We start from the raw sequence: 71,690 nt of genomic DNA, 5'->3' as shown, positions 1-71,690 counted from the left end.
AGCAACTCCCATCAGGGACAATAGGAAGAAAAGTACCGATCGTAACATTTTTACCCCTCCTTTTTTTCTTTTTCTTTTTCCATTGAATTTTTTTTCGAAAACTATTTTTTATTGATTTTAAAGTTGAAAATATGACAATATCTTTAAATTTAGGTTTTAAATCATTCATTTCAATTGTTTAAATATTAATTATAATAGATTTAGCATGGGAAAATATATTTTGTAGAACATGAATATGATAGTTTGTAGTTATGGTAAGAGAAATAAAAAAAAAAAAAAAAATTTGAAAAGAGGGGGATCGGTATGAAATTAGCGACTTTATTTCACCATAATTGCTAGTTACCTAGCGATCCTACTTGTATATGCTCGCTAGCTTACTAGCAACTTTCATTAGGTACAATAGGAAGAAAAGTACCGATCGTAACATTTTTACCCCTCCTTTTTTTCTTTTTCTTTTTCCATTGAATTTTTTTTCGAAAACTATTTTTTATTGATTTTAAAGTTGAAAATATGAGAATATCTTTAAATTTAGGTTTTAAATCATTCATTTCAATTGTTTAAATATTAATTATAATAGATTTAGCATGGGAAAATATATTTTGAAGAACATGAATATGATAGTTTGTAGTTATGGTAAGAGAAATAAAAAAAATAAAAAAATTGAAAAGAGGGGGATCGGTATGAAATTAGCGACTTTGTTTCAGCTAAATTGCTAGTTAGCTAGCAATCGTACTTCTATATGATCGCTAGCTTACTAGCAACTCCCATCAGGGACAATAGGAAGAAAAGTACCGATCGTAACACTTTATAATCTTTCTTGACTCTTCAGGAGTCCTAATTTAATATCATCAACTCTTGCAAGAGATTTTAGTATGTTGCAACAATACCATAATGAAAGTACTCACTAAGGCAATTTATACCATCCATTGGTATTGAGTACATATTTTATGTTTTACCCTTCCGGGGCTTACTTCAAGCAATTTGAATCCTTCAGGGATTTTTTTACACTTCATGACACATTTTCTTTTAGAATTTATACAGAGCAATTCGCTTCCATGTATATTTGAGGGATTTACTCATGGAGATATGATGTGGGCGACTCATAACCCTTCGTATATAATTCTCCATTCATATGAACTCTTTTACAACCTTGTGTCATATCATGTGAGTGTATTTCACAGTATTACAAATGCCCATATGTAACCTTCTAGGTTCAACATCTTTTGGCTATTTGTATTGTATCCAAGTATATAGGTCTATTTTTCCACGTTCTTACAAAATTGTAATGGAATTGCCTTTATCCATTTTGGCCCATAATTTTGTTGATGGAAAAAAAACGGGACTCAATATCACCACAGCTCATTGATGAATTTAGTAGCTACTTGTAAAAACCAAAATTACCATTGGTTATCATCAAGTTGTGATCCCATATTCTCATGTGCATGCGCATGCATAAAAACTTTTCATTTCTTTTGGGATATCCATTGCCTCTTCAAGGGCATTACACTATCTCTTCCAGGATAGTTATAATTTAGAGAATGTGGATCATAACCTCCTCTTGAGCATTATAGAGCTTGGATTTTAATCTCCACTTCGGGAGTTGAGTCATTGGAACCTATACGCTTATCATGCTTCATGCATGAGACATCAATATTCCCATGTCTGCGGATTGATCTTTCCGGGACAAGTATCCTTGCGGCAACTGTCATGTGTCTGGCATGCGACAGTTATGCTTCGGGAATGCAATAGTTTTAGTAGTGCCATATTCTTCTTCTTTTGAAGGACTAAACCTTTTGAGTTTGAGGATCTGCCACGCTTCAGGCGTGCAACAGATAAATCATTTGCTGCCATATTATTTTGTCCAACAGGGACATTAATTCTTGTAGGCACATTTGCAGCAAGCATATGTGATTTCATCACTTTCGTTGCATCATTAAATGCATCTGACATTTGATTTGCATATCGTTGCATTATTCAATTATTCTCACTTCGTTTGTATATTGATTGCTTCGTGAATCAAAATAAGACAAATTCTCTTCGTTCTTCTGGAACGATTTTTTCTCATCATTCTTCTAGAATGATATTTGCTCATTGTTCTTCTGAAACAAAGTTATTTTCTCCCCCTAACGACGGGAAAATTGTCTTATCAAAATGACAGTCCACAAACCACGCGGTAAATATATCCCCAGTCAAGGGTTTTAAATATTGAATGATAGATGATGTTCAACATCAATGCCTAATCTGCAATGATGCTTCATTTCAGTAAATGTACAATGTTTGGCTGGTTCCCAAACACGAGTTGTACTGAGAAGTATTGATAGTTGTCAACAGGTCTTAACCAAATCAATAATGCATCATGTAAAATGACATGTCCTATGTAGAAAATTGGCAATTTCATTTTCATGAGCAGAGCGCGGGTAATCAATTTCACCCGCTTAATAAATGCTTCTCCTAAACCATTTTGAGTATGGACATGGGGAACTTCTGGTTCTTATTTAATAGTCTGCAGACTGAGACTCTTATGACTTTTATTGCAATTAAGTTGAGGCACTGCGGCACTTCAAACTTAAGGTACTTATCAAGGAACTTCATGTCCTGATCTTGAGTATCAAGGGACTTCATGCCCGATCCTTTTGTTTGATGGAACTTCAGGTCCAATCATTTTTATTTGATGAGGATCAAGAAACTGCAGGTTCTGATCTGATCAAGGAACTTCGGGTCCAGTATGTACTCATCGTAACAAAAAGAAGTACAATAAATAAATTAAAGCAATATGCAGTAATTCCAGCCATAATGAATAAATTGCATTTGAGTAAATAAAGCTTGTGACAAGGGCTTTAATTCAGCACCATTCACATAAATCAAAACTTAAAGCGGTAGGCGGTAAAACCGTCAATGATAAATAAATTGCTTTAAAGTAAATAGAACTTGTGAAAGGGTTTTAAACCAACACCAATTCACATAAATAACAAGAAGTATCATACGTCCTTTTATTTATTATTTTTCTTTCTTTTGTCAGCACTTATTCAAACTTTACTTTTCTTATTTCTGTAGCATGGTGCCATGCACCAACAGAAACCATTTATATCATTTTGACTAAATGGTGTCATGCACCATTCTGCACCATTCAAATCCTTTATATATATATATATATATATATATATATATATATATATATATATATATATTTTTTTTTTTTATTTTTTTTTAGGTTGCAGTCAACATCTCTTTTTTTTCTTCTTCACATGTGCCTTGCCATTCCATCAATCCCCATTTTCTATTCTTCCTTCTCTGTCTCTGCCAGTCGCGAAACACAAGGCCAGCTGGGTAGTTATGGAGGTTGCTCAAATTCAATTCAATCCAAAAGGCTACTAGAGACTGGCGTTGTTCTTGCATGACCCAGGGAACATGTCATCGTTAAGCAAGAACCTCCTTACAGAGACATAGATGACAGTGGGGTTGACGAAGGCACAAGAGAGGGAGGCCTGTGTGGATTCATTATTGCCATCACCATCTCAAACAACCAAGTATTCATGGGAGTTCTCAAGATCCGTCGAAAACAACGTGATCTGGGTTTCTAAGTCTGATGAGATTCTTCTGGATCTCTGGAAACCAGTTGTCAAGTACGAGTTTTCTCATCTCGTGACGACTTCAGGTCGTAAAATTTCAATTCTCACCGGAATTCGGTGGGGCGCTTCTGGCGCAGTGGGAGAGATGAAAAATGGACATACCTTTTATTTTGTGAGATTTTAGATGATGGAGGTGAGTGGTGGATAGTGCTTCATCGGATTTATGGCGTTGTGCTTTCCACTGATATAAGAGCTTTTCGTGTTGATAACGTGTTGTAAAAACGACGATGTGTGTACAATGGAATAAATAAAACAAGACACAAAATTTACGAGGTTCCTCTACAGTCAGTGTGACTGGAGTACGTCCTCGGGCAGCAGTGATGCTTTCATTATAATTTGGAATAATAGGAGTACAAAGATAACTCTATGTATTCTCTCCTCTCCTCTTCCTCTCTTTCTTTTTCTGCTCTCTATTCAAAGCATACGGATTGCTCTATTTATAGAGCAACTCCAAGCACACATCTTTGACAATATAATCTCCACATATCAATATTCTGCCAAGGTTTTCAACACTTTGGCAATGTTTTCAATGTTGTGGCAGGTATTCAATACTGTGGGCATTCATTACCCACTAGTATTTTCAACAATATGTTGTTTTATCTTGTTTACCAAATATTTAGTTCTTCTTGTAGTTTTACCTTCTTGTCTTTAATGTGTTGAAAGTAATGAGCTAGAAAAGATGTATTTCAAGTTGATATATATGTATGAGTCAAAATTGTGACTAATGTTGCACAGAGAGATATAACTAGATAACATGACAAATTTGCTCATCAGGTCCACCCCAAATTTTGAGACGAATGTGTACTTTGATGGGTTATGTTGCTGTTTGCCTTCAATATTTACCTTATGAAGAACTAGTGTGACTCCAAAGGATAAGGCAACTGATTAGGGAACGGTGGTGCTACCCACACATTCTTTTTTGCCTTTCACACATACCTATTAATTTTTTGCCGTCTGATCAAATGAATTGAAGAAAATCAAGAACATAAACTAACAAGGGAATGTGATAGGTAAATAAAAATTAACAAGAGTGTGTGGATAGCACCACTCTTCAAAAAATTTCTAAAAACACCTCATTGACAGTAATCTCAAAATTTTATATTTATAGACCCGATTACTTCATTTATTTATTTGTGAATCGTAGCGAAGCAAGCATGGCAACGAAGCTAGTTAAGAATTGTCATGTAAACACTTCGAGTAAAATATTTTTGCATAATTGATGCATATGGCCAACCATTGGTTTCAAACTTTCAAGTGAAAAACCAAGCAATCTAACCTACCTCGAATGTACTTACGTAATCCTACAACAAAAACCTCGAGCTGTCGAAAACATGATGGTACACAGAATACAAAACCACGGCCAACTTTTTTAAAATGCGAAAACAAGGCCGAACAATGTTATTGACTTAAAAAATGTTATAAAACCAATATAAAATACTCTAAAATTTACACATGTTCTCATATTTATAATATTTATAGTTAAAATTAAAAAGACCACTTAAGCCCGCCTAAGCCTCTAGGTGCTAGGCTCCTTCTCGTAGCTCGACTACCACCTAATAGATTTTAGAACATTAAAATTGACAGTTCACCCTTTATGCATTTATCGTTTAAACTAATAGAATTACGTAAACTTCCCATACATAAAACATTTCGACAATATATGCCACCTACATTCAATTTCCATTCACATTAATGTTATGTTTGATAACCTAACATTCACTGACAAACCCCGATCGAGATCAGGGCATGCTGGCCGTCACGTGGAAGTGACGTAACCATGTGCACAGTGCGGAAGCTAATAAAATAATAATATAAATAGTACGAATAAATAAAAACTAGCTTTACACAAAGTAACAATAACAAGTGCAAGCGTAAGTGCGACACTAAGTTCAGAGCATGAAAGCCTAATGCAGTCCAGGAGAAAACGACGCGACAAAAGTACACCCGAAGGTGGTCCTACACTGGTGGTGGTCTGTCAGATATGTCGGGGAAATCCTCAAGGAAGCCACCAAACGTGCTAGCCAACTAAAACCTGGAGGGGCGCAAAACAAAAGCGTGAGTGGGCAAAAACAAAGCTTTTCGAAAACCATTTAATAAATAAGTTCTAACCCCTCGCCGTAAAACCTGTATACTTCCCAGAAAATAGAATATATAACTATATATAAGTCATGCTCAGGAATATGCTATGCCAAAACCTCAAATGAAATGCAAGTGCTCAGGTAATATCGCATCAATATCTTAACTGTCAGCCGGAGTCACCTAATGTGACCTGTACGGCTGAATCTAGAGCTCAAATCTCAATTTCACTAACTGGACCTACACACGAGTCGGAACCACCTAAAGTGGTCTGCACGATAGGCCTGGGTGTAATATATATATACGCTCAAGTGCTACGATCACGTGAAGGCTGGGCGAATAATCGCGGGTCACCTACGAGTCGAAACCACCTAGGGTGGTATGTACGACAGACTGTGCACCTAACTTGGATCCAAGCTGAGCGTGTGGTACGGGAGGTGAACATCACGTGAAGGACTGTGCCCAACTCTGGGCAGGAGCACTGACACCGGGGGTGCAGGTTATGAGCTCTCTATGCATCTCAAATCACTACTGAATGTAAACATGAATTACACTTACCTGGCACTTACCTGTGCGTCCGCAGCACCAATACATACACATATATAAATGCAACTAACCATGCATAACAAACGGCAATATAAAATATGGCATATAACGAATAAACGTTTTAAATCATTTTCTGGGAAAAATATAAGTATATAGGTATATACGGAAAACCAAAAGCCCACTCACTGGTAAATGGAAGGGTCGTAACCCCCTGCTGCGAGTGACCACGCTCGTCCTCGGGATAAGATTCACTTATATGCGAAACAACTATAAAAACGTTAATTTTAAAGCACATAACCAAACTTAAGAAATAACTTCTCATACAATGCTCAAATGGGGTGTATGAATACACCAACGTGATCTACTCAACCTCAGGATCATCCCCATATTTTTAAAATAATTTTTCACCGTCGCTCGCGCCCCCACGCGCCGGCCACGCGCAAGCACGTGCCTGGCACGCTGACGGAGTCAGTTAACGCCGTCAGGAATATTCCATTAACTTTAACGGATTCCGTCAACGGCGTTAGGAATATTCCGTCCAAACTGACAGAATATTCCGTCGTCTTCTCCGGCGAGGCTCCGGCGCCGGAAAATCGGGAAATTTTCAAATCGTGATATCTTCTTCGTTTTTCAACCAAATTTCACAAAATTGGTACCAAATTGAAGCTTACAACGAGAGGAACAAAATCATACCACTTTCAAGTGCCAAAATCCACGAAATCTCGCCGGGAAATTACCCCCAACTCCGGCCAACCTCGAAACTCGTGATCCCGACGTCCAAAACCTTCAAACGAACCACCCCGAGCCTCCTAAGGATCTCACCAAGCTCCCTACAAGCTTGAAATTCCCAAAAACATAAGAAATTATGTGTGCATGAACAGTACCTAAAATCGGGTATCCCGAGTTTGACGTGAAAACGAAGGTATCCTTACTTGAAATGGGTATGGTTAGACTCCAATGGACCTCACGAGCATGGATATGTACTTTGTTTCTTCGATCTGTGAAGATTTGATGTGTTTGTGTGTGTGTCCGTACGTTTGGATGGAAAATGGGAAGGGAAATGGCACGAGACAGAGAAAGCGTGAGTGTGTGTGTGTGTGTGGGGGAATGTGTGGTCCACCATCAGCCAACAACCAACCAAAAACAACCACACAACGTAAAGAAATCGCACTAGGGGCAAAATCATCTTTTCACACGTACGTTTTTAAAATTTTCGGAACGGGCTGTCACATTCACAAACCAACTACAGTAGAACTTTGACAAATTAATAATTTTGGTTAAATAATATTTTTGGATGGTCATATAAGTGTTACGTAATATATAAATTAATAATTTCATGTTACCATAGGTTTTGTTATTTAAATAATGTTTTTGCTTGATTAAATATTCATAAAATGGAATAATGTACAATCTAGTTTTAGCTATAAACAAATAAATTCATGAATTTTACCCGCATAAACAAATAAATAAAATTATTGGTTCGTGAATCGAAAACTTGAATACAATGTATAATATCTGAGACAATAAAGAATACATTAATAAATTAATAAAGTATTAATTATTTAATTATTTAATATGCACTAAATTAATAGATTTTTCTTTTTTTTTTATTTGTTCTAAACACTATTAATTTTTTTTTTCAATAATATTTGTTTTTATTTGTAAACACAAAATCCTAAGTTGGATTGATAAAAAAAAATTGTTCAATGTGAGCCCATTGCAGATTTTGGACGGCCGATCCATTTTTCATAATTTTGTTCAACATTGATGGTGGATCCATCTCACTTAAACGGATAAGATCGAGCTTCACATATTTGTGTGTGTGTATCTATACTATTATTAAGAAATTTTTTTTTGTCAATCTTTTGACAAAATGACAAACATATTTTTATTTTATCTTCACTTTTAATATACCATGTTCACATAAGAATAACAAAACATAATTATGAACCTTTTGAGAAAATGACAAACATATCTTTGTTTTTCCTATGTTACCCTATAACAAGAAAAAAAAATATCCTTATTAAGAGAAATTGTCTCATCATCATCGTCTCATATTCTTTTTTCAGATTTTAAAAATTAATCATACTCCTTAATAAAAAAACAAAAAATAAAATAAAATAGTTCCCACATTGTGCTCATTTGCTAATATATATATATTGTTATAAAAAGGTCAAAGTTAGAGGAATAACCTTTTTAATAGTAGGTGCAAGGTAGATGTAAAATGTCACACTAAAACTATAGCACAAGAGGATAACAAATAAAAGGCAGAGGAATAGATGATGTTACTGATATTTTTCTCTCGTTTCCTTCTTCTTATATTTTCTGTAACTTGAAAACATGCGGAGTGCTCTATTTATAGAGTAACTCCAAACTGATGCATTAACTGCATGTTGAAACTTATGATACTTTCTCTGACAATACAATTCATATTCCACTTTTACTTTGAATGGGCATTGAAAACTTATGCCCATGCTGAAGACTTCTGCTAATATACTGTGTGGGCATTCGTTACCCACCAGACTTTTCAACACTCCCCCTTGGATGCCCACATATCAACATGAGTTGCCTCGTTAAAACCTTGTTTGGAAAAACCCAGTAGGAAAAAACCATAGCGAAGGAAAAAGAGTACAACTTATCCTAGATCGTTGATATAGTGTCAAGTATGCTTATGTTGCCTCGTTAAAACCTTGATAGGAAAAACCCAGTGGGAAAAATCCTAATCGAAGGAAAAAAAGTACAACAAGCATGTATCATGGATACTCCCCCTGATATGTATCTCCCCCTGATTCCGCATTCATCAAATTTAGCTGTTTGGTAAATCAACGTAATCCGATGCTTTGCACTAACTTCTGAAATGTGCATTTTGGTAGAGATTTGGTGAACAAGTCTGCCAGATTTTCATTTGAACGGATTTGTCTGACTTCAATAACTTTAGCCTTCTGAAGCTCATGAGGACTGAAAAACTTTGGAGATATGTGTTTAGTCTTATCGCCCTTGATGAATCATTCCTTCATTTGGGCAACACAGGCAGCATTATCTTCATGGATGACAGTTGGGTTGTCTGTCTTTGAAGCTAGACCGCATGAATTCCGAATATGATGGATCATTGATCTTAACCAAGAACATTCACGACTTGCTTCATGTAAAGCAAGTATTTCTGAATGATTTGAAGATGTAGCAACTAATGTTTGCTTGGTTGAGCGCCATGAGATTGCTGTATCTCCATTCTTAAACATATATCCAGTTTGTGAGCGGGTTTTATGCGGATCAGAGAGGAAACCAGCATCTGCATATCCAATAAGGACCTGGTCATTTGTGGAGTTCTTTGAGTAGAAGAGATCCATGTCTGTTGTCCCACGAAAGTATCGCAATACATCTTTGATACCCTTCCAATGGCGAATTGTTGGAGCAGAGCTATACCTTGCTAACAAGTTAATTGAAAAAGCTATATCTGGTCTAGTACATTGTGCTAAATACAACAAAGCACCTACTGCACTTAGATATGGTACTTATGGACCAAGGACCAGTTCATCATCTTCTTTTGGACGAAATGGATATTTCTTAATGTCCAAAGAACGAACGACCATTGGCGTGCTTAGTGGATAAGCCTTGTCCATACCAAATCGCTTCAGAATTTTTTCAATGTAAGCTGATTGATGGACCAAAATTCCAATAGCACAATGCTCGATCTGCAGGCCGATACAATATTTTGTTTTTCCAAGGTCTTTCATTTCAAATTCGCTTTTCAGATATTCAGCAGTTTTATTGAGCTCTTCAGGAGTTCCAACTAGATTCATATCATCAACATATAATGCCACTATAGCGAATCCAGAATTGGATTTCTTAATGAACACACAAGGGCAAATAACATTGTTGATATACTCTTCTTTGATCAAATACTCACTGAGACGATTATACCACATTCGTCCAGATTGTTTCAGCCCATACAATGATCGCCTTAATTTGATCGAGAGCATACCTCGTGATTTGTTACTTGTTTTAGGCAACTTAAGTCCTTCTGGGATTTTCATATAGATGTCAGTATCTAATTCTCCATATAGATACGCAGTGATGACATCCATAAGTCGCATGTCAAGTCTTTCTGAAACCACTAAACTTATTAAGTAACGGAACATAATTGCGTCCATTACAGGAGAGTATGTCTCCTCATAATCAATTCCAGGTCTTTGAGAAAAACCTTGTGCAACGAGTCGTGCTTTGTATCTTGCAATCTCGTTTTTCTCATTGTGTTTCCTTGTGAATACCCATTTGTAACCCACGGGGTTTACACTTGGCAGGGTTTGGACTACTGGTCCAAAAACATTCCGCCTTTCCAAGGAATTTAATTCTGCCTGGATTGCATCTTTCTACTTAGGCCAATCCTGTCTCTGTTTGCATTCATCAATAGAGCGGGGCTCAATATCAATAGAGCGAATGCAAACATATCATCGATGATTATTTCATTCCGATCCCACAATTCATTTGTACATGCATAATTTATAGAGATTTCTTTGCTTTCATGTACTTCTGTCTCTTCAGGGACATATGTCTCATCAAGGACATTTTCTTTTTCTGGAAGTCCAGAATCATGAATTATGGATGTATCATTCATTTTCTCTTCCTGAATGATTTCATTTGGATTCAGTTGTGCCCTCGACTTTCTCTTTCGAGGGGCTGAATCTTTTGAACCTGGGGGTCTACCACGCTTCAGGCGTGTACCAGATGAATCATTCGCTGCCACTTTATTTTGTCCAATCGAGACATCAATTCTTGCAGGTGCATTTGCAGCTGGTATATGTGATTTTGTCACTTTCATAGTATCATTAAATGCATCTAGCATTTGATTGACAATGCTTTGAAGATGAACGATCCTTCTCACTTCATTTTCACATTGAATGCTGCGAGGATCAAAATGAGACAAGGTGGGAACAACCCATGTCAGCTCTTTCCGTTCTTCTGGAACGGTCTTTTCTCCCCCTAACGACAGGAAAATTGTCTCATCAAAGTGACAATCTGCAAAACGAGCTGTAAACATATCACCTGTCAAGGGTTCCAAATATCTAATGATAGATGGTGAATCAAAACCCACATAAATTCCGAATCTACACTGATGTCTCATTTTAGTGTATTGCAGCGGTGCAATAGGCACATAAACAGCACAACCAAAAACTCATAAATGGGAAATGTTTGGCTGATGTCCAAACACGAGTTGTACTGAAGAGTATTGATGGTTGGCTATAGGCCTCAATCGAACCAATGATGCAGCATGTAAGATGGCATGTCCTCATATAGAGACTGGTAATTTGGTTTTCATAAGCAGAGTGCGAGCTATTAACTGAAGTCGCTTGATCAAGGCTTCTGCTAAACCATTTTGAGTATGGACATGAGGAACAGGGTGTTCAACATCAATGCCCAATGTCATGCAATAATCATCAAAGGTTTGAGACGTAAATTCACCAGCATTATCAAGTCGGATTGACTTAATGGGATAATCTGAGAACTGTGCTCGTAACTTAATTATCTGAGCAAGGACTCTCGCAAATGCTACATTTTGAGTAGACAAGAGACAAACATGTGATCATCGGGTAGATGCATCAACCAAAATCATAAAATATCGAAATGGTCCACATGATGGTTGAATAGGCCCACAAATATCCCCTTGAATTCTTTGTAGAAATGATGGGGATTCAGCATCAACCTTTAGTTGTGATGGTCTAATTACCAACTTCCCTTGAGAACAAGCTTTGCAAGGATTATCATTTGAGGCAGCAATGTGTCTGCTCATTAATGGATGTCCATTAAAGTTGGTAATGATCCTACGCATCATGGTAGATCCTGGATGACCCAGACGATCATGCCAAAGCATGTAAACTTTTGAATCAATGAACTTCTGGTTCATGAAAGTATGTTATTCAATTGTCCTTATGTATGTATAATACAATCCACTCGACATACCACGCAACTTCTCCAATATACGCTTCTGGGTATCATTGGAGGTAATGCATAGATACTCCACATTTTCTGCACTTTTTGTTTCAATGTGGTATCCATTTAAACGTATGTCTTTGAAGCTTAACAAATTTCGAGTAGATCGAGTAGCATACAATGCATTCTGTATGGACAATATTTTTCCATTTGGTAACATAATCTGGGCTTGCCCTGAACCTTCAATTACATTTGAAGGTCCTGATATTGTTGTTACCTCTACTCTTGTAAGTATTAAGCTTGAGAAATACTTTCGATCACGAAGTATTGTATATGTGGTTGCACTGTTTGCAAGACAAATATCTTCGTCATTTCTCATGTTCTGAGAATAACCACAGTTTTTATCCATACTCTCTGAGTAAGAGAATCAGAGTTAAAAGCAAGTTATAACAAGAAATTTACATGCCACTTTTATTTAATCTGGAATACTACAAGTTCAGCATAATAAAAGTTCATCAATGTTTTAATCGGACCGGTATACTGCATTTCCCCTTTCCACAATAAAGTCTGGAACATCTAGATGAGTTGTGTTCAACTGCCATGATAAGTTAAACACTGGATTAGGTATATCCATTGGTCTAGCCTGGTCGAGAAAATTGGTCTCGACACCCTTCTCCTTGATAGAGGCTTGATACAGATCTACTAGATGTTTTGGGGTACGACAAGTACGCGCCCAATGCCCATTGCCACCACACCTATGGCAGGCTCCTTTAGAGTTTCTAGGAGCATTGTTCATATGAGCTTTGCCTTTGTGGCGATTCGTATTTTTTAAGTTCGAGCCTGAATTATGCCTCGGAACCTGATTGTGAAACTGAACTCCATGGTTCTTGCATTTCTTATTCCATCGACCTCGCTTGTGGCCACGTCTTCGTTTATGATTATCACCATCAGAGGATGTGGCGTTCACTTCGAGGGAAGCAGCATTCACTTCTGGGAATGGTGCAGATCCAGTAGGTCGGGAATGATGGTTTTTCATCAGGAGCTCATTATTCTGTTCAGCTACTAAGAGCAGAGATATCAGCTGGTTGTACTCAGTGTAGCCTCGGGCTCTATACGGCTGCTGCAGGAGCACGTTGGAGGCATGAAATGTGCTGAGAGTCTTTTCCAGCATATGCTCCTCAGTAATAATATCCCCACAGAGCTTCATCTGAGAGGTAATTCTGAACAATGCAGAATTGTACTCTGCCACTGACTTGAAGTCTTGGATCCTCAGATGAGTCCACTCATAGCAGACCCTTGGAAGAATCACCGTTGTCTGGTGATTGTATCTGTTTCTCAAGGCATTCCAGAGAGCTAACGGGTCTTCAACCGTTAAGTACTCGCTCTTTAGCGCCTCATCAAGATGACGGCGAATGAAAATCATGGCCTTTGCCCGATCTTGAGAGGATGAGCTGCTCTCTTCCCTGATGATATCTCCAAGATTCTCTGCTTCTAGATGGATCTTGGTATCCAGTACCCAGGTCAGGTAATTCTTCCCGGTAATATCCAGGGTAGCAAATTTAAGCTTCGCCAAGTTCGCCATTTTCTTTTCCGAAAGAAAATGAGATGTGTAAGAACTTGCAATAATATGTATTCCTGGAGGAATATGATGTTAGAACTTCTGGTTCTTACAAATTTTTCATTTTAATCTTCAGACCAAAATGATAAGCACTCGAAACTTCTGACTCGAGATTTTCAGGGTGAATGAAAAGGGCGATTGTACCGCACCATTCTCATTGAAATAATGTAATATAGAATGAGCGATTATTCCGCACCACTCAAGTAACAAGAAAATTAAATATGCAGAGCAGTGTGGGCGATTATACTGCACCACCTAAAATTGCAATGAAATTAAACAACAAGTAAATTTAAATATGCAGGGTAGGGTGGGCGATTATACCGCTCCACCTAGAATTTGCAGTAAAATTAAATCTGCAATTGGAGATAGGCGATGATACCGCACCGTCTTGGATCGCAGTAAGAATAAATTTGCAGTTCAAGATGGGCGATTATATCGCACCATCTTGGATTGCAGTAAAATTAACATAAATAAATATTGGGTTAGTAATCAATCTCTACACCAAACAAGTAATCAAAGATGTATGTAACCGTTAGATTGAGAACTAAGAGCAGGTATGGAGCAAACAGTTCGTCGCGTGAATATACCGCGCAGTTGAGGCAGAGGAAGAAGGAAACATTTTTTCTTTCTTTCGTTCGTTCGGCAAAGAGAGATGAAAGAATAATTATATTTAGAGACTCGTGCTGATAACGTGTTATAAAAAGGTCAAAGTTAGAGGAATAACCTTTTTAATAGTAGGTGCAAGGTAGATGTAAAATGCCACGCTAAAACTATAGCACAAGAGGATAACAAATAAAAAGCAGAGGAATAGATGATGTTACTGATATTTTTCTCTCGTTCCCTTCTTCTTATATTTTCTGTAACTTGAAAACATGCGGAGTGCTCTATTTATAGAACAACTCCAAACTGATGCATTAACTGCATGTTGAAACTTATGATACTTCCTCTGACAATACAATTCATATTCCACTTTTACTTTCATGGGCATTGAAAACTTATGCCCATGAAGACTTCTGCTGTATATATATATATATATATATATATATATAGATATATATAGCTGCACCCTATGTAAGTATAAGTCGCTCTGTTACTAATTTACTACTAGCAGTAGAAACAAACAAACGAACAAACTAGAAAGCAAAATGCGATGGCGGCAATGAGATCCAGTCAGAGCCTGGCGGTGCTAACTCGAGCGTTGATCACTCGCTCCATGGAGTCGTCTCGGAGAGCCACTCGCTACTTGAGCGCAGGCAAAGGCAAAGTCCTCAGCGAGGAGGAGCGCGCCGCCGAGAATGTCTACATCCAGGTACGCAACCCCAAGCTCTCTCTCTTAGTCTCTTTTTACTTATTTATTTGTTTTATGATACTAATTTTTCAATCAGATTTGAATCAATGTTTATGTTATTATGTTTTGTCCGATCAAATATGATATTTTGAATTTAGTGAATTTTTCTAATTGAATCAACTTGTTCTTTTTTTTATTTCTTTTTTTTTTTTTTTTTTTTTTTTTTTTTAATTTGTGAAGAGAAAGGAGAGGGAAAGATTGGAGAAGCAGAAAGCTGAGAAGGAAAAGGCCGAGAAAGCCAAAGAAAATGCTGATCAGGTACAGAATCTACAGATTAATTCTTTATGGAGGATATGTGTGTCTGTGTCTGGATTTTGCACTGCCCCAAATGAGATTGGCGCAAATTTACAGATATATGTGATTTCGTGCGGTAACTGCGTAATTACGAGATAGTCGATAACTTTTGTTGTTGTATGTTGTAGTGAAATGTGCATTTTAGTAAGCAAGAACACACACATGTAAGTGACATATGGATTGTGTTCATTTGCAGAAAGTGGGGCATAGTTTTCCGATGTTTGATCACTCGAGTTAGCGTTCCAATTTAATGTAAACAGAAATTACCGGAGGAAGGACACGATAATAAGAGAGAATTGTGCCCGAGTGTTCAAAATGATGAGGTTGAGATTGGAGGACTGATATTAATTTACACCGGTTTGAGGTTTAATTGAAGAATATCATCTGGTTGTCTAGGATAGACTGTCTAGCTTATCAAGCTTTTCAATGCTGTCTTATTTTTGGTCTCCTTGGCCCATTGGCACGGATGGCCATGGCCTACATTTTACCTGCTTAATTAGCCTTCACATGACAGGCTTGTCAATCTGTTTTTCTTAACCAACCTTAAGGCTTAGGCTTACTAGTGAGAACATCTATACTTATCATCGAGGTTTCCTGCAACCTCATCATAAAAAGTCATTCTTGAGGTACATTGCGTGCTTTAGGGAAAGCTATATTTTTCTCTGCATCTAGTTGCTTATTTATGAATGGGTTCAATCACCAAAAAAAGAATAATAAAAAGAAAGATAGATTGCAGCTCTTTCAACAAACACTTTCGGTAGCTTCAAATTGGTTGTTTGTTCTAGATGAATGAGAGAGAACTCCTGGCTGTTGGGTTCTCGGTTAGTCTTACAGATGGCCTCAAGGGTAAAAACGGAACATAGGTATATAGTAAAAAGTCCCTGCATTTTTGTGAAAACTAGATCATTTTTCTTCTTACGAAGTGTAGAGTATCCTTGGGAGACTGCCCTTTGCATTCCCCTTTGGGTTAACCTATGTCGCTGGTTTGATGGCCTAGCGATTCTGTATGAGTACTGACAAATTATACCACAAGTCCTTTTCACTTGATACGGTAGAATATTTTGTTGTTGCATCTATCATGAAATTTTAACCACAAATGCTAGAGTAGATGATAATGACAGACCCTAGTGGAATGCATTTGTTTTTTAAAATAGAAATGTATCCATACACCGTTTATGCTTACTTTCATGTATGAGCCATGCTGTAATGAGTTTTCTCTAATATATGTCTAGATGTGAGATAAAGCTGTTATGTATGAGCTCATACAATACATTTTTCACTCGTACATCTTTAAATTTTTCATGAATATAGAGCATTCTAAAATCTGCCTTGATGATGTCTTGTTCTCCAGTTCTTGTTTTGGGGGAAGCTATTGTTTCAATTCTTGCATTGAATCTGCAGTGATGAAGTCTTGGAACGAGTCTGATTATGTTTTCTCGTCCTTGACTCCCTTTACAATTTGTGAGATGATAGTGTATCTGTTGGATTGATTATGTGTCACCTAATGTTAAAGTCTGTGTAATGTAACAACCAAAGAATATCTACTCATTCTTATAGTTACTTCAACCAGATACTTCTGCCAGTGATGAGTTTTGACTTGCTTTTGTCAAGTAAACACATTGAATGTCACATTTGTTCCCGTTGCTCTTCAGCATACACCTCTTTCCCCTGCTTCACATTCTGTGCAGTTTGGTTTACACCATTTTATAACACTCGAAGATGGAACTGATAAAACATTACGCATCTTTGTGCAAGACTGCAGGTTATCAATTTCGTAGTCGGGATTAACCGCATAAACTTGCTGGCCGGGGCTGGTAAGGCGGGGTCATTTAAAACGTAAACATACTGTTGTCTTTCAAGATCTAAAGAACAGTTGAATAAGGTAAGGTTCTTCAGAAACTCTTTTGAGAAGTGGAAAGGAGAGATTGAAATGTTGAGGATTTCTGAAACTTTTACCAGCAATCAATTATCTGAATCATATAGATGGACTTCCTGATACTTATAATCAATGATTTTGACAGAGAAGTCGGCCGGAATTGGAAGCTCGAGAACGGTCTCTTGTTTCTCATTGCATGACAAGACAAACCCAAGATAGCCACAATGGTCTGGTTGTCTATCTTTGAGGATGAAAGGGAAAGGGATAGGCCGGCCTTGATCCCCGCACTTCAATTCTTTGCAGCCATTCTGAGTTTCCCCAAGCACTTTGGAGAAAGCTATTAACAATTGCAAAAGGAAGAGATTAGTATTTCCTTCATTTCTGAGCAGAAGAAAAAAAAGGGTATTCACGTATGATAGTATAAATCTAACCTTGATTAAGTTATGGTACTATATATATCTAAAATAAATCAGCATTAAACTAATTTGATTTAAAATAACCATCTATTCCCTTTGTCCAAATCAAACAGATTAACGTTCAAAATATGTCTAAATTTAATGGTATTCCTCTTGTAAGCGAGTTTGAAACCAATTTATTCCCTGACCCTTTATATTAGATATATTCTTGTATAAAAGTACAACAATAAATAAAAACAATATTTTGAATACGGAAAAAACCCTTTCTTTTTAGATAATTAAATGAACCTCTGAGAAATATACTAGCTACTTTTTTCAGTGCCGGTCTTCTTCATTTGAGTAATGCTAGGGAGACTCAATTTGAAGACTAAACTTTAAAAACTAAATGACATGAAAGTTGATGATTGATTTATTAGACGTGCTCATTTCTATTGGTGACACATCATTTAGTTTGCAATTTTAGTCTGCAAATTTAATTACCCTAACATTACTAATTTCATTTGCTCTAACCAAAAATTACTAAGCTATCATGACGCCCTCCCAATATTTGTCCAACCAACGCTCTTGACTTTTTGTTCTTCTTCCATAAGGCCATTCACGAGCAGGCAGGAAAAGTCGAAAAGCCCTGTAAGTCCTTCAACAGTAGTGGGCCGGAAATTTTGACATTAATTCTGTAGAACGGAATCTCGGTGCCTAATAAGTGGGTTAATTGCTGAGTGTCATACTTGAGTCCCTTGAGCTAACCAAAACCAACGTGGAAGGCCTTATCTGATCATAAAAGCAACTAGGTCAGCTCTCCTATTCGAGAGAGAGAGCCCATAGCTTGCTCTCTCTTCGGTTTGTCGTTGTGGCGTTTCTTGCAATTGGCTTATTGGGCGAAACTTCTAACGCTGTAGCGTCATCATGTCCGCCTTGTTCCTGTGGCAATATCCAGAACATAAGCTACCCTTTTCGACTCAGCGATGACCCGAAGAATTGCGGTCACTCAATGCATAATCTGTTTTGCGAGGACAACGTGACAGTGTTACGCCTTAACTCGGGAAGATACTACGTAAAGTCAATCAACTACGACAACAACACAATCCGAGTTGTAGATCCTGGTTTTGATCACAAGAATTGCTATGTAATATGATTTAGTCTTCTTCGTCGATGGAAAATATCATGAATTTGGTATGTAATATGATTTACGTTTTCTTATAATTTTGATTTAAAATTCCCGAGCAGGAGGATTAGTAATGGTAAAGTTGATGTTTGGGGCTCCATGTGTTATTTGGCTTTCGGCCTGGAAATGGTGGAGAAGGAATTTGTCAATGTATGGCGCTATAGAAGACTTTCTACAAGCCGATAACAGTTTGATCCCAATAAGATATTCTTACTCGGTCGTTAAGAAGATGACTAATAGATTGAAGGCTATGGCTGTGGATAGCACCCCTCTTAAGAAAATGACTGGAAAATATGCATGTGTTGTGTTCTTTATTTAAATAAAAAGGTGGTGGAGTCCGATTTGCCTAAACTTTCCATAAGGCAGTTGCCTAGTCTCTTAGAGCCAAGTTTGCTTATGTGACTCATCAAATTTAATTGCTTAGGCATTTGCCTAGTCGTTTAAAGATGCTTTTAGGTAAGTGGCTCTATTATTTGCCTTGTCACTAAACCGGTAGCTAATTCGTAATTTAACCCATGATATCAAGGTGAATTATTGCCTTTTTTTTTTTTTTTGGGAAGAAACAAATGTTGTTGTTGTTGGTTTTTTAATTTTTTTATTATTTGTTTCTTTCTAGAAATTCATTAAAAATTCATCATTCCAACTCAACCAACTTGCAAGGTCACTCTCAACAAAAATGAGGTTTATTCACTAAAATCAACAAGGTTAAATCCTTTGTTTTTTTTTTTTTTTTTTTTGTTTGTTTGTTTGTTTGTTCCTTGAGTGCCACTTGAAAACATCGCTTCGACAATAATCTCAAAATTTTATATTTATAAATTCAATTACTTCATTTCTTATTTATTGAAGGATCGTAACGAAGCTAGTTATGAATTATCTTGTAAACACTTTGAGTAAATATTTTTGCATAATTGATGCATATAGCCAGCCATTGGTTTCAAACTTTCGAGTGAGGCAGTCTAACATACTTCGAATGCACTTACGTAATCATACAACAAAAACCTCGAGCTGTCGAGCACATGATGGTACACAGGAAAAACAAAACCACAGCCAACTTTTTTAAAATGTGAAAACAAGGCCGAACAATGGTGCTAACTCATAAAATGTTATAAACTAATATAAAATACTCTAATATTTACACATGTACTTAATTAATATTAAAAACACCACTTAGGCCTCGACTAGACCTCGAGGCGCTAGGCGTTAGGCCTCTCCTCACTGCCCGACAACTGCCTAACGATTTTTAAAATATTAAAATTGAGAGTTCACCCTTTATGCATATATTGTCCAAACTAATAGAATTACATTAACTACCCATGCATAAAACATTTGACAATACATACCACCCACATTCAGTTTCCATTCACGTTAATGTTAAGTTTGACAACCTAACATCCATAAACCAATTACAGTAGAACTTCCACAAATTAATAATCTCGGTTAAATAATAATTTAGATAGTCATATAAGTCTCACGTAATATATAAATTAATAATTTCATGTTACTATAGTCTTTGTTTATTTAAATAGAGCTTAGGCTTGGTTAAATGTTTATAAAATAGAATAATGTACTACATTGAATAATTTACAATCTAGTTTTAGCAAAAAATAAGTGGGATGTGCTATTCATACATACTTTTTTACTTCATACACATTTTCTTAATTTGCGGATGTCGGATGAATTGAATTAAAAATAATCAAAGGACAAAAATTAATAAGAAGTATATGAGAAGTAAAAAAAAAAAAAAAAAAAAAAAGTGTGTGGATAGCACACTCAAAAATAAATAAGTTCATAAAATTTCCACATTTAAACAAATACATAAAATTGTGGGTAAATTACATTTTACCCCCTCAAGTATGGGATCAATTACAACCTTATTCAACATCTTTAAAACATTTTAATTTCATACATTTAGTTATATTTTCTTTTCAGTTTCATACATCCATTAAAAAAATCTGTTAAGTTAATCGTTAAGTAACGACGTGTTAATTTCCACAAAATCCATAAATTCGGACCTTTGAAATTTGATCAAATGGCTAAAATTATTATAACTTTTAAAGGGGTTTTTTGTTTATAGCCGTTGGAACAAATTTCAAGGAAGAGGATCCTCTCCTGAGCATAGGATGGGGATCCTCTTGACCACGAAGTCCGGGCCGTTCAATTTTAATCCAACAATTGCAATTATTATAACTTTTTAGGGGACCCCCTGTTTAGAGCCGTTGGATTAAAATTGAACGGTCTGGATTTCGTGGTCAGGAGGATACTCATCCTGACCTCAGGAGAGGATCCTCTTCCAAATTTCAAGGGTCCAAATTTGTGGATTATGTGAATTTGGTGGAAGGGATCCGAGGATCCCTTTCCATCTAAGACAATAAAGAATACATTAATAAATTAATAAGTTATTAATTATTGACAAAAAAAAAACTATTAATTAATCGATTATTTAATATGCACTAAATTAATAGATTTTTCTTGTTCTAAACACTATTTAATTTATGGAGGGTTTGATTGTATTTGAGGTCAATTGTTTATTTTACGCCGTACTACAGTTTAATGGTATTTTTCTTTTCACAAAACTTGGCTGCTTAAAAAAAATGCAAGAGTTCCTACTCTCACCTCATAACAACTTGACCAATATTTCAGTTGTTTTTTCAAGCTTTAATTTTTCAATTTTTTTAACACTTGTCAAATTGTTATTGGTTGAGCGTAGCAGCTCCAACACTTTTTTTTTGGGTTAAATTGGGGTTCAAAAGACCCAGGAAAAACAACTAACACAGCTCCAACATTTTATTAAACAACCAAAATAGTTTTTTTTTTTTTTTTACTTGTAAATGAGAAATTTTGAATTTAATTGTACAGATTGTTCAATTCATGCCAATTGCGGATATTGGCGGCTGATCCTTGTCTTTTAATAATTTGTTCAACATTGATAATGGATCCATCCACTTAAACGGATAAGATCACTTAACCGATAAGATCAAGCTTCACATATTTGTATTATTTTTTAAAACCATATGGCTGCACCCTATATAATTATAAGTTGCTCTGGTACTAATTTACTATTAGCAGTAGAAACAGACAAACGAGCAAACTAGAAAGCAAAAAGCGATGGCGGCAATGAGATCCGGTCAGAGCCTGGCGGTGCTAACTCGAGCGTTGATCACTCGCTCCATGGAGTCCTCTCGGGGAGCCACTCGCTACTTGAGCTCAGGCAACGGCAAAATCCTCAGCGAGGAGGAGCGCGCTGCCGAGAATGTCTACATCCAAGTACGCAACCCCAAGCTCTCTCTTCTCTTTTAATTTTTTTTTTTTTTTTTAAACTTTGTTTTATAATACTAATTTTTCAATCAGATTTGAATCTGTGTTTAGGTTATTATTATGTTTTGTCCGATCAAAAAATTATATTTTGAATTTATTGAATTTCTGTAATCGAATCAACTTGTTCTGTTTTTTTTTTTTTTTTTTTTTTTTGGTAATAATTTGTGAAGAGAAAGGAGAGGGAGAGATTGGAGAAGCAGAAGGCTCAGAAGGAAAAGGCCGAGAAAGCGAAAGAAAATGCTGATAAGGTGCGGATTAATTCTTTATTGAGGATATGTGTGTTTCTGTGTCTGTGTGTGGATTTTACACTGTGCCGAATGAGACTGGCACAAATTTACAGAGACCTGTGATTTCTTGTGGTGTCTGCGTAATTACGAGATAGTAGAAAACTGTTGTTGCTGTATGTCGTAGTGAATTGTGCATATTAGTAAGCAAGAACACACACACACACACATATAAATTTGACATTTGGAATGTGTTTAATTGCTGAAAGTGAGGCGTAGCTTCGCGATGTTTGATCACTCGAGTTAGCGTTATAATATAATGTACTCAGAAATTACTGGAGGAAAGGACACGGTATTGAGTAAATGCATAATAAGAGAGAATTCCGTCTGAGTGGTATTAATTTATGCTGGCTTGAGGTTTAATTGAATAGTATCACCTGGTTGTCTAGAATAGACTGACTAGCTTATCAAGCTTTTCAATGTTGTCTTTGGTCTCCTTGGCCCGTTGGCACGGATGACCATGGCCTACATTTCACATGCTTAATTAGCCTTCACATCACAGTTTTGTCAATCTTTTTTTCTGAACCAACTTTGAGACTTAGGCTTACTAGTGAGAACGTCTATACTTATCATCGAGGTTTCCTGCAATCTGCTCTTAAAATGTCATTATTGAGGTACATGGCGTCCATTAGGGGAAGCTACATGTTTCTCTGCATCTAGTTGCTTATTTATGAATGGGTTCAATCATCAAAAAAAAGAATAATAAAAAGAAAGATAGATTGCAGCTCCTTCAACAAGCGCTTTCTATAACTTCAAATTTGTTGCTTATTCGAGATGAATGAGAGAGAATTGTTGGCTCTTGGGTTCTATCTTAGTCTTACAGATGACCTCAATGGTAAAAACGGAACATAGGTTTATGGTGAAAAGTCTGCATTTTCTTGAAAACTAGATCATTTGTTTTCTTACAAAGTGTAGAGTATCCTTGGGAGACAGCCCTTTGCATAAACCTATGTGGCCTGTTTGATGGCCTAGCGATTCTGCTTGAATACTAACAAATTATACCACATGTCCTTTTCACTTGATGTGGTAGAATATTTTGTTGTTGCATCTATCACGAAATTTTAACCGCAAACGCTAGAGTAGAATGCATTTTATTTTTTTAAATAGAGACACTTCAACCAGATACTTGTGGCAGTGATGAGTTTTGACTGGTTTATTCTAATTTTAATCAGTTATTACTTCTAAGACATTCTTCCTATAGTATGACTGGATTTCATTCATTATTTCAATTCCACATACACGGTCGTTTCTCTTTTGCAGAAGGCTGATGGGACACATTAAAAGCTGATGGGCACTTTGGCAGTACTTGAAAGCTTTTCCTTTGGAAGTAAACATGAATAATAACAGTGTATATAACTTCTGTGAGAATCGCTCTGCGTTGAGTATTGGTGTTCTTCGTGGCATCTTTTCTTAAACATTAATGGGATGACTTGGATTTTCAATGATCTTCCAGTCTTTTATGGTGATTGTTTTTACTCAGTTCCATTGAGTCTGTTGAGAGTGTCATGTTCTACTCGTTTCGTGTTCGTGGCTTACTTTGGTTCATAAAGTTCCACATTTATGATGAAACTTATATATGTTATGCTGCGGGTAATGGAAATAGGATCTCATTCAAAATGCAGCTTGCATCGCATACTGTTTCGTAGTGATTGGTTTGTTTGCTTTTGGTTGATTTGCTTATTTTCTGCTGGAATTAATATTGACGAACTGCCTAATTGTTTCGTATGTAATTAAACGTTTTAAGCCCGCTAAGTTTTGGATAGTTTTGACTAAACGTAGTTGATCCTTATGAATTTGATGTGTTACAGGTGCTATGGTTGTATTAGATGTAGTGATATACATGTCCTGTGTTTGGGTGGGAGTGGGTTTCTGTAAAATGATTAAACTTGGGAAACGATTTTCATACTCTCGTGTCCTTCTGCGCAGTCGGTTTATTTATGTCCATTGATTCTACGGTTAGTATGTCCAGTGATTCTACAGTTAGAAATAAACATAGTTGTGCAACGGAAGAAAAATTGTGTGTGAAAATCACTTCCCTTAAACTTTATAGATGAATTGTTTGTCTTGGTATTGAACTCCTAATCAAATTTTTATTGTGGTTTCTGAATAAAGTTTTGAATTTTTGGGATGATTTTGTTCAGTGAGGTAACTGAAGCAATGGTCCTTGAGCGTTAGCTTAATCAGAGTTTTAGTTCCTAAACTAACAATCCGTGAGGTGACGTGAAGCAATGATTCTTTTTGCTAACTATGTTAGAACTTCCATTCAAAATAAAGGGTTTAGAGGGACTGCTAAAATGATTATTGTTCCATATTGTAGTAAGTTTAGAAATCAATACTCACGAGTTTTGAGTTCGGGGATTATTGCTTCGATTTTCTTTTGTTGAGTACCTTCATCAGTTCATTTAAGAAATTTTTATTTTTTTTATCAAGTGGAAATGATAATAGGAACTTAGAAGGAATATACTCAAGATTTTGAAGAAAAACATCCTGAACGATATTTGGAGTCCTCGTCTCAAAGTACATATTTTCAACGAGTACCCTTGTGATGTCGTTCAGGATGTTAAGGCTACTCCGTTGCAATGACGGGATACATGGGCAAATTCCACCTCCTGCACATGGCGCTGCTCAATACTTCAGAATTAATTATGGGACCTCTACATCTTCCTAATTAAACATTTCCTAATTGATTCCAGCATATCCGGTAACTCCCAACATATGAGAAAGACGTTCATAGCACATCAACGCAAGTATTTATCAAATATGGCAAATAATTGACCCGTAATTTTAAAATATCAGTTTTTATATTAAAAAAAAAATATCATATGTTGTCAAAAAGTCATTTCAATCGACACATACATTTTAGTATAAAAGCAATGTTTTGGTTATTATGAGTCTTCGATTGTAATTGAATTCATTCATATTTGGGTATTTTTACAGAAATAGAATAGTTTGATTTGTTTTGACATACATTTCGTCATACCAGTAAAAAAGTAAAATAAAATATGAAAAATTTCTTTCATCTGTGTTTTATCTCAAACTGGTGATATTTGGTTGTCGCAAACCTCTTACAACATCAGTCAGACGTTGAAGTGTCATTGAACTGGTTCAAACCATTATGAATTTATGGGACTCATAGAGTTACGTGACGGAGGAAATCTTAATCTAGTGTATGACCTCTAGATCAGCTACACACACAAATCCGCCTCGTAATTTTGTATCACCAAGGCCCACTCTTGTAGAAAAAGTGTGGGATGTCGTAAGTCATACGCAAGAATCTCTATTGCTTACAAAGTAAGACTTCTTTCTTTGTCCTAATTGCAAGAAAATTGCATTATTCCAACTTAGGACCTGCCACTCTTGTTCCTTAAAGACTTTAAAAGTAAAAGTACCCCACCATTTAGACAACCCTTTTTCTAATTGTTACATTCTTTTGCTAATTTTAAATGAATGTCTCACTCCATACCTTCAAGACCGTTCTTCAAATCAACGTAACACATTAATCAAGATCTTCTTATATATAAATAGTTGATTTTAAATGAATGAATCACTCCATAACTTCAAGACTGATCTTCAAATCAACGTAACACATCAATCAGGATCCTCTTATATATAAATAGTTGATTTTTCAAACTTGTTAAAATTTGATTAGTTTAACTTTCTTATCTTTGGAAATTTATATGAAAGAATAATCCTCCAGATGCCAAAAACTCTTTTGGTATAGCCAACTGATACGACAATCTTCATTCCTAACTTATATTGTATGCGTGTTGACCGTTGGGTATCCTAGATCCATGAAGTTTCTTGATTCACCAAGCACCCATGCACGTCCAACTACATCCCAAACTATTGTGTTTAGTTTATGATTCATATTGTTTCATCTAACTAGCATTCGAAGTAAAGTTCGGCCGAATAATTAGTTTTGCTTATGAATTAATTGGCTTTGTTAGGCAAGTTTTGGTATTCCATACTAAATGCGAAGAGAAAAACTTGGGTGGGGATGACATGCTACCGTAAAATAGATAAAACATGTTACTGTAAATAGTGTTACAGAATTCAACCTCACAAAACATGTTACCGTAAAATAGATAAAGCCAATAGACCTTTTCAACAATGGTAGTGCAATGTATAGTCGTTAAGGCCTAAAGTCGTATAAATATGAAGTGAAATCTAACGATTGGTGTCTGAAAATGAGTTATAGAGGAGGAAGAGAAAGATGGTTAATTATAACCACATTGTGGTGTATTCAAATGAAACCAAGTGATCGCCCTTTGATGTACAAAGTCATCGAAATGCTTGGAAGAGATGTTGAATGTCTGCAATTGCTTCTCAAGCCTTCTTTGTGCCCACAAGAGGCGTCTGTGATTGTGGGTGATATTCAAGAAAATAAATCGAACCCAATGTGTTCTAACATCGAGCTAACATGTTCATCGTCAACTTGGTGAATATCAAATTGTTAAGAAAGTGCAATAATGTTATAATAATTAAATACAAGACATTATTACTAATGTAATCAGCTCATGGCTTATACACTAACAAATGTTTGTGCTTGAATTCATCTATGAACTACTGGTTGGTGGTATACATCTACATGTTACTCTAATTCAGCAATTGCTTCCAACTCTAGGGGGCGCCTTTTGGGGATGCCTGCCTGTGATGTTTGTGTAGGACCTGCAGAAACAAAAGGATTAGGAGGCATCGTCAAGTTTTCTCCTCCTTCTAGCATCTGAACAACAGTTTTCATGGAAGGACGATCCACTGGGTGCCACTGGATGCACCAGAGCCCTACAATTGCAAGTTGCTTTGGAATCTTACCATCCCCTTCTTCCCCGATATGGATTCGTAGGTCATCTCCTTCCTCTAGAAGGTTATAAATCCATTCTGGATAGTAAATTTCATTGGTCGTGTCCTCTGTAGTTGAACCAATATTCTTCTTTCCTCCTATCATCTCAAGCAGCAGCATTCCAAAACTATAAACATCTGCCTTGTAAGACACATTTCCAAAATTCCTGGAAAACACTTCGGGTGCAATGTAGCCCATGGTCCCCCTCGCTGTAGTCATTGACACTATGCTTTGATCCTTGGAACATAATTTGGCCAGACCAAAATCAGAGATTTTTGGTGTGAAGTTTTGGTCTAGCAAAATATTGTGGGGTTTGATATCGAAATGGAGGATTCGTAGATCGCATCCCAGATGAAGATATTCCATTCCTTTGGCTATGCCGATAGCAATGTCTTGCAACTTGTCCCAACCAAGGAAAGAGTTCTTTCTATCTACTGATGAAATATAATCCTGGAGCGAACCATTGGGAAAGAATTCATAAACCAGAGCTCGTCTAAATCCATCCGCACAAAAACCAACCAAGCGAACCACATTGACGTGGTGAATATGACCCATTGCTCCCACTTCATTTACGAACTCTTCCCCATCGCCCTTAGAATTGTTAAGTACCTTCACAGCAACAAAGCATTCAGAAGAAAGTTTTCCTTTAAAAACATTTCCGTAGGCTCCTTGGCCTAATTTGTACTTGAATTGATTTGTAATCCTTTTAATATCTGCATATGAATATCTGCTTGGCTTGAGAGCTTTGTAGTCCGCTAAAAATGTTTCAAGTTTTAATTGATTCTCTTTTTCCTTTTGATCAGCGCTATAGACGTGATACGCTACAAAGAACCCTAGTAACAGAACAAATGAACCCAGGGTTGCTCCTGCAAATAGATAGATTCAACCCATGAGTAAACATTTATTCTCGAGTGTCCCTTGGACATGAAACAAAGCTAAACACCACCCTTACACAACTCACCTGTTGCCACAAACGTCTTTGTTTTGCCTGCAAAAGATAGTTGTGAAAATTAGACTGTCAGTTATGGAAATTGATTAATATCGTCACCACATATATAAGCCACATATAAGCCACTAGTATATCGATCATAATCTTTGAAAAAATTCATGAGCAGAATGTATGCGAAATATAGATTTACATGTTTTCCTTACTTGGTTTCCTATGGTGAACACATTCAATTTCGCTCTTGGTGCCATTGATCTTCAATCTACACCTCTTGCCCTCTGCTTCACAGTCTGTACAATTCGGTTGGGACCATTTGAATTGAAGAAAATTGCCATTTTCCACCCAATCGCCAAATGGAACTGATAAAACATCATACATCCTTGTACAAGACTGTAGGGCTGTGAATTTTTCAAATAATCTAAAGAAAGAAGAGACGCCATAAACTCTGTATCCATGGCCACCAAGGCAGGGGACTTGATAGGCATATATATCTCTTTCAACAAGAGCAGGGCAACGGAATAAGGTAACATTACGTAAGCTACCTCGGAAGTAGAAGTGAGAGATTACCGTGTTGGTGATTTCCAAAGGCTTCAACAGCAGGCAGTTATCTGGGTGATATACTTGGATTTCCTGATGCTTGTAATCTATGTGTTTGACAAGGAATTTTACTAGTACCATTGGGTGGTCAAGAACCGCCTCATATCCGCCATTTCTTTCAATCTTATTATCCCCGGAATGATGCCCGCTGCGGAAGGGGAAATGGATAGCCAGGCCATGATCATCGCCGCACGTGGACTCTGTGCACGCATATTGGCTTCCCCCGACCCCTTCGATGAAGGCCAATAACAATAATACGCAAAAGGAAGAGATGATCAATTGCTGCATCTTTGAACTAACAATGCCTAGAGAGAATTTTTTTCCCTAAGCAGAGCTAGTATTGAGGGATGTTTATTGGACCGATAAACATGAACTCGTGCGTAAGATTGGAGCCTTGACAGTGGTTACGTGTTGTGTTGAAAGAAAATCACACTCGACAATTAAGTCAAATAAACCAGGCTGACTCTCTAGTCGTCATCGCTTACCTAATTAGACGACAAGAAAATCACACTCGACAATTAAGTCAAATAAACCAGGCTGACTCTCTAGTCGTCATCGCTTACCTAATTAGACGACTTTTACTGCTTAATTGGTAAACGCATGACTTCTATTTTGGATTTTTTTTTAGATGTCATTTAATTGGATAAGGTGCTCTTACATCTTATCCAATTACCATCACGTATGTAGGAAAGCTCGTTTGATTATCAAACCCCCTCTCTCTCCCTCATCTCTTTCTTTCTCTCTCCATGGGAATAAGGGGAAACTGGTCCTTCACTTGGTCTGCTTGGCTCTTGATTATGGCTTTTCTTGTCGTTGGCTTATCCGGTGAAACTTGTAGCGCAAAGGATGACAGTACAAACTGTACCTTCTCCTGCGGCAATATTCACAACATAAGCTACCCTTTTCGACTAAAAGATAGTCCAAAGCACTGCGGCCATGTTATGTATACGCTGTCCTGTGAGAACGACACCACAGTAGTAGACCTACCGCCTTCCGGAAAATACTATGTCCAGGCAATCAACTATGATAACTACACAATCCGCATCATAGATCCTGGCCTTCAGAACAACAATTGCTCCTCCATGTCGAGAAACTTTCCACTTGAGTCTTACACATTGAATTTACCATATGATTTTTATGGTAAATATCCAATGGATTCACCGCTTTCAACAGTTATATTTTACTTGAAGTGTTCGAATCCAATGAATTCTTCTCTGTATGTGGACACTGCTCCATGCTTCGATGCAAGTGCTTCTTCTTCGAGCCAACCAAAAACGTACAGCTACGTCAAGGTCGGTTTGATGGAAGTAGGGGATTTGGATGAGGGTTGCAGTGCAGAGTGGATGACTTGGGCGCTCTCGAGCTACGTCAAGGACTACAACACCTCTTATGAAAACATACACAAGGCGCTCATGTATGGATTTGAGCTTCGACTAAGTGATGTTGATGAACTGGGTCCAATCTGCCAAGGCCAATGGAGTAGTAATTTGAAATGTTTTCCACACAGCATCCCAGGTGCGTGAATTCTCATAGAACATAAAGGCCATGGCTACTGATCACTATGTTTAACTCGTTTCCCCAGGCATAATGTTACATTGTCGAACTTATGTTTTTCAATAAATTAAATACTTGTATTGTCAAACTGTGCAATCCATCTAAATCAAACATTCAAATCAAGAGAAATGCTAAAGAGATTCTCTATAGACTCTCCGCCATGTCCTCTTTGTAGGACAATTTATGTATCAACATAATAAAATGATGTGCCAAAAAATATTAAGTGACGAATAATCTATGGAGAGTACCAGATGGTCTCTTAGCATTTCTCTCAAATCAATGGTTTAAATTTACAGTTTAATAATTGTTGTCAAACAGTCTAGTATAAGAGAGCATTTGCCTTTCGACTCCAATCCAAAAGTATGAGTTGTTATTAAAATTAGTTCCAACATTTGTACTGTTAAAGAAATCAACCCCATCTCATTGAAAACTTTGATAAATCTAGAATAAAGAATTCTAGAACGTTCACTAAAGTCGGTTAGCTAGAATTATCCAACTTAAACTAGTTCTCTGCAGAAAGGACTAGAAGGTAATGTATGGCTATTACAAGCCTAGGTTGGTGGCAGTGTGTGCATGATCAATGCACTAGAAAGTTCTAGCAATGACATGCCCAAGTCAGTGGGCAATGTGCAAGTCGGCAAACCTCACACTATGAATATGCGAGGTGCTAAACTAGAGAAACCGAAAAATAGAAGTAAGGAACTAAGAATCAAGAGAGAGCTAAGTAAGAGAGTGAGAAGCCTTGTAATTGAGTAGTCTTGTGAAGAGTGTGAGTGGTCTAGAGTTTGTCTCCAGAAGTGAGAGAGTGTCATAGCTTCTAAAGTGTGTCCTTAAGAGTGTGTGTTGTAATATTTTGTGAGCGTAATACAAGTAATTTGTTTACTTGTTTTGTCGCTCCAACACTTGCGTTAGAGTTGTGTACTCTAATTTTACCTCAATAATTGGTAATAGAGCGGTATGATCAGGGACCGACCTTAGTGAAGTTTGTGATAATCGTGAGAAATTTAGTACTTTGCAAGATTGTTGATTAATCTTGTTTGGCTTATTGAAGTTTTGCTGACACAATGTCTGATCTTCAAGTTGTTGGAGCCATCAAGTTGAACAACAAAAATTACAACATGTGGGCGACATGTATGAAGTCTTACCTATAAGGTCAAGATCTTTAGGATGTCGTCGGCGATAATGAAGTTACGTAGCCGGAAGAAGACACCAGTGGAACTTTGCAGAAGTGGAAGATCAAGGCAAGTAAGACCATGTTTGCCTTAAAAATCACAATTGAAGAGGACATGTTGTGTCACATCCCGCCTCGAGGTCCACCACATCCCCGGCCTACTCTGGCATCGTAGCACGATATTGTCCGATTTGGGGCCCTACCACACCCTCACAGTTTTGTTTCTGGGAACTCACACGAGAACTTCCCAATGGGTCACCCATCATGGGATTGCTCTCGCGCGCTACTCGCTTAACTTCGGAGTTCCCATGAACTCTGAAGTCAGTGAGCTCCCAAAAGGCATCGTGCTAGGTGGGGATGGGAATATACATATAAGGATCACTCCCCTGGGCGATGTGGGATCTTACAATCCACCCCCCTCAGGGGCCCAACATCCTCGTCGGCACACCACGCCCAGGGTTAGGCTCTGATACCAAATTGTCACATCCCGGCCTAGGGTCCACCACATCTCAGGCCCGCTCCACCACCATAGCACGATATTGTCCACTTTGGGCCCCTACCACACCCTTACGGTTTTGTTTCTGGGAACTCACACGAGAACTTCCCAATGGGTCACCCATCATGGGATTGCTCTCGTGCGCTACTTGCTTAACTTCCGAGTTCTCATGAACTCTGAAGCCAGTGAGCTCCTAAAAGACCTCGTGCTAGGTAGGGATGTGAATATACATATAAGGATCACTCCCCTGGACGATGTGGAATCTTACATGTTGGAGTATATAAGGAAAGCTTCAGCACTGAAAGAAGCGTAGGACACCTTCAGCACATTCTTTTCAAATAGGAACAATACAAGACTTCAATTTCTCGAGAACGAGCTGTTATCAGTGGCCCAAAGGGACATGACAATTGCCCATAACTTCCACAAGGTAAAGTCTATTTGCTGTGAAATTTTTGAATTAGATCCTAGTGTTGTCATTTTAGAATCCAAGATAAAAAGAATAATTATCCATGGATTGAGACCCGAATATCAAGCTTCCGTTGTCGCTATACAAGGATGACCGACCCAACCATCACTTGTTAAGTTTGAGAATTGACTTGTTGATCAAGAAGCTTCAGCAAAGCAAATGGGAGGGGTCTCATTAAAAGGTGAGGAGGAAGCGCTCTACACCAATAAAAGTAAAGGCAGCTTCAAGCAGCGTGCTTGTAGTGGATGTAAAATAAATGGTGATAAGGCGAAAGGTCATCAAGGAGGAGGAAGCTCTCGAACAAGGGGGGTTCCAGGCAACTATAGTCAGTCCCAAAATAATAAAATGTTCGAGGGCAAATGTTACAATTGTGGAAAAAATGGCCACATGGTGAAGGATTGCTGGTTCAAAGGGCCTGTAGAAGTAACGTTGCTAACTCAAAGAAGAAAAGTGAAGATGATTGGGACACCGTAGCGTCTTTAGCCTTGGAGGAAGAGTGGGACGCTGAAGCATCTTTTGTCATGGAGAAGCATGAGTTGGCTCTCACAGCAACAAGTTTGGAGTTGATTGACTGCCAGAATGATTGGATCGTGGATTCAGGCCGCATGACATGTGATAAGAAAAAGTTACAAAGTCTGACTGAGTACAAGGGAGGTCGATTAGTGGTGACGGCCAACGACTCATGGTTACCGATTGCTCATATCGGTAAGATAGTAATTGTGCCCCGATACAACACTAGCCAATGTCGCTTCAAGATGTCTACCATGTTCCAGATATGAAGAAAAATCTGCTTTCAGTGCCACAGCTGGCGTCATTAGGAAATTATGTCTTGTTTGGTCCACGAATATGAAGGTGTATCGACACCTCAAAGTCTTAGGGATGCCAACAATGAAGGGACAGCGGCTGCAATCAGTCTATGTAATGTTAGCAGAAACTGGCTACGTAAACAAGGCAAGAAAGAACGAGACAACGAATTTATGGCACATGCAATTGGGTCACGTTAGCTACCACAAGATAAATGTGATGATGATGAAGTCAATGCTTAAGGGGCTACCTTAGCTTAATGTGAGAACAAACACATTTTATGCAAGATGCCAATATGGTAAAGCACATCAACTACCATACGAGGAGTCGAATTTTGAAGCGGTACATGGTGACGTTCATTGATGACTTCTCTAGGTATGTGTGGGTTTTCTTCATGAAAGAAAAATCTGACATATTTTCAAAATTTAAAGAGTTTAAAGAGATAGTTGAAGGAGAAGTGGCAAAGAAGATCCGTTGCATGTGCATAGATAATGGAGGAGAATGTACCTTAAATGAGTTTTCCAAGTATTTACGATAATGCAGAATACGTCACCAGTTCACATGTGCTAACACTCCATAACAGAATGGTGTAGTGGAAAGAAAGAACCGACATCTTGCAGAAATATGTCGGAGTATGCTACATGCCAAGAATGTACCAGGAAGGTTTTGGGTCGAAGCTATGAGAACTGCAGCTTATGTGATCAACATGCTTCCTCAACCAAGGTTAAAATTTATTTCACCCTTTGAGAAACTGTGGGATATTAAACCTACAGTTAGTTACTTTCGAGTATTTGGCTGTGTGCGCTATGTATATGTTCCAAGTCACCTACGTTGCAAGTTTGACAAGAAGGCAGTCTGATGTATCTTTGTGGGATACGATAGCCAAAGAAAAAGGTTAAAATGTTGTGATCCTACAATTGGAAGGTGTTACACATTGTGAGATGTGGTGTTTGATTAAGCATCTTCTTGGTGGTCCTCAGAAAAAGAGGCATTGCCTGATTCGAGAAAGATTGAAGATAAGTTGTAGTAGAAGATAGGGGAGCAAGCTGTTTGAATCTAATCGAGACCAGATGAGTCTGAAGATTCACTTGATGGTGATGATGTTGAGCAAGCAGTACCTCAAAAACCTTGGCAAACTGGCGTATATCAACAACCAGAAGATGATAGACCGAGTGAAGTGGAAGTATCAACTCCACAATCACAACTAAGGAAGTCAACGAGAATACCAAAGTCCAATCCCCAATACGCCAACGCAGAAGAAGTTGAAGCTGAGATGCGTAAAGAAGCATCAAAGAATTTCAAGTGGCATACATCTGGGCGAAGAGGATGCTACGCTAAAGAAAAATCAAACTTAAGATCTAGTGGCAAAGTTAAGAGATGTGAAACCCATATCTTGCAAATGGGTGTACAAGATAAAGCGTTGTCAACCGAGCATAGAGGGAGAAGAATGAGATGGTGTTGAGGGGGTGTTAAAGAAATCAACCCCTTCTCATTGAAAGACCTACACAAATCTAGAATAAAGAATTCTAAAATATTCACTAAAGTCGGTTAGCTAAATTATCCAAGTTAACTAGTCCTTTGTAGAAAGGACTAGAAGGTAATGTATGGCTATTACAAGCCTAGGTTGGTGGCAGTGTGTGCATGACCAATGCACTAGAAAGTTCCAGTAATCACATGCCCAAGTCGGTGGGCAGTGCAAGTCGGCAAACCTCACACTATCAATATGTGAGGTGCTAAACTAGAGAAACCAAAAAAAAAAGAAGTAAGGAACTAAGAATCAAGAGAGAGCTAAATAAAGAGTGAGAAGCCTGGTATGTGAGTGGTCTTGTGAAGAGTTGAGTGGTCTAGAATTTGTCTTTAGAAGTGAGAGAGTGGCATAGCTTCTAAAGTGTGTCCTTGAGAGTGTGTGTTGTAATATTTTGTTAGTGTAATACAAGTAATTTGTTTACTTGTTTTGTCTCTCCAACACTTATGTTAGAGTTGTGTACTCTAATTTTGCCTCAACATTTACTATATCTAGGTAATTAATAGTTCCAAATTTTTACTGTATCTAGGTTATTAATACGTTTGATAACTATTAACTGCTCTCAGTTTTCGAAAAAAAAAAAAACAAAAACTGAAAATGAAGCTTAAAAGCTTTAACTTAGTTCAGGATGTTTTAATTTCCATTTCTAATACTAAATTTCCACTTGAGGCAGAACAAATTGGGTATCTGACTTCATGCATTAGTTTTAAATTTTAGTCTCTAAGCACACTCACACACAAATGGAACTACATAGAAATATCGATCAACAGGGACAAAGGCAACGTTTGATTTAGAAATGCAGACAAACACAGATTTTGGTTGGGACTTGGGACTTGGGAGTGCACAATGACAACAGAAAAACAACCTATACAATTTTAGAGAACTCTTCCAACTTTGTTTGCTGAATTGCTAATGTTGTCTTCTTCTTTGTTACTGTAGGTTTCTTTCGATTTCTGGGGGAGGTGATTTACGGTAAGGGAGTTCGTCTCATTAACTAATCTCCCCCTTCTTTTTTTGATCCAATGTTATTCTGTTACAACTTCTGAGTTCACAACAAGAGGTTTGACCCTTCTAGGAAATAGTTTCAAACTCTGGTTAACTATATTTGAACAAGGGCATATTTGGATTGCTCTTGAAAGGTAAAAAATAACTTCCATTGCGTTTGGAAAAGACATAAAAGTTTTTTTCGCTCATATAAGCGTTTTTCTTTTAGAAGTATCTATCATTGCCAACTTCAGGAAGCACTTCTAAGCTCTTCTTTGAAAATCCATTGGATTTGTAAGAAAAATTTCAACATGTTTATACCGAAAAACATTTTTTTTGGCACAAGTTGAGCAGAAATGCTTTTGAAAGAAAGCAATACCAAACAAATCTTTACTGGTTACCTGACTTAATATAAAAATAAAGTTGATATTGATATTTTTTTTTTTTTCAGAAGCACTTCTACTAGAAGTGTTTTTTATTATAAGAATGTTGAAATTTTACAAATCCGAGTGCATTTCAAAGAAGCACTACCTCCTAAAGATGCTGCTCCAAATTGCGTTTTTATGAGCCAAAAACACTTTAAGTTTTTAGTCATAAGTGATTTTTCCCCTTCCAATGGCATTCCAAACATGCCCTTGAATAGTTTAGATTATGAAAAATAGTAAAATATGATAGATCAAAATTAAAAACATGTATTTTGGATTTTCTGTACATATCATACAAAAATCTGGACAAAAAGAGTGTAAAATGCATCAAACACATTTCTTGGTATGTGTCAACACTTGATTTTAAATGTGGACTAATGTTTTCCTTTTTCATGATTTCGTCCCTGTAGTTTTCTTTGCTCGTGGAAGAATATATGTTGGTAAGAACTTTCTATCCAAAAGTTTCTTCATTTCTAGTTTATTTTCTTCTTCTTTTTGTTTCAACAACAATTGTCAATCCAAAGAACAGTCGCACTTTTCTTTTCTTTTACACAAATAATATGTGGGAGAGGGTTCTTTTCTTTTACACGAATAATATTTGGGAGAGGGAAAAATCATACTCGCCACCTCTGGCGAAATGGTGAATGTACTTAACCAACTAAGCCACCTCCTTGTTTTTTGCTCGTTTTTACTATTGTATATTTGTGCTTGCTCATATCTCAAACGTTGTAGTTTACATTTCTTGCAGATAATCCTCTATGGTTTCGGGCGATATCCTTCAGTAAGAACTTGTATTTCTTGCATATTATATCTCGAGTCTTTGATTTTATTCGTTTGATTCACTTTTATAACTTATACTTAAGCCTTTGACAATTCGTACTATTGCAATATTTGTTGCAGAACGTGGATGGGCGCCATTGATTTGCCTCGGTAAGAGCTTTTAATTGTTCTCACTTTCAGTTTCCTTTCTCTGGCACTCTTTTGGTGATGATAAATCTCCTGTGCAGGTTTATTTTTAGGAGGAAGACTACTTTTAGGGGTTCCATTTGTGATTGCATTTCTGATCTATAGATGGCGAAGAAGACATTTGTCGGGGTTTAGCATCATCGAAGATTTTCTGCAAACCGAAAACAACTTCATGCCAATAAGGTACTCTTACTCGGACGTTAAGAGAATGACTAATAAATTTAAGGACAAGCTGGGCCAAGGCGGTTATGGTTCTGTATTTAAAGGAAAGTTACGCAGCGGTCGTTTTGTGGCAATTAAACTTTTAGGCAAGCCTAAAAACAATGGGCAGGACTTCACTAGTGAGGTAGCTACTATTGGAAGGATTCACCATGTTAATGTGGTGCAACTTGTCGGTTATTGTGTTGAAGGATCAAAGCGTGCTCTAGTATACGACTTCATGCCTAATAGCTCTCTTGATAAATACATTTATTCCAAAGAAGGAAGTATCCCCTTAAGTTGTAAGAAGATGTATGAGATTGCTTTTGGAGTTGCTCGAGGGATCGAATATCTACATCAAGGTTGTGACATGCAAATTCTACATTTTGATATCAAGCCTCATAACATTCTTCTTGACAAGAACTTTAACCCGAAGATCTCCGATTTTGGACTTGCAAAATTATATCCCGTAGACAATAGCATTGTTACTTTGACGGCAGCAAGAGGGACGATCGGATATATTGCTCCAGAGTTGTTCTACAAAAATATTGGAGGGGTCTCATACAAAGCTGATGTCTATAGTTTTGGAATGTTGTTGATGGAAATGGCAAGTAGAAGGAAGAATTTTAGTACAACCGCAGAGCATTCAAGCCAAGATTACTTCCCGTTATGGGCTTACGATCAATATAGTGGGGGAAATGATCTCTTGGAGATGGGCAATGTTACAGAGGAGGAAAAGATAATGATAAAAAAGATGGTTATGACTGCTTTCTGGTGTATTCAAATGAAACCAAGTGATCGTCCTTCTATGGACAAAGTCATACAAATGCTTGGAGGAGATGTTGAAAACCTAAAATTGCCCCCCAAACCTTTTCTTAATCAACAAGAAATGCCGGGAGTCGATATTCAAGGTAGTTTGAACCCAAAATCTTCTAACGGTGAGATAACGTGGAGTTTGTCAGCTAGGTGAATCGGTGGTCATCAAGATGGTAAAAGATTCATCAAAGTATTATTTAAGTTTTATTTTCCTACTGTTAGGTAATAATTATATTTTGTTTTTGTAAAAAGTTTTTGCTAAAAAATAGGGTAATGTTATGGAAATCAAAATTTTAAACCAAATGATATGGTTGTTGAGGATTGGATTGATACTTAAGTGTTATTAATGTGCTTATTTTCTATTGGTAACACATTATTTGATGGTTGTTATATTAACACTACACATATTGTTGAATACAGCTCACATACTTAATACACCCCACATTTGATTTTTTAGTTATAAATTATATTAATACACTCCACATATTTCTTCATAATACACTCACACCCCACACACTTTACATTTTCTATATACACCCACATTTCCTACTTATATTCCACACTCTTTACATCTTATGTCCAAATACATAATATCATCCAAAGCACTTTCGGTGTGAAGCTAAAGGCTTGTGGGATACTAGAGTTTTTCTAATTTCTCCCAACCACACGTGAAGCACAACTCCACTTTGAACTTAGAGAAGATTTAGTTCAACAAATCCTAAACTAGGTGTTGTGGGTTACCACCTCAACAATCTCATATTCTCATTAGTCTAATTCAACGGAGTATACAAGGCATAACTCATACTCTATTACGTGCATGCAGAATTGACTGGCATTGCTGATGGAAAGCTTGGAGTTTTGCACAGCAAGACATGCGTGGAACTTTTCTAATAAAAGTGGTGCAATTACGAGTGGGAAACGTCTATTCATTTTAAATTGTACGTTATTTTTTAGGCAATTAGATCCTGGTCTAAAAACGTAAGCTGCTTTTTAGTTTAATCCAGTTTTCCTATGATCCACAAATACCAGTTTCGTGGTCTATGAGTAAGAGAGAGAGGGATATTATTTTTAGTTGTTATTTAATTGTGAAATCAATATGTAATTTAGTATACGGTCTAGTGTTATTTCTCTTCAGTTGGAAGTGAGAGGTTTTATATTCGATTTTCACTAAAAACTAATAATCATATTATTATTAACTTATTGTGAAACTTAGCCCATTTCTTACCTGTTAAGGTAAATCATTTACCTCGTTTTTAAGAAGAAGAAAAAAGGGGTAAAGTATAAAAAACTACCTCAACTATTGGTGTCATGACACTTTCATACCTCATCTTTTAAAATTGACAATGTCATACCTCATCTTTCGAATTTATGCAAATGTTATACCTTTCGTTAGCCTACCGTTAATTTGTCAGTTAAATGCTAACGTGGCTTGATTTTGACCCCACTTTCTATTAAAAAATTTAAAAAATATTAAAAAAATCATTTAATATTTTTAAATATTAAAATAATAAGGAAAAGTTAAAACAAAAAAAATCAAAAAAATCAAAAACCTTTTGTCTCATCCACCCCCTCCTCCCCTTCTCTCTCTCTCTCTCCCCATCTTCTTCTTCCCTGCGTGATTCAACCAAAAAAAAAAATTTTGAAAACCCATCAACCCCTAACCCCCTGAAGAAGAAAAAGAAAAAGAAAAAGAAGAATAAGGAGAAGGAGGAAGAAGAAGAAGGAAGGAAGGAAGGAAGGAGGAGGAGGAGAAGAAGAAGAAGAAGAAGAAGAAGAAATAAAAAAAATAAAAATACCCCAACCCAGTTCATCCCTCCCCCCCCCCCCCAAAAAAAAAAACCAAACCCAGTTCGTCCCCCCCAAAACAAATCCAACCCCCTGCCAACCCAGAAAGAAGAAGAAGAAGAAGAAGAAGAAGAAGAAAAATAAAAAATAAAAAAAATAAAATAAACCCAGATCCCGTTCGCCGATTCCTCGAGGGGGTGGGTGTAAGGGTGGGTGCAAAGGGTGGATGCGAGGGAAGACGAACTGGGAATTTTTTTTTTTTTTTCTAGGTTGCAGGTAGGGGCTCGGGTTGGGGAGAAGAAAGAAGGACTCCGCGGCGCCCGCGGGGGGGGGGGGGGGGGCGTGGGTTGTGGGGAGGGTGGGAAGGGATGAGAAAGGGTTGTTTTGTTTTGTTTTTTGTTTTTATTTTTTTATTTTTTTACTTTTTTTATTATTTTAATATTTAAAAAATATTAAATGATTTTTTTTAAGTTTTTAACAGTATTTTATTAATTCTTTTAATAGAAAGTGGATCCTGAATCAAGCCACGTCAACATTTAACTGAGAAATTCACGCCAAGTTAACGGAAGGTATAACATTGGCACAAATTCGTAAGATGAGGTATGACATTGTCAATTTTAAAAGATGAGGTATGAAAGTATCGTAACACCAATAGTTAAGGTAGTTTTTTGTCCTTTAACCAAAAAAAATTATGGAACAAATATAAAGCTTAACCGATGAAGTGGAAATACACGTGGAGGTGCTGGAGGGAGAGTCTTGCGGACTCGCCTTTTAGGCGAGTGCTGCTAGCATTTCTCCAATATTTTTACCCGGGCTGCTACTATTCGTTTCAGAAAAAGCCAGTCGTCAAAATCCGACCCGGTAAGAAGGGTCTCCAAAGCTTAAAACCCTAGGACCCGACATCGACCAAAATCAGAGAGGGTGCGGGTAAGTATTCGACCCAAAAAAGTGATGTCAGTGTCTGAGGAAAATGCCAACATACGAGACCACCACCGCCGCTTGCTGGCGGCGAAATACGAGCTGAGACGGAACCTGTACAAGGCCCTCTGCAAGGACCCAAGCCTTCCCAGCGATCTGCGCGAGGAGAACCGCTTCAAGCTCTCCAAGCTGCCCCGGAACAGCTCCTTCACGCGCGTCAGGAACCGCTGCATCTTCTCCGGCCAAGCACGCGCCGTCTACGAGACCTTCCGTATGCAATAGGTCTTACATGTAAAGGATCCTGTACCCATGCCTCAAAATTTCCTTGCCAAGCTACATGAAACAGATTTCCGGAAGCCCACAGAAAAATTATTGCCAATTGAGAAGCAAAAATATTCTGATAAAGACGTTCCTCAGTAATATCAAAAAATTTTCTTATAAAAGAATTCCATTTTTTAAAATTTAAAATTAAATTTTTGAATTTATTAAATAACTTATTAATTAAATAACTTATTAATTAATAATATAATAACTTTTTAATTTATAATATCTTTATATAAACTAAAATATCTTTATATAAACTAAAATCTTTAGAATATATTAGAATATAAAATATATTTATTATATATTTAATATATATAGATATTTATTATTTTATATTTATTTTATATTTTATATAATTATATATTAATTATATATATATTTATTTATATATATATTATATTTATTTTTATATATTTATTTTATTATTTATTAAATATTCAAATTTTTAAAAATTTACAGTTTCAAAATTTACATATTAATTATTTATTATATAAATAATAAATAATTAATATGTAATTTACGTAATATGTAATAAGAGCGTCTCTTATTCAAGTCATTCAAAATATCTTTCTTGACATAGAAATCTACAAAAAATATGTATACATATGGAAATAAATTGCGTCCAATAGGATTTGAACCTATACCAAAGGTTTAGAAGACCTTTGACAACACGAAAAACCATTGTTCAACTCTTTGACAACATGACAAACCAAAAGCTCTGCCCTCCCCTTTATATATCCAAGGGATGGAAGGGCAGAGGCCTTTGGTGTCCCCTCCAGTCAAGAATTTGGGCCTCACAATCACTAGCCAATATGCTTTTCTCTCATGCCTTTCTTCGTTCATGGTTCGTTATTCTGGTGTCCTAGGCGTAGAGGAACCACACCAATCCATCCCGAATTGGGGTTATAGTTGATGGTTGTTTAGCAATTCCATCCATCTCTACTACAGAACCGGACACGAGAGTTTCTTCTCATCCAGCTCCTCGTGAATTAAACAATTAAAAAAAATTAAACAAAAAAAATACACGGTTAATAATCTATGGAATCGTGGGATTCTTTGAAATTTGATCTAATCGATCCCAAAACGGTGCGCCTCCAAGCTCTTCGTTTCCATTGTTTTCTCTTTTTTTGTTCGCAGTGTCTTCGCTTTCAGAAATGGGTTTTGTCATGAAATGGAAATTCTGCGTGTTCCATAATTCATGTCTATTAATTCCATAAGTCATTTCAAATTAGAATAGTTCAAAGCCAATAAAGATATCAGAAATTGTGAATTATTTATTCTGCACTAGAAGTAACTGCATAAATAATTGCTCTCCGGCACAAATTTGCGTTCATCTTTCTTTAGCAGAACAAATTGCATTTGTACAACACTAAGCAAACCTATATCTTTCCTTTTTGATACACAGTTCAAATGCAGAAAAATGCTCTTAACCGCTTAAGTTATAAAAAACCTTCGACCATTTAACTGACTAAAACAATAAATGGCAGAGTTTTAGGATTTGTTTCCCCAGAAGTTTGGGGTAAAATTGGAAGAAGAGTGGAGTCAAAGAAGGGAAATGAGAATGAAGAGAACAGCAGCAGCAAGGAAGGAATATTAACAGCAGCAACAAGGACCCCGTGTGTCACTTATGATAAAAGCAAGTACATTCGAAGGATGCATATGCATATTAGTTTTCGTTTTTCTTTAGAGAATGACGGTTTGGTCCGTTCACCTAGTGAACATCAGTGTAAGTTATCATGCAAAGTCATGAGCCTGTCAGTGAGTTATATGGGTGGGCATGGTTCGTCCGGTTTACTATAAAAAAACAGAAAACAAAAACCTGAAGAATTTGCATTGGTTTGGTTGTAGATCGTCGGTGATAACTTCTTTGGATTTGTATGAACTAGCAGACCGATTACAGTAGATGTTGCAACATTTGAACTAATCCAGACCTATTTAAGAGAGAGAGAGAGAGAGAGAGAGAGAGAGAGAGAGAGAGAGAGAGAGAGAGAGAGAGAGAGAGAGAGAGCGCTCTACTCTATGTAATGACCCTTTTGAACATAAAAATGAACTGATTACACTAGAAATGCAAACTGTTTATTAAATTAAACCAAACATTCTTAAAACTTCAAACTAAACATTTACTAGTTGAAAGACTTGGCAAAGAGAATTTGCAAATAAAAAAAATCAAAAAAAAAATCTGTCGAAGTTTATAATACTTCAACATGTCAATGCATCAAGATCTAAAACAGGTCGTACAATTTTATTGTATCTAAAAATAAACTCAAGGGTTTTGATGTCATTTTCTTCCTTGCTAAAAGATTCATACGTTCATTTCGTAGTTGTGGGTCGTTGTTTATTAGAGCTGCTCTTCTTTTCCTTGGCTAACAAGGAGCTCGCTTCCTTGTTATTTTCTGATTTACCACTCTTTGCTTTTTCACTGCTTCTTCTCTTAGGTCCATTGTCAAATATATACAATGACGCAGTGTCAGGAATTTCCCCTGGAATGTTGTAATTTGATTCTGACGCCATTGTTACAGTAAACATTGCAAGAAAAATGGGCTTTACATACAAAATTAAGGACACTAATGAGAAGTTTGTGCCTATCTAGGGTAGAACAGTGCTCATTCAATGATGAGCACCGTGTATTGTGCCCAATATAAAAAAATTGGACACAAGCACATTAGTAGGCACGGATGACACACCCCGACCGAAATCGAGACATGCTGGCCATCACGTGAGAGTGACATAACCATGTGCGTAGTCCGGATGTGATAAAATATGAAATTTAGAGTGAATAAAAACCAAACTAACTAATTTACATTAGGGATAATATGTAAGTGTGTGGAAGTGTTTAAAGTAGAGATACAAATATTCAGAGCATAGGCAACCTAGGTGCAGCCCAGTAAACTAAGTATTGATTATACAGAACATGAAAGAAATTCCTACATTTATTTGGATGCCTATCAAAACCACGAGAAGTCCTCGTGAGCCACAGGGAAACTCAACTAGCTAGAACCTGGAGGAGCGCAAAACTAAAATCGTGAGTGAGCAAAAACAAAGCTTTTGAAAACACAGTTGTCTTTATGACTAACCCCTCACATTAAAACCCGTATAATTTCCCAAAAGAAAATAACATGTACGTATATAAAAACAATGCTTAAAAGCAGTGAAAATAGAGGTATGCCATGTCAAGATGTTCAACAATAATATGTGTATGCCAAGTGATACGAATCAATGTAAAATAATATGTCAGCTAGAGTCACCTAATGTGATCTATATGGCTGAACCTATAGCTCATCAAGTATGCCTACACACGAGTCGAAACCACCTAGTGTGGTCTGTATCACAGGACTGGGTGTAAATAAGTACGCTCAAGTGATATGATCACGTAAAGGTTATGCGAATAATCACGGGTCACCTACAAGTCGGAACCTTCAAATGGCGCAAAGGAAATAAACCAACCTAAAATCTGATTGGGCTAAGGATAATAGGAACTAATTTGATTGGTGACTAGGTGATAGACAACCCAAAAATTAAATTCTACCCGATCTCGCTCATAAATCGTCATAAAGGAGCCTATTCAACCCTAACTCGCGTCAATGCGCTCCTAACGTCGAGTACGATTTAATTACGTCAGCGAGAAAATTAATTTAATCCTGAATATGTACACCCACGTCACTACACCATGAGAGCATTATCGTCATTTTACACACTTGGGGAGAAAATATATATAATAATTTGGGACGGGTCGTCACAACGGAAACCATGACTTTTGTGCCTTTAATGTCCGTCCAGCTTGCATGGGGCCTTTCGGAAATTTATTCTTAATTTGCAAAGACAAGATAAATGCTTCCGTGCCCTTTAATTTAATATATTTATATAAAAAGTAGATTTTCGTGTCCTTTACATATTTACTTTTCCAATCCTACAGTTGTTCTTTAATTTATCTGTGTCAATCTTAACACCTCACATTCTCTTCGCCTCTCCTTTCTCTCTCTATGTCCCTCTCCCTTTATCTCATTCAACCCCATCCTCCATACTCTTTACTTATTTGGCGTGTTTGTGGTGTTATAGGAAATAGGGTCTGAGAGAAATATGTAGTAATTTTGAAAGGAAGATGGGTTAAGTGTTTATGAATTTTGCAATTCCGATTTCAAATTTCTTTTATTGTATTTTTTAACATGTAGGTTTTTTTTTTTTTTTTTTTTTTTTTTGAGGTCGTTGATTCTTTGGGTACAATGCATGCATCTTAATTCTAAGAAGACGAGATTTGAATGTGTAAAGTGCATGTCTCTAATTGCTCCCCTCTCTCAATGTAAGTACATCTATGTATCTTTATTTCCTCAATTATATTTGATTTTGTTATGTTGAGTTGCCAAATTAAAGATATTGCACAACCTTTATGATACTACACTAAATCTGGAACATGCGAAACATTAAATTTTGAGTTTTAATTATTGAACAGCGCCAGCATCTTAAATTTGTAAGCATCCACAGTAATGGTTTGGGGCTTGATAGTTGTACCAGATCTCTATTTTTTTCTTTTTTTTTTTTAAATTCCCAAGTGCATGTCCATATGTGTAGACCTTTTTGTAGCTTTCTATAGTTTGGGTTTTTCTTGTTGTGTGCTTACATGGTTTGGGATTAATTTGCAGGCCTGGGTATTATAAAAAACTTTGCGCTTTCAGATTTAAGGTTTGATAATGTCTTACAGTTAATTGTCATGCCCAACAGTTAATTGACATGCCCATGGCAAGGTGTGCATTTTTTTCCATTACACTTATGTGTTCTATCAATTAAACTCCAGACCAACTACTAATCTCCTAAGTTCTTTGAATTCCTGTTTGTTAAACGTTGTAGGAAATGGCCTATTTTGAGATATTCTTTGAATTCCTGTTTGTTTTAGCCCGACCCATAGTTTTATTGGTATCTTGGACGTGCATGTAAAACCAAGCTGAATATTTCTTACCAATGGTATTACTATTTGATTTTATTTTGTAATATTTGAATTTTATGTTTTTTTTTTAATATTTAACCTATTGGGCACAGTAATAAAAATTTTGTTAACATGGATGGGAAAGTAATCTGGCAACTTGTCAGAACGAAGGCACAAAAAGGCCTTCATTTGTGCTGACATTATTGAGCACCAAACATAGTATTGTACCCTATGACACGATCACATATAAGAATTTAGGAAAATTAATGAAAATGACTTGAAAACTTTGAGTTTTAACGATAAGGACAAAATAAAGAGTAAAATGAATAGTACCATGATTGACTTTTTAGTGTAAAAATGTGGTTTTTCGTTAAAATGAATAGTACCGAGAGCTTTTCGATAAAGTTTCCATAAGATTTTGGTTGCTACACTGTTGCTATTGGTCTAAGGGCACATATATTGGTGCCTTAGGCCTTATAGGCATAGATAATTTTTTGTGCGCAGGACCCATATTTTTTGTAGTCAAAATTTTCCACTCCCTTAAATTACAATTTTAATCAACAAACTAACCGTGGAATTCTTAAAGGCAAAAAGACAATAATATGGTACCAGCTAAAAACCAAAGTAAACTCGTATAATTTTGGACCAAAAAATTCGACTTAAAGTTCAAAGTATTGCGTGCTGAATTGTTCATGAAGGAAGTATTTATACTAGTAAGATTGACTACCTGTTTAAGTAGGACATGTAAACTTACTTGTTTGCATTCCAATATCAAAGAGGACATTGAGGAGGAAACAAGATCTTGTTTACTTTGGGAGAGGTTCGTAGTAGATTATTTCCTTCCCTTTTCATTTGTTTCCATTGATATCTTTCCCTCTAGCAGACAAATTCTCTAGCACAGATATTAAAATAAAAATAAGTTTTAAACTTATAATATTTTTTTAAACAACTTATAATTAATTTTACAAAAGCTGAAATATCAGAAGGTAATTGTAAGTTAAGATTTACATGTTTACTTACTAAGAATAAGAGTTAGAATCATTGTGATTTATTATTTATTTTCGTCAACTAAAACATCATTATTGAAACATTTTTGGTTTAGCATGTGAGCCACACGTATTAGGCTAAAATGGAACTCTCCGTTACTTGTTGGTCTGTGACGCTGGCACATGTGCTAATAATTACATAAAGTTGACGGAATTTTCAATAACTCTCATATTTCTAGTAGTTTTCAGCAAGGCTGACACATGTTGCAATCTTATTAGATTAGGAATGTGATTATGTAAATCCGCTGATCCCTCTTTGTTTGTTCAATATTCATCCAAATGCACTGTAGTCTTACTATTATTTATTGATGATGTGATACTTACTGGTAGTAGTTCTGAGTTAATCTCAGTATATCTTGGAATATCTCTCATATTCCTATTAGGAGTAGATTACCCATTAAATATTGTAATCCTAAAGGGAAAGGTTTTTACCTATCCTATTACTATAAATAAAGGCACAATAGGGTAGAACAACAGACATCCACAATGACACATCTCTCTATTCTTCTCTCTTTGCCGCACCCTCTCTCTCTCTTTCTGGCCTCCATAATTGTTCAGTAAATTATGCCTACAACACCTTATCAGCACACTCTTAACGCTGCGCTAAAGAGAGTTTGATCTTCAATCAGGGGAGTATTACGTTTTAATCATTCTTTTTATGATTACTTAATTATTTTATTGAATTGATCTACATGCTATTGATTCAATTTAATTTTTCTACGTTGCACGTGATGTAATGCATTGGAGATGCAATTCTGGCTTTCCGAGAAGAATCTTCTACAAATTCAAGGGCTTTTGTAGTTTTCTACCAATCAAGTATGCTTAAAATAAAGTAAAATATTTGAAACGACCTTGAAGTATGAAAACATTTCCCATGATGTATGAACCCCCCTATGTTTATATTTTCCTTCCAATATATTGTATATGTTCAAATATTTGTCAATATATATATTTGTTTCATACATCGCACAAATGTAGAATTTGTGAGTCAAAATATCAAAATAAATTAGAAGCAATTAGAGTTTTTCAAACCCTACATGTCGAAAAAAAAAAAAATCGTTGAGCCGCGCCCAACTGACCTAAAGCCATGCCAGGACAGCAGCTCACGTTTGGGTTTTTCTGTGCAAAGAACTCAAGCCCACACGCTGGGCTTTTTTTACCTGACATACCTGCGGCCCTCGGCCCACATATCACAAGCCTGCTGCTTATGATCTTTTTCTCTTTCGGCCCGCATACTACCACCTCCCATCTTTGCTGCACGCCTGCAGCCTCCATGCAAACTGGGCTGAACATCAGCCTTTACCAAGCCTGACCCGTGTCTCTTCCCCTTGGCCCGCTTCCTGCTGCAATTGCAGTTTGCCTTCTTGAATGGGCTGCCCCGTGCATGCAATTTTTGTTGCAAGATCGGGACCCATTGCAGCCAGCAATTACATGCTCGGCTGCATACCTTTTTCGACCCGATGCCATATTTTAGCATCCCTCACTTCTTAACCATATTCAAATATTTTTGGATGTTTTTGGTTATATTTTCTTAATTGTTTGGCCCGAAGCCATCTAAAGTGAATATGACCCGAAGTCATTATTTTTTGCTTCTACAATCGATCCCGTTTGGTCCCAATTTATTGAATTAACTAAAAGTGACCTGCAATCCATTAATCTGATAATGATCCAAAATTATTGACTTGAAAATCACTTTTGGATATTAACAATTCAATAATTTATTTTTATACTTTGAACCGTTGACTTACTTTCGTAGTCCCGAAGCGCTCACACTTGAGTTCCTGAAGCAACCTAAATCCACTACACTTAAATCAACATATTGCATTATGTGTTCTTGCAGGAACCTCTCCTTTATGAACTAAACATTCATAAACTAAATTGAACTTGTAGTTTCAAATTTAGTGCATTTGAAACCTGAAGTTTTCATAAAATAATTCACCCATGAAAACCCAATATTTTTTCATGAAAACCATATCTTAGAACTCGAATGTTCTTACTTTGATGCTTATGGATGATTCCTTCCCATAGCACCAATCACAATCTTGTTCCTTCCATTCAGTGGATTGTCATACTGTCACAAGTTCGATTTTCCTGATTTGGACGTTTCTAATATAAACCACTTCATGTGGGGTACAAGACGTGAATCTCCACTTAACTATCAAGAGGTTGAGAAACCATTGAAGCCAACAATGGCATGAAAGAGCTGAATAAGCCTCCGCCATGATCTTCATTCGAAGATTTATGATCAAAGCATTACAAATGGAAATACCTCCCGATCGAGGATTCCATGGCTCTTTGGCTCGCTCCTACGGACTGTCTAATCATGAAAGACATTGCCTGAAGCACACCATGATTACATCCATGAATGAGTACAATTCTGAAGTTTATAAATCCGATCGAATTTTGACTAGAGAATACTTTTCTCGTCCTTCCATGTTTCTAACTCGCCCCTAAAGCAGTATTGTAGAAAGCGGAAGTTTACCAAATTCTCGGATCTGATTATTACCACAAACATATGGTAGAATCAGGGCCTGCCAAGGTGTGGCATTATGCCTGAAGCATGATCCTTGTCACCTAAGACCTAAAACTTCAAGAATAAGGGATATTATTCCCAAACCTTAACCCTGCAAAATCTACTTCCATCTTGATGGAATAGATCATTGGTTATGCACCTGTTCGTGCCCGTACCAATGTTGTTGAGGAGTACCATTCTCATAGTCAATATGTGAGGTTAACTTTGCTCCACCAAACATCGTTGGAATAGCTGAATTTTGGCATGAATGACCTTGTTGGCCGAATCCCCTTAGTAAACCATTTACTTTGTGAACATTTTCCCATGTTCTTGGATTCAAGTTTGGTGTATGTTTTACTTATGGATAATCTTAATGGTATTGTCCTCGAATATGAGTTAATTGAATCATGTTTCTTAATACATGTGACTGATTCAATTAAACACGTGATCACATGATTAGGTAGGCATGTGGGAAAGTTAGTTCTCTAGATGAATGCGTACTACGCACACTAACTTTACACCTAAATCACATCTCTAACAACGACTTCTTAAGAGTATTGGCATGCTCCTCGTTGTATGAATGGTACTAAATTACCATTTAAGGACCTTAAATTCTCCCTGATGTTGAGTTTTTAAGCATATTTGAGATGACAATGATCATAAATGAAACCACTGAAGAAAGTAGAGTGAAATACCTTTGCACCACCTCCAAAAATAAGCCTGAAGCTTTGATTTAGGGCCAATGGGTTGTCTCCCAACTGGGAATACACCATATGTGGCCAACCTAGAGCTTGGTGATTGAGCAGTTTACTTGTTTTGGCACGACCTTTTGGGACACTTAGGTCGAACAATGATGCTACAACGTATCTCCTTATCTGAAATAAGGATATTGTGCCTACAAGCACACCTTGCCAAGCATACTGATTAGGGAAATTGATTTTCTAAATCATCCTTTGCAAAGAAATGAAACGACTCTCTTTTCACAGTGGATTCAAGGAAATATATGTGGACTAATCCAACCAAAACGCGGACTATATAAATACTTATAGTTTTGGTTGATGAATCGACAAACTGGTCACATGTTTGTCCACACACATTACTGCTAAACCTCTTGGCTGATTAAGGGTTCACCACTCTACTTATCCCTTAAGGCTCGAGAGATTGGATAATGCCAGAGATTTTATATCGACGGTTTTCGATAAAGTATTGCATGTTGTTTTGGGTTTATAATTGAACATCGAATTCCTATGTTCACCCCAAATAGCCCCGCCTAGTGATCATAAAGTGCAATTTAAATGATCACCTGAATTTTGGTAAACACACCAAGTTTTTAGTTTTGACCTAGGGTTATGCAATCCCTGTACGTAGTTATGTTGGTCCGCTTTGAGGCCCATTGCCACCCAACCTATATGACGTTACAGTTGGTTACTGGGTACGAACTTGACGATTTTTGTATTTATGCATTTGGGTGAGCATTCCATGTGCCAAGTTGCGCTGCCGCAACGTACCACCATGGGTCCTCAAAGAAGGATGTGTATCTTTTGTCGATCATGATTCTCCTTCACACTAGCTCTCTTAGAGCCCTTGCATGCGATCTCTTTACTGCTCATTTGTGGGTTATCACTTTAATGAGATAGTCTTCTCGCCATTAGGAGGAGATAAGAACGTCAACATTCCTGTAGAATGACGCAAAGTTGCGTGGACATTACCCATTATGTCTTATCTTGATCCCCATACCGCATAAAGTGTGATAAGCAAGTGCGATAAATTCTAGATTTTAGAATGTTGCTCCAAATGCATTCCTTTGATCTAGCTAAAGTGACGAGATCATATACCAGCTGCAAACATGCCTGCAAGGATAGACATACTTAATGGACGTCGAGTCAACATCCCCGAAAGGTTTGCCACCCCCGTTGGATAATTCGGTACACCGGTGGATAGCCAATTAATCTGTCTTGGCCTAAAGCACGACAAATCACTCGGTTTGTAGGATTCACTTCCTTAGAAGAGGAAGGCATGGCACAAAATGAATGTAAACTTGATCGTTGTCTCAAATCATTTCCATCTCATGAGATTAATCCGGATTACTCCCAAGACATGAAGTTCTTGGTCTAGTATACTAGTTTGGATGAGCCACACGAAATTGAAATGAGATTATCATCGATGATGTTTTCGCTTATATGGTAGCTACCGACATAAATGAAAAGCGACGATATCGAACCGTGTTCCATTAATTAAGTGACAACGTAGAACTGATTGGACAACTAATGTTACAATCCAGGTCAAATTCCTTACCAAAGTTTGTATTGGACCTGTCGTTCCTACACTACCCAGGGTAACCCTGTTATGTTACAAGTGGGAAAAGAAGCGTTATGAGATGAATGAAATAGTGCGATATAATGCACGCCTTACTGTGCAAGGTTTCTCTCAAACTGTCATGTGATTAACAACAGCATTATGAAATGTAGTTAATGTGTTCTTCATGGGGATATAGATACGAAGATTTACATGTAGGTTCCAGAAGAATTACATGGACTTGTTCAAATAGTTCCAAAACCATGGAACACCCTTTTAACTTGTTTGAGGCGTTCATTTACAATCCGACGGATGTGTTATACCCGTTTACGTGATTATTTGATCAGTTAAGGATGAATTATGCCCTTGCGTGTTAAATTATGAAGTCTTATTCCAAATTACTAGAGTTATAGTTTATGTCGTTAACACGAATCTCATTAAGACTCTGGAAGTGCTTGAGAAAACTGCCTGCACCTAAAGATGGAATTTGAGATGAATGATCTTAGGAAAACTAGTTTATGCCTTGACCTGAAGTCGAAGCATTGTTCTGATGGTATTTTGGTCTACCAGTCGAACTACACCTCGAATATGTCACCCTTGAGTATACATTTGATCGTCCATACGTTATATGCAAATGAGACCCTTGAAGAGGTTATGGAATCCAAAATTCCATATCTATAAGTTCAACTTTGCGCTTCGTTCCACTGAATTGGTATTAAAGACGTACCTTGAAGGTACCACGAGGGCAAATCTTAATGCATCTCGAGCAGATCTAACCCCCCTGATCCTCGAAATGATGTTTGCCTTGTTGTTATGCTGACGCAGGTTACTTATCAAACATGCACAAGGCAAAATCCCCAAATGGTTGTCTTTACCGTTAGGGATATAGTAATATCTTGGAGGTTCACGATATGACCTTAGTTGTGAAATTTTCGAATCGTTCCAAGACTCACCTCACTTCACTACGCCACAAGTGAGACATGGTTAGAAGTTCATGTAGAGGATATTCGAAGTACTTGCTGTTTTCATCCATCGTTGAGTCCTAACGACGATCCACGAAGACTATGCCACATGTATCCACCTGACCAAGCCATGATACATTAACGAAGTCAACGCCAAGACATATTGTGTCCACATCTACATTAGCAAAGCATCAGGAGATTGAAGTCATGCAAGCCAATCCCAGACAACCTTGCCGACCTCTACATGACGTCACTACTGAAGTCAACCTTTTAGAAGCTTGTCCGAGGAATTGGTATCACTAACTATTCATTTGCAATGCTTGTAGTTCTTATTTGGAAGTTATGTTAAACTCAAGATGAGTATCCAGAAGTATACTCACTTGATCTTAATGTACTCTTTTTCCCTACGATTAGGAGCATTTTCCCACTAGGTTTTTGCTACCTAACTAGGTTTTAATGAGGCACCCTTCCTGGGTTGATCATACTACCTAACTAGGATTTAATGAGGCATCATTCCTGGCTGATCATACCCTTGTAAGCTCTTCTACTTGCGTCCAAAAGACGTATAGTTTTGACTTAATGCAACTTCTCATTTTTTTTTAGCTTATGGGTTTTTCTCATACCTTGGGTTTTACCATAGCGAACTTTTGTGAGTTTTACTTTTTTATGCATTCTTCCGTTGATTTGAGACTCGCATTCGCTCATTGTGCCGACGACTTCATCAATTATACTTGCTTCATCACTGAAGACCTTATGTGTCATTTACTTGAGTATTTACACACTCAAGGGGGAGTGTTGCAGTCCTATTAGTTCAGGAATGTGATTGTGTAAATCCTAGTATATCTTGGAATATTTCTCATATTCCTATTAGGAATAGATTACCTTTTAAATGTTGTAATCCTAAAGGGAAAGGTTTTTACCTATCCTACTACTATAAATAAAGACACAATGGGGTAGAATAATAGACACCCACAATTACACATCTTTCTATTCTTCTCTCTTTGCCAAAAAACCTTTCCTACTACTATAAATAAAGACACAATGGGGTAGAATAATAGACACCCACAATTACACATCTTTCTATTCTTCTCTCTTTGCCGCACCCTCTCTCTCTCTTTCTGGCCTCCATAATTGTTCAGTAAATTATGCTTACAACAATAATAATTTTTTTAAACAACTTATAATTAATTTTACAAAAGCTGAAATATCATAAGGTAATTGTAAGTTAAGATTTACATGTTTACTTACTAAGAATAAGAGTTAGAATCATTGTGATTTATTATTTATTTTCGTTAACTAAAACATCGTTATTGAAACATTTCTTGTTTAGCATGTGAGCCACATGTATTAGGCTAAAACGAAACTCTCCGTTAATTGTTAGTTTGTGGGGCTGGCATATGTGCTGATAATTACATAAAGTTGACAGAATTTTCAATTTTTGGCATAAATCCTAACAAACTTCACCACAAAGGCTTATGAATAGGTTGGGTTAGTGGGGATGGGAGGAGGGATGAGTTGAGTTTGAGATAATAAGGAGAATTTTATATTAATTTGACTCAATATATGGCAAGTTCTGAGTGATGGTGGAGCACCACTCAGCAAAGTTCAGTGATAAGTTAAGGCCCACGCAAGTTTCTTTTTCAATATATAGACAAAGCAAATTTCATTGTTATAATTAATCTTAACTCGTATGAAAAATCGATGAAGTTATGTTACAAACTAATATAAAATAAAAGATAGAGTAGCCAAGGTTTGAAAAGACGCTAGGTGGATTTAAGTAAATTTACTATATATCATATAAATAAGTGTTTGCTTATACTGAAAAAAATACATAATTTCATGAAAATATGGGGAACAATCTATAATGGGTGTTCATCTAAGTATTCAACTAGTATTTATTGAAAAAATAAAAAGTAAAATCAAAATTATGTCGCAGTCCTAATAGTTTACGACTGTGATCTTATAAATCCTATTATATATTGGGATGTCCTTAAGAGATTCTACCATATCTTATCTTTAGATATTATCCTCATAGAGTTGTAATCCTATTGGGGTAAGGAATTAACTTTCCATACTACTATAAATAAAGACACAATAGGGTAAGAAATCATAGCGCATAATTCACCCAATTATCTCTATGTTTGCCGCACCTTGTCTCTCACTCTCTCTATAATTCTACAGTCAAACAGGCCTACAACACGTTATTAACACACTCTTGATGTTGTGCTAATGAGAGTTTTTTCATCTTCAATCAGGGGAGTATTACTTTTTAATCATTCTTTTTATGACTAAATTATTATTTATTAAATTGATCGACATGTTAGTGATAAAATTTAATTTTTTCTGTGTTGAATGTGATACAACGTAATGGAGATGAAACTCCGGCTTTTTGAGAATGATCTTCTACAAGTTTAAAGACTCAATCTGTTTTTTGCCAATTAGGTTCTCCTAAAATGCAAGTTTAATATTTTCAACAACCATGATGCATAAAAACATTCTTTATATAATATATATATATATATATATTGTATATTTCATATATTTGTCAATATATATATGTTCATGTATAACACAATTATAAATTTGCTATGTGGAATTTGTGAGTAAAAAACTCGAAATAAAATAGAAGCACTTTAAGTTTTCCCTAAAACCCAAGAATTCGACCAAAAAAAAGAAAAAAAAAAAACCCTAATTTTTTTTTTTTCTGCGGCTGAGCTAAGGCCTGGTGCCGTGCCGACGAGCCGAAGCTAAACCAAGCTAACAGCTCAGGCCTGGGCTTCCCCTGGACCACGCCGTTTTTGCGTTTAGACTGCAGCAGCCCTCTGGTATGCTGCGTTTGTGACGAACCAAGCCGAAGGCCTAGGTTCTAGTTTGCTGGGCTTACAACCTTCAGCCCACGCCAGAAGCGGACAAACCTTGCTTCGTAAGAAGACTACTGCTTACTAAGCCCGCCTTGCTTCTCAGCCTGCCAGCAAGCCTGATACTTAATGGGCTTTGCCTATCTCGGCCCGGTGTTTCTACAGCCTGCTGGCTGTTCTAGCCCCTGTCCCAAGAGCCCAAAGGCATGCAACCCTTACTGCAGGGCCGTGCACTGGCAGCCAGCAACTTTTGCTGGGTTGCGATATTTTTACTACCCAACGCCACATTTTGGCGACCCCCGCTTCCTAGCCATAACTAAATTTTTTTGGGGTGTTCTAGGCTATATCCATACTTGGCTATATTTTCGTAAATGCTTGGCCAGAAGCCAACCAAAGCTATTATGACCTGCACGTCATTATCTTACTTCCATTATCAAACCCGAAAGGTTCTGATTTATTGAATTAATTAAAAATGACCATCAGTCCATTAATAAAAATTCAAAATTATTGGCCTAAAGTCCACTTTTGGAAATTAATGATTCAATATTTTTTTTTTTCTTTTCTTTGAATCGTTGACATCCTTTCGTAGTCCCGAAGCGACTCATGCTTGAGTTTCTGAAGCAATCCAAATTTACTACAATTTAGTTGTATATTGTATTATGTGTTCTTACAAGTACCTCCTTTTATGATTCGGAAGTTCACACTAAACTCGAAACTGTGGGTTTGAATTTAATGTATTTGAAACCCGAAGTTTTCATAAAACAATACACCCATGGAAACGCAAATTTTTTCATGTAAACCATGTCTTAGAACCCGAATGTTCTAACTGTGATGCTTATAGAGGTTTTATTTCCCATAACACCAATCACAATCTTGTCCCCCTATTTAGTGGATTGACGAACCATCACGAGTTTGATTTCGCTGATTTGGACGTTTCTCTCATAAACTACTTTATGTGGGCACAAGACTTGTAACTCCACTTGATTATCAATAAGTTAAGAAATTATTGACGCTAATAATGGCATGGAAGAGCTGAATAAGCCTCTGCCATGATCTTCATTTGAAGACCAATGCTCGAACCATTACAAACGGAAATACCTCCTTAACGAGGATTCCATGACATTTTTGCTCATTTTACGGACTGTTTAATCATGAAGAATGATCTTGCATGAAGCAAACTATGATTGAAACATTTAAGTCCATGAATAGGTACAAATTTGAAGTTTATAAAATCCAATCGAATTTTAACTGGAGAAGATTTTTCTCATCCTTCCATGTCTCTGACTTGCTCCTGGAGTAGCAGATAGAAAGAGGAAGTCTACCAAATTATCAAATCTGATTACTAACACAAATGTGAGAGAGATACCCTAATACAGATTAACCAGGTGGGACCATAGACATGTCCCCAATAGTGTGGTTCCTAGCACACTCTATTTCCCTAAGGAAACTAGCCTATATCATTCCCTCTTTTCCCTAGGGAAACTCATGAGCAAGGTGCAAGGTAACAGAATCGGCCAACCTTGCCTAGGAAAACAAGCAAAGGGATGCATTTCAAAGCCTAAAGAGAACCCCTCACTCATGCAATAAATCATTGCATCATGGCACAAACAAGAATCTCAATCAGTAAGCCAAGTTCATCTAGGGGTGGGCACGGTGCGGTTCAGTGCTGTTCCACCCCTAAACCGGAACCGGAACCGAAATATATTAACGGTTCGATTCAGTGCGGTTCCACTTAAATTTATTACTAGAACATTACGGTTCGGTCTACACCAGTTCCGATTCGGTTCTTGCCGGTTTACGGTTCCTAATAATAAATTATTTGAACACCAAATCATTATGCATTCAAATACATCTTCTAAAACTGATTACATAAAGTTGCATACAACACATCTTTTTTAATGCAAATGTCTTTGGTAGTGGCACCAAGTCAACAAAAAGAGACAACTAAAATACATATGCACCGGTCAATCAGTCAACAAACAAAAAAATGATGAAGCAAATTGCAGGTTTTCAGACTTCAGAGAGCAAGCAGGAAGCAGCAGCTCCTGTACACAATTTTTCAACCTATTATACCATGATATGTGTGTGTATATATAATTTATTTATTTATTATTAATAAAACGGTTTGGTTCGGTTCGGCCGGTTCTTGGTCATTCGAAACCGGAACCTGAACCGGTTTGAACGGTTCGGTTCGGTTTTTCACTCAAAGTTGACTTTTCCGGTCAACACGGTTTTTTTCGGTTTTTTTTCTTACGGTTCGATGCGGTTTTGCGGTTTGGCGGTTTTTATGCCCACCCCTAAGTTCATCCTCAAATTTGAAGTTTAAACAAAATGAAGAATAGAAAATAAGGCATCAAGGCTATCGTGTTCTTCCTAGCACTAGAAAAGCAAAAGGCCCCATGGCCACCATCTTAGGAAAACAAGCTGATTGTCCAGAAGACAATCTTGATAGGAAGTTATTCATGTTGGCCGCTATCATTGCTAGACCTCAGTTGCATCACCTATGGCTACCCCAAGAGATAAGAAAATCCTTAAACCTTATCTTCCATTGATTTCATTTCATTACCATATGCTTACGAAGTCATTCACATGCCTATCTTTAGTGCATGAATTGCTCGTTATACAACTCCTAATACAAAGTACTATCGCGTTTATATATGCCATGCCATTAATTCACCTAATTTCTAATTTGGAGTGTATTAGTTTGTTTTGTCAAGAAAGTGCAGAAGCCTGCGTAAATTCATTCTCCACGCATACTTATCATGTCTAATTATCGTTTAATAATTAAGACTTGCATTGTTCGCTCTATAGATGATCACACATTTTTATTTCATGGTTTCAGTGCTTACCATGCCCACTAGGTACGTGATGAAGTGAACTCATATGAATTGCTCACTACACGAGTTAACTTACATGCTAGAAGCTTCATCATATGACCAATATATTCACTAATGCTCAAATATAGGTTTGAGGTCATTTTTGGATCTAAACTTCCATGAATAGCTCGAGCCTCAGCCCACAGAATATACATTCTCCACTACAAGCATATACATTTACTGCCGGAAAGAAGAATAAAGCGAGCTTGTCAATGCAATATGCGTAGAAACTCATGACCAAACAGTCTTTGACACGAGAATAGTTTCGCTACATGTTACCATGCAAACATATACACCTTTCCCTAGCCATTGTCATGCCAACAAGCTGGGAAAAAGATTAAAATTCTAACTAAGGGAAAACATGCTATACAAATGTCCAAACAAAAGGGCAAGCTACATACAACCAAGCAATCATGCCAAGCTAAACAGTGCACCTAAACTAAGCCTACTCAAGAAAGTATCAACAAGCAATCAAGCTGGGCTTTGTAACAACCGTGTGACACACACATTAAAAGTAAGAAGAAAAATCACAAAAGGCAGGCACACAGGGTTCCGAAGCCAAAAACTACGGAGAAGCATGGGTTTAGTTTCCCGAGGGAAGGATCATGCCATGCAAGGATGCTGATTCAAGAATTCCTAACATGCAATATGCTCTAGCATGCCTCAAGTATTGTCAGCCCCATGTAATTCCAAAAATTCAATCATTGCAATTAACTCAAGAAACTTTACGCAAAGTCAACAATGCCCACAACCTTTCCTTTTAGGTTTGAGTTGGTTGCCAAACACCATGTCGATTGTTTACTATAACTATCATTTCCCTGCCTATATTTAGTTGTTTCCCTATCCAACTTATTCCACTACATTTTACATGCTAAGCAGCCTCGTGCCTTCATATCTAAAAAAACCCTTTTCCACCAGTAACTTTACGCGACTACCCTTTCTACCTACCATTTTCACCAGAAATCACAGTCAAAATTCAAAATTATGCTTTCCAAAGATAGTCCAAGCAAATATTTACAATATCAATGTAAACTTTCTGCATGAGCAAATTTTGATCATTATGACCCAAACTTCCTTTACTATAGCCAAAACTCGACATGCCAAGGATTTTATGATGACCAAGCATAGAAGGGATGAAATTATTATAGCGTGAAAGTTCAACTGACTTATGCTAGAGTGCCATGCCTACAAAGATGATATCGAGGGAACTTCCCTGCATCCATGCTCTTATTTCATGTTATTATTCTCCTTTCCCACCATGCCCATAAGCACTTAAATTGCAGGAAGCATAAGCCTAATTTCCTTAAGGAAACCAACAAGGGGAAGTTGGGAAAGAATGGGGATTTGCCTTAAGAAAAAAAGAACATAAACTGCTACCTATTAACCAACAGGAATACCCGAAGTTTCACTAGAAGAATGAGCTAAGCACGGGAAACTATGAAAGAGATCACCATGCTATCTCAGTTTGCTCGCAAGAAAATAGTCGCATCGAGCAGAACATGCTTTGGAGTTTTGGGCTAGGGTTTGACTCTTTGGCCTAATTCAATTCTTTCATAGCCCAAATATTCTAAGGGGCTAATGTTGGGGCCTAAAAATGTCATCTACAAGCTCAATCATGTCTCAAAACCCAATTGTTGTGGAAGCATCACAAGCCAAGCTTGGATCCATGCATAAATACAAAATGAAGAGTATGCAAATTTACGATCATGCCACGTTAATAAAATAATAGTTTATTGGACTTCATATTTATCATGCCAAGCCGTATTGTATATTAATTCATTAATATTAGAATACGAGTCACGCCGTGCTTAAATAAGCCCAAGCCACTTAACGGGGCTTACCAAGTGGTTTGTGGTGTGGATGATTACAGAAGTTCATTGGGCCCACGTTCAATGAGAATTATGGAAGACTTTTTGGCTGGGAGCACCAAAAGTCCAAGCCCATGATTTTGGCTTCATGTGGGAATGCTTGAGAGAGAACAACTTTAACCATACCCTTTCCCTTGCAAACCAACTAGAGTACTTAAGAAATAACTAAAAATCAAAGCCATGCTAACCAAATCATATGCTTATCTAGAGCTGTGCACCCTTTTTATTGTGCAGAAAGGAATCCTTCATTTCCAAGCTCACATAGGAAATGGAAGAAAGAAAGTAGGGAAGAGCGTTACTAAAGATGGACTCATGTTAGGGACTTGGTATAGGAAAAGTGTTGTGAGACTTGGTCCAGGAAAGGAGAAACTTTGGACAGTGTGCTCAAATAGGCTTCACGGGGCTCTTAGTATCTACAATGTTATAGCAAAAAGAAAACTTGTAGCTGTAGCCATGGAAAGATGAAGGAAGACTTTGTTGATTTAGAAAAGGTGAAGAAACCAAGAGATTCTCCAGCTGGAGCCTAGCAAGATCCATGTTTCTATAAATACAATACATCACGTTGTAAAGAGGAGAAAGAATAACCAGTCGATGGTAGAAGAACGACAAGGGCAAGAATGCACCACACAGGGCAAGCTTCCTCTAAGTGTAGGAAACACTATTTCTTTATAGAGAAGTCTTCCTTTCATCCTCAGCCTTCCAATAATCTTCCTTAACTCTTGCAAAACCACCAAACCATTAGAAGCCAAGCTACTTCGATACCATACAGCCAAGAACAATCTCTGTCTCATGCCAAATTATTGAGCTTTTAGCTTCCACACCATGCATCATTTGTGCAAGTCATAACTTATTGTGATTACTCAGTCGTTTCCAGTGTTTGTTAGTTTAACAAATACTCCTCAAAGCCCTCAGAATCAGTGCAGAAAACACCCATCAACACCTAGGGAAACACTCATCAGCATCAAGGAAAACACTTCATTAACGCTAAGGGAAAACACTCATCAGCACCAATTGAAACACTCATCAGCGCCTAGGGAAACACTTTGTTATCGCCCAAGGAAACACTTAGCACCTAGGGAAGCATCTCATCAACACTAGAAACACTTAATATAACACCAAACCAAGCATCGATGAGCTATTGGAAGAAGAACAAAATATTCCGTATGACTTGCTTTTCCTGCGCGATACTTTGGGCAATCCTCCCTAACTCAAAAACGGGGGACATGAAGGTTTTGACTTGTTTCTTTACAACACAAGACCATCAAAGTCTTTATGGTCCTCATATACTACATACGATAACATTTTTATATTTCATAGCAATCTAACGGTCAGATCGACATTAACAATGAAATTCAAATGGCAGTATGCTTTCCCTTACATCAAAATAATCGAACCATCGTTTAATGTTCAACAAGCGAACTTGGAGCCAGAGTCAAGACATTGAGAACGTCTGGCTGTCCAAAAATCCAATACATCAAAGTCCTCCACGTGCCGTCACGCACAGTGGTTACTATGAACGAAAACCTGAGTTTCTGACTATCTTTGATTGTCCCCCAATTGCACAAGCTGGTAGAATAAGTCACAATGACGAATTTCATACCTAGGACGAGGTCTAATTCGGCCAGGAAACACCTGAATTCCAACATAGTTCACCGGAAACCCTAGAAATGTGTGATCTTCGATTCAACGTCCCCCGACCTCCAATGATTCGATCCTTGCTTGGGTCTTGCTCTTGACGTCGAGAGGAGTTAGATGATGGTGATGGACGACGACGAAAGTCATGGCAATGGTGAGATCATCGATGTGCACCTGTGGAAGCCTAACAACTCTGTTCATTGTGAACCAGGGCCAAATCGACTCGAGTTGATGTGAAATTGCAAGATGGCAAGCCGCTGAGTTGTTTGCTGGTAGTGGGCCGTCTCAATTCGTCGGAATAGGGTCGGAAATTTGGTGCAAGAATCGAGTCAAAGACCAGGTTGCACGTGGATAATGTGGGATCCGCCAACTGGGCCTGCTCTTCCCTTTCTTATTGGTTCTTTCCCCCAATAAATGGGGTCATCCCCTCTCTGATTAGTCCTTTCCAATCCCATTAATAGAAATTCCTACATTACTATTTATATTTAACTTCAAGGTAACTTCTTCATTAGAGCTCCGATTTGCAAACACCTTTCGGCTATGCACTCGTGGGATCGAGCTCTATTCAAAAATATTAATTGTGACCTCTAAACAAATACATATTTTAAAAGATTAATTACGAAAATTCATACATTATAACCATACGATTCAAATTCTAAATTTAACAGAAATTAAAATTAAAATAACGTAAATACAAAATACAGAATTAAAAAAAATTAGATATGTAACTAAATAACGAAATTCTGGGACCAGATTCCACAGATGTGCTGCCAAGGTTGTTAAAAGCATTAAAACTCTTGGAAAGGTGAAACTCATCCATCCCAAAAAGATGTATTTGTATGGGATTCCAAAATGGTTCATTGAACTTAAAAGAAAAAGAAAAAGCATTGGGGTGGGATTCTAATCCCATGGAAAAGGCTTTTCTGAAATTCAAAAGAAACAGAAAGCAGAAGCAACAAGTACTCGTTGGTCCCTCCTCCGTGTGAAAGTTCCCCTGAGGCAACAGTTATGGAAGGAATCCTAGGATGCTGCACAGCAGCCATGCTTAACTAAATGTCAAAAGCAGCAGCTATGTTTGAAAGATGGTGCAGCTATGTTTAAAGAAAAAGATGTCTTCATTTGTAGCAATTACTGTTGAGAATGACTCTCACATTAATGGAAGGAGGCTACTTCCCATATTGCCAATTGGTTTTATGGTGGAACTTCAATTTTCTTTATGGTATTAGAGCAGTTTGTCCCACGTGTGAAACCAAACGGCCACACGCGCTTAACGTCACCCGGTTGTGTCGTCTACGCATTAGGCTTGAAATTCGTCACACGTGAGGAGGCGTGTTGAGAATGATTTCCACATTGATGGAAGGAGGGACCTTGCATGGGCTTATAAGAGGTTGAGCTACGCCTCTTATTGCCAATTGGTTTTATGATGGAACCTCAACTTTCTTTAATTACATGTCCGCTAATGGATGAAGATGACTAACTAAAGTGCTTCTACGTATAGAAGTGAACGCAAGCACTCTGCAGTTGAACACAGAGGAGCAAAGAAGCAGCCAAACGGCTCCTCCTCCCCCCTAAGTCAAGTCAATTGTCAGCTCCTATCTACGGAGTTGTCGTATGGTTAATTCACACGGACAAGAGTCCCATTCGAAGAAGAGACAAGCCGCAATAAAAAGGGGAAGAGGGTCAAAACTCAAAGTTTAATGGGTGGTATATAAAAAATATCCATCAATTTTGTTTAGGAAATTTTGTGCAATTACCACTTGAACTTAAAAGCATATGCGCCAATACACCTGAACTTTCAATTGTAGTTTTTTTACTATTTGAACTCTCTTAGTTGTTGGAAACTACCATCTACCGTTACCTTCCATCCATTTTGTCATTAAAGCATGTCACTTGTAGGGGTTACATAAATTCATTGATTATGCTATAGTTATGATTGCATAGTCCTAAAACAGTTTATTTGTGGGATGGCAAACCAACTGATGAACAACGTCAGGCCTCCAACTGTGTAGATTAGGGAACAACCTATGAATCAAAATTCTGGTTGCTACTCTTCTTAGAGGGGTAAAATAATTGGTGTGATGGGAAAATGATGACTATCCGGTATTTTTTTGTGGCATGTAAAACTAGTTTTTTCATCATAACGATAGATTCATGATTTTTGTAATTCCATAAAGTTAAAAAAAAACATAAATCACCCATAGTAAACGTGTGCTTCATCAATTGTAACAAATAAGTTCAGGGAAATTAGGCATATACTAAATACCAATACTTGTGCTTCATCAAACATCGTTGTTTTCCTTTCTCTCCATGAAACCCTTCGTATCCTGCTACAACAAAGACCCTTCCTCTTGATGTTGGTTTATCAGTTTCTTTCATATAAAGTGATTTGAGGAAATTTAGAAAGTTAATTGATGAAAATGCCCCCACAGGTGATATGTTTTAACCACAAAATGGATGGAAAGTAACGGTAAGTGGTAGATTCCAACAACTGATAAAGTTCAAGTGGTAAAAATACAAAATTGAAAGTTTAGGTGGTATTTGCACACATGCTTTCAAGTTCAGGTAGTATTTGTGTAAAATTCCCTTTTATTTAAGGGTGAAGTGGTATAAAACTGCTAAATCCCACACACATATCCCCTCGTTTATATCTAATCACAAGCAAAGAAAAATGTAAAAGGGGAAAGCAATGAATTAAACCCATGGTCCTCTCGAATCATGTTATGGTGACGGAGGTCTCGAAAGCAAAGGCTTACAACGCAAATGCCATTAATTCTATTTGACAATAAAAGTGGTATAAAACCACGAAAGCTTTGTTGGCGGAACAACAGTCAGAATCAATTAAGTTAATGGAAAAGTAATTTCTAATAAAAGTAACTATACTTACGAAATAGATATGAATCTAATCACAAGAATAAAAATACAAAATGCAATGAACTAACGGATTTTTCAGATTTGCAATGTCCTTGAAACAAAATTTCACCCCTACGCAATGCTTGTAGTTCTATAGGCGTCTACTCCACCAAGATTCAATTATCTATGATAAAAGTTTCAGCATCGAAACTTTGATTATGGCGAACTTATGTGTGTTTCTCTCTTAAGAAGTATGCATGAATGAGTATGCAAATTGACTTATTTGATGTAAATATATAAGCAGTAAGATGGTGTTTCACAACAGGTGTAACTGTTTGATTTAAATTCAAACAGCCACAACTGTTTGAAATAATTTGGAGTTTAAAAAATAATTAATTAGTCCCTAATTAAACGTTTAACCAATCAATGTTTTAATATGGAAAAAGGATGTAATTGGAATTTGCAACTTTGTCAGCCGATCTTCGAATTGGGTCTGCGATACTTTTTCGGAAAGGAAATGACACCACATTGGATTTTAATCATCCGAGGTCATTTACTAGTCCAAAAATGCATCTAAGTTTTGTAACGAAATCGGACTTTCCGTTTCACATCCACTTTTTGTTCCAGATACTTCCGAACCTTTCCAAGACTGAAATTTTAACACTTTTTTTTAACATCAACAAGATTATGGGCAAACTCTCATAAAAGACTTTGAAGTGGATATAGGATAAACCAACAATATCCTTGGGGGTTATTTCAAGTTATGGCCATACGTCAACCTGGTCGTACAGTTAAATCCTAGCAACTTTACGAGTGCGACACCATCCATTGGATGGCATATTCACTTGCTTGTGCCCACCTACAAGCAGAATAGGAAAAATATGGAAATGAAAAATGTCATCCCATAATTCCTTTCAAACTCAAGGCATCAAGCCGAGTTCAAATATCAAGTTCAATCGGTGGCCTATCATCATCGCAAAGACGTCTATTAATTGGACTTGACGATGAAATAGCACAAAGTCGCTTGAAATTTTAAATGGCCCAAAGCAGCTTCAAATTTCTAATGACACAAAACTACGTCAAATCACAAATAGTACAAAGTTGCTCCAAATGGCACAAAGTCCTTGCCTGCACAAGCTAAAACTGTACAAGGCATCAAACGCTTCTTGCCTGCACAAGTTGAAACTGCGTAAGGCACCAAATCCAAATAAACAAATCTTTCTTTTTTAGTGAGTCATTCACTCATTGAAAATAACGAACTACGTTGATATGACTCCGCCAAGGAGACATAAGTAGTCTAGTACCACATCCTAGACGTAATCGCAAAACCAGAATACCAAATTGAATTCCTGGTTCATTCAACCAAATTCACCACAAGTCCAAATTGAATATGTGGTTCATTCAGCCAAACTCACTCAAACAAATTCAAATAAACCAAACACAAAGCCTATCTTTTTTTAAGTGGGTCATTCACCCATGGAAAAACTCAAACCAAGTCATACATGAACTACGAGTGGCTTGATCCCCCGCAAATGGTACATAGGCAATTAAGGGCATGCCTTAGGTGTAGCTGCAAAATCAAACAAAAACCCAAATCTCCAAGTCACAATTTATTCATATTGGAATCAAAGGGTTTTTCCTTTTTAATGAAGAATTGTAATTAATAGACTCATAGTTTAGACTGGATCGAACTCAAATTAGTAAAACCCTTTTTGAAAACATGTACGAAGGTAAAATTATGTCGAGTGAATTATTTATCTACATCTTGTGTACAAACTTTTTTTCTCAACATAGTCGATAGTGGAAAAACAATGGACCCTCCTAATCGTGATACACATTTCATATTAGAAAAGTTTTACACAGTAAGGTCCGGAACCCCTACCACTGGTCTATAAAAAAAACCTTTCTCACAACCTCACTCCCATGCTAAATTGCTAATATCAAAGAGTGCAGAACAAAACACAATGGGATCCCGCCGGTGCTTGTTTGTGTCCAATATGTGTTATATACTTTCAAAAGTTGTGTTGTTTCATCTCATGGTTGTTAGCTCATCAGTTTCCACATTGCAGCAATCTTGTCGCGACGACGAGAGGACTGCCTTGCTGCAATTCAAGGAAAGCTTCATCATTAACAGATCTGCCTTGCATTCTGATGACGATTATCCAAAGATTTTGCAATGGAAACTAGCTGAGGGACAAAATGGCAACTGCTGTGCATGGGATGGCATTGTGTGTGACGAGAGGACGGGTCATGTTATTGGCCTTGATCTTAGTAGCAGCTGTCTCCTGGGCTCTATCAACTCCAACAGCAGCCTTTTCCGGCTTGTTCAGCTTCAAGTGCTGAACCTCGCTGACAACCACTTCAACTACTCCCGAATTCCTACTAGCATTAGGAATTTCCCTAGGCTCATGCATCTTAATCTCTCTAATTCTTTATTTTCTGGCCAAATCCCATCCCAAATTTCACAGTTGACCAAATTGTCGTCCCTTGATCTGTCTTTAAATCATTTAACTGGTCCAATTCCTTCTCTAGGAAATCTCACCCACCTCACAAAACTATTTCTGTCTTCGAATCAGTTAACCGGTCCAATTCCTTCTCTAGGAAATCTCATCCACCTCACAGTACTTTCTCTATCTTCAAATCAGTTAACCGGTCCAATTCCTTCTCTAGGAAATCTCACCCACCTCACGAAACTTTCTCTGTCTAGGAATCAGTTAACGGGTCAAATTCCTTCTCTAAGAAATCTCACCCACCTCACAAAACTTTCTATGTCTTCAAATCAGTTAACGGGTCCAATTCCTTCTCTAGAAAATCTCACCCACCTCACCAAACTTTCTCTGTCTAGGAATCAATTAACCGGTCCAATTCCTTCCCTAGGAAATCTCACCCACCTCACAAAACTTTCTATGTCTTCGAATCAGTTAACCGGTCAAATTCCTTCCCTAGGAAATCTCACCCACCTCACAAAACTTTCGTTGTCTTCAAATCAGTTAACGGGTCAAATTCTTTCTATAGGAAATCTCACCCACCTCACCAAACTTTTTCTGTCTTCAAATCATTTAACCGGTCCAATTCCTAATTCCTTATCCAATCTCATCAATCTCGAGGCATTAGATCTAACTGATAATAATCTGACTGGCACAGTGGAGTTCCACATGTTTCATAAGTTACAAGGGCTCACCAAATTAAAACTATCTCGTAACAGTTTGAAATTTTTTACAGAAACAGAAAGTGCGAATGCAAGCCTACTTCCAAAGTTCAACTTTCTAGGATTGGGTTCGTGCAACATAAGAGAGTTCCCAAGTTTCCTGCAGTATCAAGAAACATTGGTGTACTTGGACCTTTCCTACAACCATTTGCATGGTGAAGTACCAAAATGGATGTTGAACACAAGCACAAAGACTTTGACGTACATGGACATTTCTCACAACTTCCTTTCAAGCATTGTCCAGCATTCAAATGCCTTTCCTTGGGTTAACCTACAATTTTTAGAGCTCCAGAATAACATGCTACATGGGCCGCTACCGATGCCTCCACCACACACAGTTCACTATCGTGTTGCAAACAACAATCTAAATGGAACAATTTCATCATTGATCTGTAGTATGACTTCTCTTCAGCACCTTGATCTCTCCAACAACAATATGAGTGGAACGCTTCCCCCCTGTCTCGGAAACTTCAGCACTGATCTGCGAGTTTTAAAACTTGGAAACAACTCTTTCAGCGGTTTTCTTCCTGAAACATACACCAACACAAGCAGTCTGAGGTTGATTGATGTTAGTTATAACCAATTGCGAGGGCAACTACCAAGGTCATTGCGGAACTGCATGACACTTGAGTTTATTGATCTGTCACACAATAAATTCAGCGATGTTTTTCCCTTATGGTTGGGGGCTCTTCCAGAGTTAAAACTTTTGGCAATGCACCAGAACGCGTTCCACGGTCTGATAGAGGAAGCTGATCAGGACAATGTTGAATATTTCCCTGAGTTGCGAATTTTGGATCTATCTTTTAATAGTTTCAGAGGCAAGTTTCCGTCTCAAAACATCTTTTCCGGGAATGTCATGAGGGGTGTCACTCAAAACCAGTCAACATATATGAAGGTAGACACAACTATTGATGCTCCTAGTCTTAAGCTAATCTTTTATACATTTTACTCAATCACAATAACTAGCAAAAGTGTGGAGAGATATTATTCGAAGATTCAAGAAGCCTTTGCAGTGATTGACATCTCAAGCAACAAATTTGAAGGGAGGATTCCTGAATTTATTGGGAACCTAGAGGGGCTGATCTCATTCAATATATCTGGTAATCTCCTAACTGGTCCCATCCCATCATCTTTCGGGAATTTAAGGCGGATTGAATCACTGGACCTTTCACAAAACAAGCTTTCAGGACAAATCCCTCAAAGCCTCACGCAGCTTACATTCCTTGCCATATTCATTGTCTCTAACAACAATTTGACAGGTCCAATACCGCATGGAACCCAACTTATCTCATTCGGTAGCAGTTCATATGAAGGAAACCCTGGATTGTGTGGAGATCCTTTGCCAAAGAAATGCGGAGATCCTAAGGCTCCTCACCTGTTGCCTTCAAGAATCGAAGAAAATGATTCAGGCTTGTTTGAATTTGATTGGAAATTTGTTTTGGCTGGACTCGGCAGTGGGTTGGTAGTGGGAGTTGTTCTTTCGGATGTGGTGATCACAAAGAAGAATGAATGGTTTATTGAGATTGTTAAAACCATCAAACTGATGATAGGAAATTCATAAGTCCACTATAAGGTTATGCATTTGGTGTTGTTTTTTGCTTGTTTTATATTATTTCTTTGTACTCCTTTTTAAAGTTATGTCTTCCTTTCGCAATATGGTATATTAGTTCCACAAAAAGTACAAACCCAACTGAGAGGCGGCATTGTACTGCAAGATGAAGTGAAACTGGTACCGGGCAGAATCACCTGCCATGTATGTAATAATAGAACATGAATTCATGATTCTATCGAAAGTAAACCAAATTTAACAACAGATAGATATTAGAAACAGTTTAACTGCCAAAATTGCTAGTCAAGCAAAAACACAGCAACTCACATGAAATATCAGAGTTATCTAATATGTATTAGATGCAATCCAAGGTTCAAACAATCATATATGTGGTTCGTTCACACAACAATAAATAAGGGTTCATAAAAACAAAATTCACACACGAGTTTGTGCCTGAAAACTAGGCCTAGTAATTTCTGACACGACCCGTTAACCTGACACGACACGTCACGAAATGAACAGGTTTTTGGATCGACACGATAACAAATCGAGTCGTTATCGAGTAACCTGTCAAGATAACGGGTCGATCTAGGTATACACGTGGGTAATCCGTTACACAATAACATTAATATTTATTTAATAATTTTATACCACTGAAAAAATAGTATAATTAACAACAATAGAATTTAATAAGTTTATACCAGTAAAAAGAAATATATATATATATATATATTTTTTTTTTAAATTAAATTTAGAATTTGATGATCGTTGGATTGATTGAGATTTAATGTTGGTTGTCCAATGTTTTTCTCAGTCCTAAATCATACTTTCTCTCATTCTCGAAGGCTTGAATTGAAGAAGCCGCTCTCTTTCCATTGAACTGAACTCTCGAATCTTAGTCTCGAACCTTAACTTCAGCCAACCACGAGTCTACACCACCCTTTCCAATCTCCCTCCACCACACCATTCTCACCACATAAGACCTAGTAACCCACCACTAGTCGATCTACTACTTTTGTCTTTGATTCTCTCTCTCTGGATCGAGTGAATCTTGAGTTCTAATCTAGGTAATTGTTAATTCTTTCAAATTACTTTCAAAATATAGGGCTTTGCTTCAAATTAGTTTTCAAAATTGGTTTCATATCTTCAATTTGAGGTTTTTCATTTCTAGGGTTTGTGAAAAATTGGGTTTTTTCGTTTCGAATTAGTTTTTGAAATAATATTTTGTGGCAATGTAGTATATGCAAATTTAGAAGGAAAAAAAAAATTCTTAACGGGTCATGTCACAACCCGTCCCGGAATTTTAATTCCGAGGACGTGAAGTTATGAAAATGCCCTTAAACGGGACTAAGGGGCGTAAAATATGTTGTAACTTGATGATTTGGGGATTGGGTAGGATCCCACCTCCCTCAAATCTCTCCCCCATTTCTGCATCTTGTCTCTCTCTCTCCTCCCTCACAAACCTCTCATTCTCTCTGTAAGTTCTCTCTTTCTCCTTCGAACTCACACGGACCACCCACAAACCACCCCAAAACTATACCAACGAAGGATCTAAGACCACCATCGTACTCCTGAGGACCACACGAACACGATGGTACCAATTTCAGGTGAGTTTCACTTCGGAAAACATGGATTTCAATTTCACTGTGCGTGTGCACTGTTCATGCACATGTAAAACTTGATGTTTTCTGGGATTTTGAAGCTTGTAGGAAGCTTGGTGAGGTCCTAAGGAAGCTCGGAGTGCTTCGTTTGAAGGATTTGGACGTCGGGATCACGAACTGTAAGTCCGGCCGAATTTTCGTGATT

The 71,690-nt window shown here is 37.2% G+C and overlaps 6 protein-coding genes across 10 annotated transcripts; 4 read left to right on the top strand and 2 right to left on the bottom strand.

The window, feature by feature from the left end:
* Positions 1–12,702: 12,702 nt before the first annotated feature.
* LOC137734170 (uncharacterized) lies at positions 12,703–13,761 on the bottom strand. Its single transcript, XM_068473482.1, has 2 exons — positions 13,039–13,761; positions 12,703–12,774 (listed from the first exon to the last, which is right to left on the bottom strand). The coding sequence occupies exons 1-2, from the start codon at positions 13,759–13,761 to the stop codon at positions 12,703–12,705; spliced, it is 795 nt and encodes a 264-aa protein (XP_068329583.1).
* Positions 13,762–14,889: 1,128 nt separating this feature from the next.
* On the top strand, positions 14,890–19,149 carry LOC137734085 (uncharacterized protein At2g27730, mitochondrial-like). 4 transcript variants are annotated; one of them, XR_011068561.1, is made up of 5 exons: positions 14,890–15,106; positions 15,326–15,403; positions 17,202–17,321; positions 17,461–17,717; positions 18,322–19,149. XR_011068561.1 is itself a non-coding variant. In XM_068473357.1 (4 exons), exons 1-3 carry the CDS (start codon positions 14,948–14,950, stop codon positions 17,277–17,279), a joined length of 315 nt encoding a protein of 104 aa, XP_068329458.1. In that variant the 5' UTR covers positions 14,890–14,947; the 3' UTR covers positions 17,280–17,321; positions 17,461–18,310. The 4 variants fall into 4 exon arrangements, 2 of the variants coding, with proteins under 2 accessions (XP_068329458.1, XP_068329459.1); XR_011068562.1 differs by lacking the exon at positions 18,322–19,149 and having other exon boundaries at positions 17,195–17,321; positions 17,461–18,310; XM_068473357.1 differs by lacking the exon at positions 18,322–19,149 and having other exon boundaries at positions 17,461–18,310.
* A 2,773-nt stretch (positions 19,150–21,922) lies between these two features.
* LOC137734086 (uncharacterized protein At2g27730, mitochondrial-like) lies at positions 21,923–23,937 on the top strand. Its single transcript, XM_068473359.1, has 3 exons — positions 21,923–22,157; positions 22,379–22,456; positions 23,753–23,937. Exons 1-3 carry the CDS (start codon positions 21,999–22,001, stop codon positions 23,771–23,773), a joined length of 258 nt encoding a protein of 85 aa, XP_068329460.1. The 5' UTR covers positions 21,923–21,998; the 3' UTR covers positions 23,774–23,937.
* Positions 23,938–26,453: 2,516 nt separating this feature from the next.
* On the bottom strand, positions 26,454–29,269 carry LOC137734083 (rust resistance kinase Lr10-like). Its single transcript, XM_068473356.1, has 3 exons — positions 28,485–29,269; positions 28,294–28,320; positions 26,454–28,198 (listed from the first exon to the last, which is right to left on the bottom strand). The coding sequence occupies exons 1-3, from the start codon at positions 29,161–29,163 to the stop codon at positions 27,084–27,086; spliced, it is 1,821 nt and encodes a 606-aa protein (XP_068329457.1). The 5' UTR covers positions 29,164–29,269; the 3' UTR covers positions 26,454–27,083.
* A 297-nt stretch (positions 29,270–29,566) lies between these two features.
* LOC137734082 (LEAF RUST 10 DISEASE-RESISTANCE LOCUS RECEPTOR-LIKE PROTEIN KINASE-like 2.3) lies at positions 29,567–39,455 on the top strand. 2 transcript variants are annotated; one of them, XM_068473354.1, is made up of 7 exons: positions 29,567–30,390; positions 35,831–35,863; positions 36,711–36,740; positions 37,049–37,081; positions 37,201–37,230; positions 37,308–38,453; positions 39,104–39,455. In XM_068473354.1, the coding sequence occupies exons 1-6, from the start codon at positions 29,622–29,624 to the stop codon at positions 38,432–38,434; spliced, it is 2,022 nt and encodes a 673-aa protein (XP_068329455.1). In that variant the 5' UTR covers positions 29,567–29,621; the 3' UTR covers positions 38,435–38,453; positions 39,104–39,455. The 2 variants fall into 2 exon arrangements, with proteins under 2 accessions (XP_068329455.1, XP_068329456.1); XM_068473355.1 differs by lacking the exon at positions 39,104–39,455 and having other exon boundaries at positions 37,308–38,610.
* A 27,636-nt stretch (positions 39,456–67,091) lies between these two features.
* Positions 67,092–70,067, top strand: LOC137733619 (receptor-like protein 50). Its single transcript, XM_068472755.1, has one exon. It carries the CDS (start codon positions 67,092–67,094, stop codon positions 69,894–69,896), a length of 2,805 nt encoding a protein of 934 aa, XP_068328856.1. The 3' UTR covers positions 69,897–70,067.
* The last annotated feature ends 1,623 nt before the right edge of the window (positions 70,068–71,690 follow it).

Source organism: Pyrus communis, chromosome 5 (assembly GCF_963583255.1).
Source record: "Pyrus communis chromosome 5, drPyrComm1.1, whole genome shotgun sequence".
Lineage (NCBI taxonomy): Eukaryota > Viridiplantae > Streptophyta > Magnoliopsida > Rosales > Rosaceae > Pyrus > Pyrus communis.
This window is presented reverse-complemented; position numbering and strand designations above follow the sequence as displayed.

Coding starts and splice junctions, on each gene's coding strand:
- LOC137734082 (XM_068473354.1), top strand. CDS start 29,622: ATGGGAATAAGGGGAAACTGGTCCTTCACTTGGTCTGCTTGGCTCTTG. Junction 37,082..37,200: donor GTTTCGGGCGATATCCTTCA/GTAAGAACTTGT, acceptor TATTTGTTGCAG/AACGTGGATGGGCGCCATTG. Junction 37,231..37,307: donor GGCGCCATTGATTTGCCTCG/GTAAGAGCTTTT, acceptor TCTCCTGTGCAG/GTTTATTTTTAGGAGGAAGA.
- LOC137733619 (XM_068472755.1), top strand. CDS start 67,092: ATGGGATCCCGCCGGTGCTTGTTTGTGTCCAATATGTGTTATATACTT.
- LOC137734170 (XM_068473482.1), bottom strand. CDS start 13,761: ATGGCGAACTTGGCGAAGCTTAAATTTGCTACCCTGGATATTACCGGG. Junction 12,775..13,038: donor GAGTTCAGTTTCACAATCAG/GTTCCGAGGCAT, acceptor TTATCATGGCAG/TTGAACACAACTCATCTAGA.
- LOC137734083 (XM_068473356.1), bottom strand. CDS start 29,163: ATGCAGCAATTGATCATCTCTTCCTTTTGCGTATTATTGTTATTGGCC. Junction 28,321..28,484: donor TGTTCACCATAGGAAACCAA/GTAAGGAAAACA, acceptor TATCTTTTGCAG/GCAAAACAAAGACGTTTGTG. Junction 28,199..28,293: donor AAAGACGTTTGTGGCAACAG/GTGAGTTGTGTA, acceptor ATCTATTTGCAG/GAGCAACCCTGGGTTCATTT.
- LOC137734085 (XM_068473357.1), top strand. CDS start 14,948: ATGGCGGCAATGAGATCCAGTCAGAGCCTGGCGGTGCTAACTCGAGCG. Junction 15,107..15,325: donor CCGAGAATGTCTACATCCAG/GTACGCAACCCC, acceptor TAATTTGTGAAG/AGAAAGGAGAGGGAAAGATT. Junction 15,404..17,201: donor CCAAAGAAAATGCTGATCAG/GTACAGAATCTA, acceptor GCAAGACTGCAG/GTTATCAATTTCGTAGTCGG.
- LOC137734086 (XM_068473359.1), top strand. CDS start 21,999: ATGGCGGCAATGAGATCCGGTCAGAGCCTGGCGGTGCTAACTCGAGCG. Junction 22,158..22,378: donor CCGAGAATGTCTACATCCAA/GTACGCAACCCC, acceptor TAATTTGTGAAG/AGAAAGGAGAGGGAGAGATT. Junction 22,457..23,752: donor CGAAAGAAAATGCTGATAAG/GTGCGGATTAAT, acceptor TCTCTTTTGCAG/AAGGCTGATGGGACACATTA.